This window comes from Poecilia mexicana, unplaced genomic scaffold (genome assembly GCF_051168715.1).
Source record: "Poecilia mexicana isolate PSO_F unplaced genomic scaffold, ASM5116871v1 scaffold_2, whole genome shotgun sequence".
NCBI lineage: Eukaryota > Metazoa > Chordata > Actinopteri > Cyprinodontiformes > Poeciliidae > Poecilia > Poecilia mexicana.
Genome location: NW_028263371.1, coordinates 41,981,172 through 42,042,763, shown reverse-complemented (window position 1 = coordinate 42,042,763; position 61,592 = coordinate 41,981,172). Strand labels below are relative to the sequence as shown.

Here is a 61,592-nt window from a genome sequence, read left to right as displayed (position 1 = left end):
TGCGGCGCGCAGAAAGCATTTAAAATTCAACATTTGCATTTGACTTTTTGCCCCTTCTTTCCCTCGCCAGAAAAAAGAAATAACGCTCTTCCCGTTATATCCGTGTTTTCCTGCGAAAAAAAAGTCCATATTTTCTTTTTTTATATAATATTTGCTATGCAAATTAAAGCAGTTAATTTGGACAATTAGAATAAAAATCCGTGGACTTTTGTCAGCGGAGCCCCCGATAAAGTGAAAGTGAACAATAGATGTCTCGGAGATTAATTAGATATTTGATAAGACACGAATCCCCTAACCGCAAATACAAGACACATGGGGCTGCGACGTGCTCCAAGTCATAATTAATACCATTTAACAAGATTTTCATTTGGGCATGAAATGTCTTTTCCGGGGCATTAAACATTAATTTATTCCATAGGGGAAACCATGGAAGCAAAAGGTGTTTTAGGGGTTAAATTATATATATATGTATATATATATATATATATATATATATATATATATATATATATATATATATATATATATATATATATATATATATATATATATATATATATATGTAACATTTTTCTCTACATTAAATCCTGACAAATAAATATAAACTCTACATCACACGGCATGTTTTAAACATGTTTTAATTACGATAAATGAAAGTTTTATACGTGTGACTTTATACAGGTAAACATTTATATATAGATAATTTTTTTTAGCAAAGAAATAAAAAAAAATGATAAACAGAAGTTTTGAAAAGCTGTGTTACATACATATCCACAAAAGTGCGTCGAAAAGCAAAACTCCCTGATTTCCAGGATACCAACACGAAGAAAACAATCAGAGCCTATAACATTTACATGAAAAATAACACACTTGATTTTTTTTTTTTTTTGTTTGTTATTTTTTGAAGTCGTCAATATACATCACTGTCCAAGCAAAGTTCAACAGGGTTTGGCGCAGCATTTTCTCATCAACATCCTTTTCATTTTTTCCCCCCTCCCAAATATTCCTACAGTAAATTAAAGTTTTCTTTAGGATGAATTTACGAATGACATACTCATCACGCCAGAGAAGAATATATATATATTTTAAATTTTGCAGTTGATTTTGGAAATATTTCCCCCACCCCCCTCTTTTTTTTGTTTGTTTTTTTCAAAAGTCTGTGAAATTGGACCCGTTTTCATTGTGCAGTTTATTTAATAAGCTGCTGTCTGTTGTTTGTTTTGGAGAATTAAACCTCACGGTTCGTCGTGAGGAGACGGATCCTTAACTGTAATTCTGGGGTTCACCCCCTCTAAAATAAGTTCTGGGGATTCGGACCTCGGGGTCTCCAGGTTACTGGTGTCGGTGTCACTGTCGCTGCCCTTTTTGCCCCCTCCGCCCGCCGTGTGCGTTTTGATGTGCTTGCTCAAATGGTCACTGCGCATGAAGCGCTTGTTGCACACCGGACAGGCGAACCTTTTTTCGCCGGTGTGAGTGCGCAGGTGTCTCTGAAGTTCGTCGGACCGAGTGAACCTTTTGCCGCAGAAAAGCCAGTTGCACACAAAAGGCCGCTCGCCGGTGTGCCACCGCAAGTGCGCCTTCAGGTGGGATGTTTTCCCATAGACTTTACCGCAGCCCGGGATGTGGCAGCTGTGCAGTCCCTTCCTCCGCAGGCTGGCCCCGGCGGGCCCCAGCCGCTCGGCCTCCTGGCAGTTCGGACAGTCACACGTCGCTCTGCCGGAGTACCGCCTGGAGGACCGGGATGAGCTACTTATTCCTGACGTGCCGCCTGAAATCATGGCGTTGGCGGCGGAAGCGTCCGTGTAAGTGGGAATGACTGTCTTGAAGCCGTCCTGCGTTAACAGGTGCTGACTGGTGGACAGCAGGTGAGACGCGGACGGGCTGATCCCGGTGGAGCTGAACGCCGAGTGCGTCAGCGAGGAGAAGTCCGGGTTGTAGCCGCTGAGCTGTGAGTGGATGGCCTGGGGCGTCCCGGAGTGCAGCGAGGTCTGGAGTGTGCCGGCGGGGTTCTGCACGTCCAGCCACGACCCGGGGTTGCTGTGGACGTCCCACCACGAGGATGCGCCGTTGGCGACGTCGCCGGAGATGGTGGAGTGGAAGCCGGACTTGTACCACGACTCGTATGGGTGCGCCATCCCCACCCGCGGGTACAGCGTCTCCGCCGACGTGTGCACTTTGGAGATGAAGGCGGACTGGCCGGAGTCCTGCGTCGTGACGCCGGCAGAGTTGGAGAACAGACCGCTGTATTCGGTGGAAAACGCGGAGGAAGTCGGCGAGGTGGAGGCTAAGCAGAAGGCGCTGTTGCCCGCGCCGCTGGTCGGCGTCAGTCCAGTTGAGGCTCGGCTCGTCGCCACAGTGAAACCGGGGAGGCTGGAGCCCAGGTTGCAGCTGGAGGAGGACCTTTTCCACGGGTGAAATCCGCCTTTGGAAAAAGCACTGGAGTCTGGCAAAGTTGTCAGAGGACTGGTGTTGCCGATTTTGTTGCAGGTTGCAGCCAGCATTGCGAGGGGTGTAGTTCCAAACCGTGGCTCTTCCTGAGGGCACACAGAACAAAGTTTCTCTTTAAAAACAAGCAGCAGCAAATACCGTGAGGAGCTAAATATGGAGTATTTATGAAGTAATTATATTTCTAAGACATGCCACAGATCATTTATTGGCACAGACATATATGTTCCAGTCATGTGAGCAACACAGAGCAGTTTTAATACGTTTTCTAAACACAAGTAAAATATCAAAACCGCCACATAGTTTTCATACTGATGGTTGCAAAACTTTAATTATAAGAATCTGCAGAAAGTGGTCAAATAAAAGGCTGATATATCTGCAATCTGTCCAAGTTTGCTTTAAAGTTAAAAGTGCTACTGTGTGGACAGTTTTCCTCTTTTACAAACTTTTAATTTGTGATTCTCTACAAAAAAAAACTGAAACCAAGCAAAAATATATATTTACAAGTGACAACAAACGCAAACATGGAAAAACAAAAAACAAACAAAAAAACATCAACAACAACAACAAAGTTTCTCAGTTTTTGCGAAAGAAAACAACTATTTTTTTAGGCGACTGAAGTCAGACTCACCCCGAGTATAGACGTAGCCATATCCGGGCTCTGTGCAGCGCCGAGAGTGTCCGCGGTATCGAGGCTGTATGACTCCAATGTGATTGAGATTTCACCGCGTTGTGACTCGGGTCACACGGGTTTGTTTCTCTCTCTTGGCTCGCAGCTACCCCGACACTACCTAGTTGTAGCGAGCGTGTTCTTTGAAGTACAGCTGGAGAGGACGCGCAGCCAATCTCGTGGCCGCATTCTTGGTCGGGGGTTCGTTGTCAACCAATGAGAAGCACGACCGCAGAGAGAAACACCAAAAACCCCGCCGTCAATCATGTGCCGTGCAGCCTCTTGCCTCAGACTGTCACCCAAAGGCGCGATTTGATCTAATTTTTTTTTAAATGCACGCAGTTTATTTTTACGCATTCTCACACGAAGGGCGCAATGTTCCCTCTCTTTTTGATGGCAGAATGGAGTTCGCGCTTCAGATCTCCAGGAGGTAAGCGTTTCGCTCATTTTATTAAAAGCGTTTAGCGGCACTGCTCTGAGCTTCCATCCTTATTTTCGATATTCAGATCATGGCCAAGACAGCATTTAAAATTTGTTTTGGTTTAACTTGGGGATTACTTTATCCAAACAGGCTGGTTGGTTGCTGCCAGTGATATGTGTCATGCATGCCATGCTGCCGGTTGGGGGGGGGGGGAATCAGCTGCTCTCAGAGGCTATTATTTATTCTATTAATTTGATAAGTCGGAGTTGAAGAATTTATAAGTGGGGGGATGGATGAAGTTTGGAGTGGGCCTGCAGCTGAGCGCTCCCATGAGAGCGGAAGGCGTAAAACCGCATGCCAATCCAAATCAGATTTGGAGACACACATCTTAATGGATTAACTTTACATTTTTTTTATTACCTTCCAGGTTGCATACGTGTTGATCTTTTTTTTTTTTTTTTTTTTTTTTTTTTGCTTTGACGCACGCGTTTCCTCCTGCGCACTTGTCTGGGAGTGCAGGTGAGAAGTTAATTAACAACGACAGCTTGTCTTATCAGCGCTTGTTGCAAAATTCTTTAAAGGCAGGAATTTAAATTCTGCATCCTGCAAAGGTCCATGCGCTGCATGCACTTAACATGCATTTCCAGCCTAATTGCACATCCAATTAAACGAGCTCAACGACGAGGACGCCGTGTTATTACTATAGTTTTTTTTTTTTTCAAACTATAGATGCTTGCAATTGACTTGTCAACAAGCACGCACATAGAAGCTTGTTAAAATGCTCGGAGATAATGACGCAATGTAAAAGTGACCTGCTCTGATGCGATTCGTCTTTTCTTCTCTTTTTTTAAGTTAAAGCAATTTTTCAGTGAAGAAAAAAAACAGCTTGACCAAAGGATGTGAATCACCGTATTCAAAAACGGGCAGATAATGCTCTATTATGTGGTGTGAATGCTGCCAGTAAACACAGGCGCAATTTGTTCAAATGCTCTTCCTTTTCTCCTGCTCCAGAGCCTCCCATGCACCTTTTGGAAGGGGTGAATAAAAAATCGTCCTCATCAGGAAGTGAACGCTGCCAAGAAAGAAATTAAATCGTTTTATTTTGCAACCGTGACAATTTATTTTTTTTGGGAGGGGGGGTGGCTGGTAACTTTTGTAACATGCAGAACTGATTGTCGAGTTTTATGTATTTTGGAAATAAAGTTAGATTATTTTGGATCCTGGAAATACATACATCCATCACAGCAAATATAATAATAATAATAATAATAATAATAATAATAATAATAATAATAATAATAATAATAATAATAATAATAGTAATAGTAATAATAAACATTTTAAAATAATTTACAGCAATAATTGTTATTTTAAGGAGATCTGTGATCAGATTAATTTGGTTTATATGCAATAATTAAATAAATAAATTAATAAATAAGCAAATTAATTAATTATTAATGCAAAAATAAATCAATTTGTTTGGAGAATAAAAGCATTTTATCCCCTTAATGGAACTAGAAGACTGAACACACTCTTTCCTCGTCACTCGACTGAAAACTCAGAGTTGAATCTGTAATACCGCGCTGCATTCGTGAGCACTTCTCTGTGGCAATTAGGAGCCCATTACAAGCCATTAGATTGATCAATGTACCTTAAACAATGGGAATGATTTATTTGGTCGAACAAAACGCTCTGCATCTATTGTGACGAGTCTAAGTGGGGGTGCATCCATCAACAAAAGATAAATGATTATTTCAGATCTATTCATTTCTGAGTTTTTCCCCCGCAAAATGCACTTTGCCTCAAATCCAGATTATTAGGAGCTCATTTTCTGCATGCTAAACCCAGGCAAGCTTTACTGGATTGGGCCAGGGCTCGCTGGTTGCGCACGCCTCAATTTGTACGTCTGTGGAAGGAAGTTTATTTGAGGATGTTTAACTAATTGTTGTAATTTCGTGCGCCCATGTGGCTACACCTGTTCCTCTCTAAGGGGGTCTGGGTAAACTGTGTGTGAAGGGATGTTGCGCGGTGGATCTGTGCTGCTTCCTGTCTGACAGCTCCATCTACTCCAATGAAAAGTGCATGTTTTTGATTTTCCCCTGAAATTTGTTCTTGTTTGTTGTTGTCTAGAAACAGTTTCTACACTTTAATTTTGTTTTGTCTACAATCAGACAATGTCTTCCTTCATTTTCTATTTTCCTTAAGATTTTCACAGAACTTGCTGCAAGTTTTCCAGGGTATTCACTCCGTAATTTGGAAGACTAGACAAGGCCTACAATAAGAAAACACTTCAGCAACATTGTTCATCCTGACAAAAATGCCAGTATCTCTTCTTACTGGCATTAAGAAGAGATACTCAAGATTGATTAATAAATCAGTTTTTTTTTTGTTTTGTTTTGGGGGTTTTTTTTTCAGCTCAGGCAAACAGTATGGGCCTGGTTGCCTGCAAGGGTAGATCTGCAAATTTGTCTCCATTGAATGAAAGGAGGATATATTTCATCTGGCTGAGGCAAAACCCATTACAAAAAGACAAAGACGACAAGGCAGAAAGTTGATCCATAACTGTGTTACATAAAGGCGCCGCCTTTAATGCTGCCAAGCCTCTAACCAGGCCTAACTGGCCTTTTCCAAATACATTGCACAGGGTGGGTTTTATAGCTGCTCATTAACCCACAGTGATACTATGGACAGCTAAATATGGAGGTGCAGGGTCAGCTCGCCAGCTTACAGTGTCAACTTACATTTCCACATGCTGGATGTTTCTATTTTGAGTGCATGCAGACAGCGTTGGAGCTGAAGCGCTTGCAGTCAGGCTGGTTATGTTTAAGGACTGAGCTTCCCCCCCCTCCACGCCTGTGAATGAATGTGCTTTTCTGAGCGTGTCATCTGCTGTGGAAGTCGATTCAGAGTTTAAGAGTGAGAGACATGGCTCCGAAAAAGGTGTGTTTTGTAAAAGAAGAAAGGTTTCATTCAAAGAACGTTTATGTATAATGGCAAGTGCTGATTTTGACTGCAGACATGTCCACGGTGTCTTCGTTAGGCCAAAGGAGATGATGCACCAAAGCCACCGCCGCTGATTGGAAGGTTTGGGACTGCTCTGAAGATAGGGATTGTTGGATTGCCCAATGTTGGGTAAGTATGGCTATAATGGCCTTCTCTGTACATCGCTGTTACATTCTTTCTTTTCTTTAATCATACATATACAAACAGTAATATGTGCAGAGCAGGACATTGTTGCAAGTCATGTGTCACTGTAAAAGCAGAACTTTAAAAGTATGAAGAGGTTTTATAAAAAGTATCTTCTCCAAAAAGAACGCATGCCCCAATGCAAACAAAACTTTGGAAAAATGATCTTCGTTTCAGTGTGGAAGACGTACCAGTCGTTCTTGCACTGCAACGGCTGGTAAATTTCTGAAGCCATGTGCTCTCCTTTCTCTTCTCTTTCCTTTCATGCCTGTCGGATTCCTCTTTCTCTTGAACTGCTCCAAGCTACTTGTCCTGTCTTCTTTTATATGTTTTCTGTTTAGGTAAAGAAGATAGCAGAGAGTTGATGTTTACAAGAATTCATTATTTATGAGTTAGGATTATTGCCACCATTTGTCTTGATTACAAAAGAGTACGTAAATGCCATAAGGTATATTCCTGAGGTTCTACAGTTGTTCTATACAAAATGCAAATTTATGATTAGACAAAAGGTTTCATACTTTACAGATCAGAAACTTAAACTTTCCTTGGATCTGAAAAGAAAACTTTATAGATTTTTTTTTCCTATTTCATACATGTATCAAATCTGAGAACTCTCACCATTTCCATTCAATGAACACATCAACATTAAATGCCCATCTTTAAGTTTAATATAAAAAGATGAAGAGGAGTATATGTTTTGTAGCATAAATGGGAATTTTATTGTAGTTTCTTAATTTTCTGTTAGATTCAAAACTAACTGCTAACTCTATCACATGACCTGGGTCTAAATGAGAGGAAAGGGAGGAAACAGTGTTCCATGTGCAATCCAGTCATCTCTTTTTAAGGTATTTTTCTTTGAAGAGTGCATGTGTATTGGGATCAGGGGTGCTGAATTCACTGAGTTCTGTTGCATCTGGAGGGGTACATTACTTTTATCATGCTGTCAATGTCTAATTTTGATTATTACTAATCAGAAAGCAGGGTGATTCTACCTTGACCACTGCCTCATTTTGCAATTCTGCTTGATTCTCATCTCCCTTCAGTGCTCCTTCTGGGATTTCTCCCATTGAGTTTAATTTTTCTCATTGAATATCAACCAGGGAAAGTAATAAACATTGGGAGTAGTTTCTAATGATTGATGTTGATTTTCTGTATCGTTTTAGAATTGTAGTCTGCCTATATAGGGTTGTAGATTGACAATGGCAGCAGAGGAAGAGAATGAAGCCATTCAGTCCATGTTGGCCACGCTTCCAAATATTGAGCAATTAAAGTCAGATCAAGAGGAATAATGTATAAGTTATTTTACTGCCGACAAAGATGTTATGATCCTACACCCCACAAGGTTGTTCACATCACATGCAATTTCCCGTACGCTTCACTGAGGAGGCACATTATATACATCATAGCTAAACATTAGCAATTGGGTAAATTCAGATCCAATCATTTAAAGCTTCAACAGAGCCCACGCCTCAAGTCAGCAATCATTTCTCAATAGCCAATGGTCCAGATCCTCTCTATGAAGCAAAGTGAAGAACAAGGGGCTGGTTTTTTACCAGGCTACGGTAATTTAACAGTTTCACTTTTAGTTTCAGTCTGAAGTGAGAGAATCTGGATCAGTGCAGACAGAGCATCTGCATAGTGTAGCATGAGATTAGTTTGTGAAGCTCATGTGATAGAATTATGTCATGTGCCAAATATTAAACAGCTTGTCTGACCTGGTGATCAGATCATGTATGCTACAGTGCAAGTGACTTTATTGTGCATGCATAGCACCTCTCTATAACTTGGAAAATCAGATATGCAATAGTATGATGGGGCAGAAGGCCAGAGATGGAGCTATGACATTGTTTTAAAATGGTTGTGCAGGGGTCATCTACACTAAACACCTCAGTATGAAATGATCTCATCTTTAAAGGCCTTTAAAATGAAGTGTGGTTTTTTTTTGTAAAACATTTGTTTATTAAAAAAAGATTCCTCCAATATTTGGGGGCTCATGCTACTGTGTCAGGGTTTACCCTCTTAGAGATCGTGTTTGCAGCTCAGGACGTATTAAACCAAGACACACATTCCCTGTTGCTTTATTTTTCAGGTACAACTATGGGATTATGTCAGCTTCTAATAAGCTGATGGGTTAAAACTCTTTAATATACTCATAAAGAAGCTTAAATAAAACAAAGGGTTCTAATATACAGCTGTTGTCTAGTTAATTTATTATAGTTTTTTGTTTTTTTTTTACCAATGAAGTCACCAGGATTGTTTTAATTAAAGTTTTGACAGGTCAGGGGTTTGTTTTAGCAGTTACTTAACTCCAGTTTGGATAGTGGTTTCCAGTGGTGGAAAGTATTACATACAGCTCCAGTTTCCTGCAGATGTCTGTTCATATGCAGGACCAAGTTGGTGGCATGCAAGGTTCTGAAGGCTTCTGCAAACAGATCCCTTTGTACTGTCCAGTGTTTTCATTTCTCATTCTGGCAAAACCACAGTTTCTTCCTCACATAAGAAGTAGAAGTTGTGAGGTTGTGGCCTGCCACCACATATTTATGTCAAAGTAGAACCAGTCCACCCTCCGACTTTCTCTTTGTGAATGAACTGTGTTCAGATCCAAACCATCTGTTATTTGGGTGTAATTTAAAATGATTTACACTTGGGAAACTGTCTGACTTTATCTGTCATGAACTGGAAAAACTTCATTCCTGTCTATTTAGCTCTTATAAAACCAAACTTCCTCAAGCCCCTCCACTGGATGAGTTCAGATAGATTGTGATACTCTTATTTTGCCTAAGCATCCATTATTGTGAAACTGACAAATTCCCCGATAACAAGCTTTGCCATATGGTTTGACTTCAACTTACACTTCAAATTCAATTTAATGCTTAGTTTAATTAAACTAAATGATTCAGAGTGCATAGAAATAATAATTAGGGATATATCTGCATTGGCATCGTTATCAATCAGTCATTTTTTAAAGCATATTGGTCCAATAAGACAACTAGGCCGATATTAGTAACCATTATCTATTTCCATCTTGTTGCTGTTTATCTACATTTTTCCAGAGGGCTGAGGGATGCTGCCTGGTCATGTGATATTTGATGCAGTGCAGGACTCTGAGGTGTTTAACTGAACCAGAGAAGCAACAGTCAGCTGTGTGGTCACTTTTTTATGGGGATAACAGGAACATCGATATTGGACATTTTCGATATCAGCCTAAATTTTCACATCAATGAATCTGTAATCATAATTAAATCCTAATTAAATCTTTTTGACATTTGACCTGTACCCTTATGTGAAGGTAGGTAAATGAATGGACACAAAATAGAATAATAGCTAATGCAAATATTAATAATTATTTCACTTGAAGTATTTGGCCCAGTTGTGCTTTTTTCAGTGACTATTTTAAGTAAGTACTTAATTATGAACACATTACTCACAGATTACATTAATTCTATCACTAAAAATAAGTTATGTCCTTTCTCCTGCTTTTCTTTTTTTATCAACAGAGACTTGTGCATCAATCATACTTGAGTTGAATGAAGTTTTAAGTCTTGCGCTCTAAATGTCAGATTTTTGTTTCATTTTATTAAAACAGCTTGTACAAAGTAAAGAAGCATCCATGCGATCACAGCATGGCATTTCATGTTCACTCGATCTACCTGAGGATTATCAGGAATGTGTAATTTGCTTTAGAAGTAAAATCACTGGATTATTACGAGTTACTTTCCGTTTTGTGTCCCGAAGAAGAAGAAGAAGTCAGCTTACCTCAGCGTTTACCTCAGTGTTTCAGGTTCATCCTATCAAACCATCAAGGATCTACACAGCAGCATTTTCAGATGTCCTGACCTCAGTGCTGTTGTTGTTTTCAGGAAGTCAACCTTTTTCAACGTGCTGACAAAGAGTCAGGCTCCAGCAGAAAATTTCCCCTTCTGCACCATTGACCCAAATGAAAGCAGAGTGCCCATTCCAGATGAACGCTATGATTTCCTCTGCCAATTCCACAAACCTGCCAGGTATGGGGTCTCATCCTTCACGCATTATTCACACCTCGCATCTGTAGCCTCTGATGGCCCCCGTGCTATAGGCGTGAGAAATCACACAACAATGTTGTTGATATGTGGCTATAAGATGTGCGCTGTGATGTACAATTGGTGCTCTATTCTCCTTCTTTTCAAAGAAAGGGAAAAAAATCAAACACCCGGTGATAATGCACATCTATTGAGGCTGTTTAAGCAGACAGAATTCAGTTGTTCAGGCTATAATATGATCTAAAGTATTTATCATCAAATGCATGAAAAATGAGTCCCACTTCTTTTTTTCTTCTGCAGCAATACAAATAATCCCACAAGCTTCTTACGAGAGAATATTTTACATGTTTGGATTATTGTTCCAACAATGTTAGCTGTAATATCTGAAATCTAGACAAGCAGCTGTTAACATTAGTGTCAGTATATTTTGCAAGGGTAAGATTTTTTGTGACGATGTCTTTATTTGCACCCATTGGATCATCCTGAGCAATACTTTGAAAATCCTCCTTTTTGGCCATCAGGTGTCATTCCAATTTTTTTACCTGTTGCATCCCTGATTTGCATGGATTTTTTTTTATATTTGTGAATTACTTGATTTGTTGCCACTATTTTTTGAGAAATTTAGAACAGTGCTAACATATGCTGAAAGATCTCAAACTGTAAGAAATCTGCTGTCAAATGATCTTGAAACTGAGAACATAAGACGGAGCTGAAGAGATTTCTGTTCCATCCATTTTTTTCCCTTGTAGTAAAATCCCAGCATTCCTTAATGTTGTGGACATCGCTGGCCTGGTGAAAGGTGCTCATGTCGGCCAAGGCCTGGGAAACGCCTTCCTCTCCCACATCAGCGCGTGCGACGGCATCTTCCACCTGACACGTGAGTCGTTACTTACTTCCTTATGACATATGTTAATATTGTAGACCACCGCTAAAGTTATTTATTTAACAGTGTTTTTTTTTTTTAAACAGAGTTGTAGTTTCTCTTAGTAAATGGAGGTTAATCAACAATTAGGTTCCTACAGGAAAGCCTCTTGGACAAAAATCAGTCCTTTATAATTTTTTTTAAAACTGTTTGATTTAAATGGGATTAAAGGAGGTAAGTGTCTTGTTTCTTATCAGATTGTTTTTTTTATTATTACTATTATTTCTATTTATCTTCATAACCTTTCTAACATTGTTCTTTATTTACCTTGTTTGCAAATATTGCTTTCTGCTGTGACAGACTTTAAATCATTTTCAGTGTTTGTTCTACACCTCTGGTTCTTTTTCATTCTCATGGTCTTTGTCTTGGCCAATTAAAGTGTTACGCGCTAGAATAATTCACATCACAGTGAGTAAAATGAAGAAGAAGAAGAAGGTCCTTTTAGAAAGAAATTGCAGACTTTGTTTGCTGATTGTATTGACTTTCCTCCTGTGTGAAAAGAGCTCTGATTGGAGCAGGTGAGAGAGTGAACAGATGGAAAAATGTTTAAAATGCAGTCATTCTTTCATTTTGTTCTTAAGTTATCAGAGACACATTACGTCTCTGGCAGGGAATTTTTCCTCTTTGTTTGGTTCATCTTCACATTTTGAGATGTTTAAATGAGAAAAACCCCGCACTGCAAAATGTCATAATGATTTAAAGGACCTGTCAGGTGAGATTAACTGTTTCCACTTGAGTTGGCGATGAGTTTTCTTGTAATAAAAGTCATATAGCAAGATTTATGTTATTCCATTATTTTTAATCATAAGCAGATACCAAAAATATGATTAACTTAGAAACTTTATAACTTAGTTATTATGTCTGTGGCTTTTCAGTCAATTTTAAGTCCCTTTGTTCCCCCATAAAAGACAGTATCCAACAATGAATGGGCACTTTTAAACTGTACAGCCAATATTTCTGAAACAAGATTTATTATGCTGTTCTGCCACAAAGTGGAAGAGTTACTGTCTAATTTAAGAAGAGTAAAAAATTAGAGATGCCCAAGACGTTTAGGTTATGCGAGACAAAGAGAGTACACACCGCTTTCAGTTTTATGGTTTTATATACAGTTGCATCCCAAAATCATTCAATCCCCCCCACTCCCCCTCTGCCCTCCACCCACCGCAGATCGGGAGTATTGACATAATACAGAATGTTTTTAATTGGAAAAATTGAATTACACAAGAACAGATTAAATAGTTAAATAAAACTGCAACAAGTTTATTAAAATTCAACGCTAAATACATACATTGTTAACTTACGTCAATGACTGCATCGAAGTTAATCAATCCTCTGAACCACCCAGTTCACTTGTTGCGTCATGTTAGGGATGGCTTTGCACAAACAAGGAAAATCTTTTTAAAAAAGATACCAAAGGCTCTGAATCTCTCTAGAGATACAATTGATGGCATAATTTGCCAGGTCAAAGTTAAAGGAACAGTAGCCACACACCTTAGTGGCAGAAACAGGAAGTTATCAATGACTGCCAGCAGATTAGTGAGGGGACAGGAGGTCCAAAAACCTTGACTGACAGGAGAAGACCTGCAGCTGAAGGAAGGCTGCTTTCTCTAAGAGGTATAAGGCCAAACACTGTAGGTTTGCAAAATAGCATCTGCATGAATCAGAGGAGTTTTAAAACAATGTCCTGTGGAAATTGAACAAAGACAGAATAACATTTTAGTGGAGATTATTTCAACACAACTGTAAATGAAGTGGATATTATTCTGAAATCACATAGCTTTGTTTTTTGAGGTTGGTAAACTGATTAATCATACCTACTGTGCAGGTTGGTGTACTCATGGTCACAAAACGTTTGGGCTAAAACTCTTTATCAATGTAAAAGTGTTTATGGTAGGCTCAGTGTTTCACATTTTATGCTCTGACTCTCAACAAGAACCAAAGGCAATTTACAGATTCAAGTTTTAATTGCAAAACAAATTATTTGCAATTAAAACAATGCGGGTTTGTGAAGTACAAAGATAAAGGACATAAAAAGGCTGAAGTTCTGAGTCGCATTGTTATGAAAAAAAAAGGCGGATGGATGGCAAAAAGCTACATCAGTGTCAGGCATTGCTAACAAGAAGATAGAAATTCACTGGCGAATATCAGTAACAGAGAAAAAGAATAGAAATGTACTAATGAATAAAGAAGGAAATATAAAAATTAATTAAAAACTGTTCAAAATTTAACATCTTGGATGGAGTAGCTTGTCAGCTAATGAGCAATTTCTCCTTAGAAATCAATAAAAATTGGTTTTTACCAAATATAAAATTATAGTTTTCTTTAGTAGGAAGGAGCTACCTATTGTTGTTTCACATTTGGGAAACAACATGTATGTTTATTTTAGTAGGAAATGTTCCTCTTTGTAATTGCCAGATTTTTTTCTTGTTTGCATTCGAGTTTGTCATTCTTCTGATGGGTATTATGGTGTTTAGTGCAGTATATGCAGTAGCATTACTCATGTTGAGTTATGGATATTTCATATACTCTATTGTAAATGTGGTCAAAAGGACCCAGTGTTCCTTTTATTTTTGACTGAGGACCAAATGTATATATGCCAGATGCTCATCCCAAAACCAACTCTTTTGTTTCCTCTCAGTCAGAGACGGCAAACATAGCGATCGGAAATAGATATCGAAAGCTTCTTCTGTGCAGCTATCTGCTCTGGCATGCTATTGTTTCCACACTTGTCAAGTCTTTAGAAACAATGCGGTTTGTTTCACAAGTTAAACATTCAACATAGCAGCTTTGGTTTTGTAATTATATCTATCTGAGCAGAGTGCAGCACAGAAGCCTCTTCTTTTATATAGCTTGATTATATGCTTGAGAAAATCTCACTTCTTCTGTTTAGAGTGGGATTTTTTTTGTTAGGTTTTTTTTGTTTGTTTGATTTTTGCAGAAGTATTCATAGCTCAGAGTTTCATTCAAAGCTCACAGTTATGTTATTGTTGCTGCTGAAATTCAACTTTGTTCGCCTGAATCTGATGTGATTAATTAATCGAATCAAATTATTTCATTTTATATGTTTTTTACTGAAATGTAAGCGAAAAGTCTAAAAATCACAGTATATAGATGGCCCCCAAAAGGTACGCATGTTATTTATTTTTTTTTTTTTTGAGTTGCACATACATGTTATCTTTGTCTTCAAATTTTAAAAATTGACAAAAAATGTACCTTTACGTTTTAGCACCAAAATGTAACAATTCATAGAATAATATAGGCAACAACAAAAAAAAACAACAATGTGCAAACTTTACTTTGAAGGAAAGGCCAGCAAAAGTTCAATCAAAGTGTAAATTACTAAACCTTTGTGTCTTTCAAGAGTTTCGACAGTCTGTTAGCCTAAACCACAAAGTTATTATTTGCACAATTATGTATCCTTACTTGTCCAAAATTGGTTTTTGTTGTTAATCAAAAATCCACATTGACTTTATGGACCATTTTTGTAGTTTTATTGTAACAACTTTTCTTATAGTTGTTCTGGTCCTTAGGTAAAAAAATAAATAAGCAACTTTGACGCTCTTGCATCTCATTATTCTTGTAGAATTTAAGATGGACCTGTAGAATAGTGCTCTCTTTCCTCCACCTTTAGACAGGAGCTGTCAGTCAGCTGCGTAAGAAAGTTTAATTGAGAGGATATATCCAAAAGTTTTTCCTTTCTCTCAGATAGATCAGAAAGATTTTTAGAAATACTTTGATCGGTGAAAGCCACAGAAAGTTGTGGCTAGCATGCTTTGAGGTAACGCTGTCAAGCTTTAAGAGCGAACATGCATATATGGTAAAATAAAGACCTTGATAGCGCAGGTACCCCAACTTGTCAATGTAACCTTAGAAAGAGTAGAACAGTAAAGACATAAAAATCAGCATATAATAATTCAAAACCACAACAAATTTAAAGTTGAGTCTTTTATGTCAGGTTATTCACTTTGTAGTGTTTTAGCTGATTCTTGTTTTAAGTTTAATCTTTCTCAGGAATTGGGATTTAATTGAGAGTCTGAACCTGATTCCTAAAATATCTATAAATTTTATAAATCCCATGAAATCACTATTGTATCATATTTGATGATTATATAATAGTCAGAGTGACTGTCTGCAACTCAGCTTTGATAATAGCATAGATTTTATGAAAACTGTGGTAATAATCAGTCATATAACAACATGAAATGTTATTTTAGTAACAGTAAATGCCTTCAAAGAAAATTCTATATTTATTTTACTTTTTTATCATTTTACTATCACTACAATTAACTGAAAACATGGTGGTTTTTCTTAAGCAGCCCGTGTCGACTGCTTTCTTTGTGGCAGCTACTGAAACATTTAAACCTTAGTGGGAAGTAAGTTAAAATGGATTTTCTCTTGAAATTTTCCCTCTTCAACATACATTTTTTAAAATCCCCAATAGCTTTGAAAAGGCCATATGAACTCTCCTTTGTGGTGACAGCTTGAACGCTTATTCTACTAAACTCACAAGGCTTCTGTTCCCATCGTAAAATGTGGGATGGATGTTACTAGTCTCTCTGCAGTGACTGGAAAACAATTGGAACCCAACAGTCTGAGACAAGACACAGACATGTTCTACTTCATCTCCTCTTCTGTTTCAAACTCACGACTCTGCCAGTTTACCTGGCCTTATTCCCAGATGTTTGCTTCCCAGCAATTAGATGTTTGAACGCTCACTCAGGGCCTCCCCCTCCTCCCCAACATCACTGCTGGAAGCATTGAGTTCAGCGCTAACGAGGACTTATTTATGGCTGCATGATACTCAGTAAGTATCTAGCCTTGAGATACCAATGGTAAAGCACTGTTAATCTTGAGGGACCTTCTGTGGTTTTGGGGCAGCCAAGTGGAAAATAGCTGTTACATTTGGCAAAGACGTTTCTGTTACTGTGATCTTCATGCTGTCAGCGCCCAAAATGCCCGGCTAAGTTAAACGTTGTGCAATTCCCGTCAGAGTTGTTGTAGATGCTGATTACTCCGAGTATTACAGCAAATATGAACATGCCTCTGACTGAATGAAGACACTAAGCTGTTGTATAACAGCCTAATGACGAAGATATTATGGGTTGTCCATAATTGTATTGACTTTATGGAGAATCCTTCTTAGCATTGTCATCTCCAGTGTTTCCACAGCAGCCTCCAGATCAGAACCGGGCTTCTTTATCAGCTTGTTTAGCTTTTTTAGGTCCCTGTCTCTGACGCTGCTGCCCCGACAGATCTTACTGAAAACTCAGCGGGACCTTCGCTTGCTCTGCGTCTTCCTGCATACAGATTCACTGCTGCATTTCTAGTGAAATCTGTTAACCTCACCCTGAGACATGTACAGAAATCCAACCTTTGCTTTCCGCTCATGTACTTAGTGAGGGAGAAATCCCTCTTGAAGAAATTATTTTTAATATGACCACTAATGCTACAATTTTTGGCCCCACTAACAATTTCAATTTCTATTAAAATTTCTACGTTGAACAGATCGTCGAGGAACTTTTGTTTCGTGATCCCATTATCTTTTGTCTTTGTGCTGCTGACTGAATATCATGTGACACAGAGGTCCTTTTCCCTTACACTCTTTTCAAAATAAGAAAGACAAGAGAAAATATCATTCATTCAAGGAAGATATGTGCTGGGCAGGGTTCGTGTTAACCAGATACTTTCTCTATTTCTTTATTTTAATAATAATAATAAAATGTATTTTCTTGTTCCCCAAGAATAGTTACCTTTGAGGTATATTACAGGTGTATTACTTCCCTGTGACTTTATGTTGTATGAGTGACTCACTGAAAAAAAAAAAAAAGGACCTGATTATCTCAGCCACAGGCGTTACAAGCAAACTAGACTGACTATTCAGGCTGAAGTGATTTATAGCTGGCCTTCCTCCCGTCTGACGCCAGTAATGGCTGCTCTCCGGGCATTCAGCCCTATCACTCATCAACTCACGGATTCTCAAACTTGACAAACGTCCAGGATGCCTCCGTCAGCCCAGTGCGCTTAGCAGTGAGTAAATATGTCATCTGTTTCCACAGCTCAAACTGTCAATATTGGCCTTTGCTGTTGCTGTTGTTTTGTTTCTTAGTGCTTCATTAGGCCTTTGTAATATTAACTTAGTTAACTGGAACATATGGAACATTTTTTTCAGTCTCATGCTCATTGCTGTTGTAATGATTAGTTTGGACAAATTAGACTTGAGGTTAAGGTCACAAAGCTTAGGTTCTCCTTGAGGATTTTCAGGTAGAAAGGAGAATTCATGATTTGGTACAAATACAGCATCACAACAACCTGAGACCATCAATCCACCCTATGTAATTAAGGTACACCTCCCAAAAATTTCTGTTTTTTTCTCCCCAGTGAACTAAAGTGTTATATTTCTTTCATATGTGACCAAGTTAACCGGATAACAAGGACTTCTCAGGCTATAAATACCTTACGATGGTGATAGTCTCAGTTGCCTTCTTATTCTTTGTCTTGTGAATTTTCTTGAGCAAAAACAGCAACACTGTATTATAAACAGGTCAGGAAAAAAAAATCCTCCTCCCTGAGCGTCATGTGGTTCTTTGTTTATGTTGGTTCCTGCTTTAAGCAATATTCTGACTGTGAAGTCTCAATCATGTGTCTGTGGCGGGATCGTCCTCCCTTTGTGTGTGTGTGTGTGTGTGTGTGTGTGTGTGTGTGTGTGTGTGTGTGTGTGTGTGTGTCTGTGTTTCCAGGCTGTGTTGAGGTGCTGTCGCAGCATTTAAATGAGCATTTTGCTTCGGCGAGAATGAAGAGTTTTTGTCAGCCTCCACTCATCGAGGATGATTAGAGAAAAATGTCTACCCATCTTGACTGGAGATCGCCACAGCTCCAGATAACATGCCCAGTGATTGAAGGTCGCAATATTTTGAATTCTAATGGGCCCGCAAGATGAATTGCCTGAAATAGACTGTAGAATCTTCCTGCTTCCTCTTCACACCCCCCTCCGCCTGTCCGCCGTGAAAAGAACCACTGGGAATGGCGAGGCCCGATGATCATAGAATTATTGGACGGTGATTCTACACCCTTCAAAAGGGAGTTGCTATGGAGATCTCGTTCCAAACTGTGAAATGATTCACCTTTGAAAGACTGGAGGGCCTGAAAGCCGAACACATCATTGTTCAGGTGGCAGTTGGTTAGGAAATTGCCGGTGTCTGTGCAATCAGCAGCCCTGTAGTAGTTAGGGATCTGAAAAGGTTTGTTCTCTGGATGATGTGGGACAACAGTTCCCTGCATACGACTGATCCTTTCAATCAAGACGCCCTCATGTTTAGAGGTTTAACAAAATAAATGGGATGACAGAGGTTAAGCTAATGAAGAGGGAATTAATGCGGCTGCTTTCCTTGTTTTTGGTTCGAAATCACAGACTTCCTTGGACTTTCAACTGCACTCAGGTCAGACATGTCTGTACAGGTTACCATAAGCAGCACTTTTCCTCTTTGCCTTTCTAGGGTTACTATCATGGTGGCCATACACGTTTTTAAAATTCAACTTTTGCTAAACCAAAAGTGCACAATTAAAGACATCCAAGCACACAAACCACACTAGAAAAGATCAAATCATTAAGAAATCATACATTTTACAGAGGATGAGGAACTGAGAACCAACAATTATGTAGTGAATAAACACCAGAAATTATTTTTTTTAAAATTCATTAAAAGCTCAACAAAAATATACCAATATCTAAATAACTGTAGAAAAAAAACAAAAGTTTGTCGTGTCTAAGCTGGAGGAAATTCATTGTCATCAATGTTTTTATCATTAATTGGTACATCAGTACAAATGTCAATATAGATCTGTGTGTCATCAGCATGGCTTCGTAAATTAATTAAATGTGTTTTGATGTAATCCTCATATGCTAATGCATAAAATGTGTGGGGCCTGATATTGAACCTTGAGGTTCTCTGTGGTTAGAGTAAAATAGTGAGATATAAGCTGAGCCTCTTAAGGGGCTTTTAAAGAGTGATTTAAGTTTGTCTCCCTAACCGTGAAAGATATTGTGAAACCATGAATGAGTTTAAAAACTGTGGTATGAAAAATTGAGCCTTGGCGTATTCCAAAGTTTAACCTCTTACTTGAATAATTATTTGAATAATTTTCTTAAATTAGAAAGAAAGGCAAATTAGAAGTTGACATTATGTTTTTTAGGAAAACAACATCTGAAGAAAATAGTCCAAAAAAGTGAAGACATGTTTTTAAAAGGAATTAGGCATTGGGTCTAATATCCCACTTTTTAGCCTGAAATATGAAATAAGATTATATTTCCAAGTATATTATCCATACACAAGGAAAAATCTATATTCTGTTAATGCTGCAATTTCACAGTGATCAGTTTTGAGAAATGGGATGCTTAAAACTTCAATAATCTCTGATGAAGTAACACCATCTTTTGGTGTCAAACAGTTTTTTAGTACCCAATGTAGCTGCCATAATTAACATTCGCTGTATCACAACACATCTTCCATGAAAATAGTTCTGGAAGCCAGATTTCTATCAAATCCATGGATCTAAATAAAACCGACTGAGCACAGGAGGTTTCCTGAATGAACGTAGATACCCTCATGTATATTGCTTGTGTTTTTTTATGCTTGGAAGTCGTCCATGATGTGCTTTCCCCCGACAGACTCATAAAATAGCTTTTACTGCCCTGAATGCCAGGAGGATTGCGGCGCTGAGTTTGCATGAACATTTTTAAAGGCAGCGTTCAGGAATGCAAGTTCTTTAGATGTGCTCTCACCCATCCTGCATGTGAAAACACGCACAGGAAGTAAGAAGTCAATGAATACTGTAATTTACCTGAATTATGTTGACCACATATCCTCCCAGTGCAAGCAGGAGCTTCAGAGGAGGCACCTCAATCAGTATTGATCTTCCCTTTGCACGGATAACTGCCTGGTCTGTGTGCCTTGCAGAAGAGCAATGATTTAGGATAACTTAAGATTACTTGATGTTTTTTGTTGTTAAACTCACGCACACTCTGAAAGAGGAGACGTTTCCCAGAAGCCGGGTTGCAGAAAACATAATGGAGTTAATGTAAAATCACGAGCCTTCTCTGTTGTTTTGTTTTTCCTTTTAAAATCACTCTCATTTGTAAATGTCAGAATAAGTTATTTCTTCTCGGGCTACATCTGCCTGGGGTGCTGCTGTAATTTTGAGCAGCTTAGCCTGATCCCTAATCAGGCCATTGAACGCAACTCGCTCTCCAGAGAATAATCCCATTGTTCTGTCAGCAGAGGAGCACCTGTTAATAGTGTCTTTATGCATGTCTACATACACTGCTCGAACCGAGGCAGTAAAAATTTAATCGTGGGACGGCGCTGACTCCTGAAAAAGGCCCCCTTTCAGCGTCTTCCCTTGTTCCCTCGTGTTTTTATTGTCTTACACGCGGCTTTGTGTGGCGGCGCCGTTTCATAAAGCCTGTCTTCGCTGCCCTGACCCAGTTGTTAAAAGGACTAATTGTGGAGATTGGCCCATCAGATTTTTCTTCTCCTTCATGCATTTGTTGTCCAGCTCTAAGCCCTGAATGGGAAGGTGGTTAAAGTGGATGTGAATGTTAAATTAGGCGAAATGAATTGAGGAAAATTACTCTGGAATGAGAGGACTAAATATTGAGTGGTCAGCTGCGCTTGCTCTTTAAAAGCTTGTTTGAATTTTTGATTTGGACGTTTTCTTTACCAAAATGTTCATGAATTGCTGATTATCTTGGGATTTGTTGCAAAAATAATCGTTTTATTGTCACTCTTAAAAAGCTGTATCTTTAAATGCTTCATATTTCCATGAAGCTTTTTAACACTGATTGAGAATCAGTGAACATATACCTTTACCGTCAGAAAGACAGTGCCTCAGAACTGTACATCCTAATTCTTCATAATGTATGTATACTCTTGCAGCTAACAAAATGATTACTTTGCATTATATTCCCAGAGTTCATGCAGACACAATGGCAAATTTTTATTCCAATCAGTGCTAAACAGCGAGCTGCTAAATTGGAGCGGCAAAACAATAATTCCACTGATTAGCCCCTTTCTGTGTGGCGTAAGTGAACTGTTTATACTGTGGAGTACCTCTGCAAGAGGAGAGGAACCAAAACAGCCTGATTAGGCAAAGAGTAATTGAATAAGTTCATTTCACCATGAGGACAAGGCACAGGATGACAGCTTGCACCAAAGTCTGCAGCTTCTGTTGACTCGCATGAGTAATAAGGTGTTGGATGTTGGGATGTGACGCGTTTTGATGTTGATTGTAAAAGCTGTCTGGAGGGCTTTTATGAAAAAAAAATCAGGTGTTTATCACTGCTTCAGCCAGTAAAAGGGATCGTTTTGGTATCTGCATATTTGAAAAAGATATAAAGATTCAATGTTGCCGAGCCCTTGTTATCAAATAAGGCAAATTAAGCCAAAGTGCAGCAATTCGCTAATTATTTTAACTGTATGTGTCCTTGAAAGACAAATCCAACTTGTGACTTTTGAAACTATTTTATTTTTTATATGCAAACATTTGAGTCAGCATTGCTGGTTGCCTTTCTTGTGAAATACTTTAACTCCTCCCTCTAAAGCCCCCTTTTACTTTACTTTTTACTAACTGCAAATGTTGAACATAAAATAGACGAAAACCTCGTTATTATATTTTTAAACAGAATCATTAAGATCCAGCTATGGCTCAACATAAAATAGAGGAAATGGTGAAAGTATGACTTATGCAGGAATGATTCAGATTCATTCTTAACATCCTAATATTATTAATCAACATAACAAGAAACTACAGCAAAAGAGGAACATTAAACTCTGATTCATGCTGTCAGTGTAGCGTTGACAGATGCTGTTTATTGCATCTGTCATGAATAATAATACTGAAACTGAAAAGCTGTAAATGATTTTGCCAACAAAAGTTTTAGCTAAAGTATTTTTATTTCTTCTATGCCTAACTTATGTTTTGTATGTAAGTAAAGAGCTAAAATTCCCTTATGTTTTAACATTATTTACCTAGTTTTATGTTTCCTTACGCTGATTCATTAACATTCAGAGTGACAATTTTCCAGACGGATTTGTCATAGAAACACATCACAGTTGTAATAAATTTTTATTTGTGCGTTAAAAAGCTGAGTACGTATCTTAGATTGACATTTGCGTCATGCCACAGTGTATGCCAAAGTTAGGAAAGGGAAAAGTTAATACCTCATAATTTATAGTCTTCAATATGTACATGGCTCAATCATTTGCATCATATTTAATGGCAGACACATATAAAGTTTTTGCTAGAAGCCATATATGAAATTGTGCTGATAACTTGTAGCGTGCTGCTGCAGGCCTGGCTATGAACATCACCCATAACTCCATGACACGATCTGCTGTTCTTTACAATTAGCTTGTAGTTCATTTTTTCCTGCTTCCACGTAAGCATGTAGTTCTCGAATCACTCATGCATCAATAAGCATAAAACCTTCAGTGCTGAAGCCACACCTAGACAATGAGTTAGACCTGAGTCAATTCTGCATGTTGCTATGATTTATGCCAATGAAATTTGTTTAGGTTTGGACTAATCAATAACCACTTGGTCTAAAAAGTGGTTTAAACTTAGAATTAAAAATGTATAAAGTTGGCAAAAGTATAAATATAAAAACGTACAGAAGAACTCAGTCTCGTTCATGCTTTCATTTGGGCTCTCTTGTATTTGAAATGGTGCTGATTATTTTATTCAAAATGAAGAACCGCCACAGTCACTTCTTTACTATTTTCTGCATGTGTCACTGCTAAATCTTGCGCAGATGCAATCTCACAGTGCCTCACCTGTCAGCACCTTTGCACAAACTCAGGTGTCAACACATGAATATGGATTCAGTGACTCCCCCATGCGCATTCCTAACATTATGTCCCTCAATGCTGCAGCAGCTAAAGGCAAGCCATCATTCTACCTGACATCCCCTTTTTTGTCTGAGACAGCAGACACATTACGCTGCACTGTAAAACTTAACAAGCTGCTGCTGTTTTCTGTTTCACAAAAGTATGTGCATTTCAAATCCAGCACCACTGTAGACCTTACCAGCCAGGCATCAAGTGATAGAGAAGGAAACAGGTTGTTTTTGTCATATTATTTGATTATATCAAGAAGCTTATATAAATTATCTACTTGTACGGTAATTTCTTATAAGAAGTATACATCTCAGACAAAGTTGGTTTTTGAGATAGGCATCGTGGGGGACAGCTTACTATTGGGAGTGGAGAGAAAAAAGTGACAGATCAGTGTCAAATAAGCTTTGCATATACTGTTTATATATTCATTCATTGGGGAGTGGATGTCCACTAACGCCGCTTAACAAAAATTGTGACTGTCCACTACAAAACCGGAAACAACTTTCACTGGAGGAAGTGTGAGCTATTTGTAGATTCTGGAAGTGCTGATTAGGATTTCTAATGATGTGAAACACACGCAATTTAGAAATAAATGAAGAAAATATGGCCATTTGAAACCAGATCAGCAAGAAAACAGCACTCAGACTTTCAGAAGAATTGTCTCCAAACCTGATCTGTAACCTGGGGGTGGGACTCAGGGCTCTTTGAAGGCAGCCAAATCTTCAGAATCCGTGTGAAGAGCCATTCGAAAGATCCATTTCTGAAAATGAACGTTTAAGCCATTTTGTTCCTAATATAGTTTTTGTGAGTGAAATTCACAACAGAGTAGAATAATATGTATTAAGTAAGATTAATATTTATTCAAAGTTGCAAAAATGGTTATGTATTTTCATAAAATGTAACATTTTAAAATACAAATGTCTGATGCTTTAGTTTAAAACTGTGTTTTAATGAGTCATTAACTGAAGATGGTTACATGTGGCTCAGAAGCATTAAAAATGAATTTAAAAGCCAGTTGATTCAGAGCCATTGAAGCAGATGTTAGCTTCAGCATCGTTAGCAGCTAATCTAGTCGCTCTGGTTTACAAACATTTTCCACTCTGTGTACAACTCTGTCACCGTCTTTCTCTACTAAGTTCTCAAAATGCTTCTGAAGGATCAAAATGCGATGACAACTTTTTCCATGCAAATGAGTGTTATCAGGCAGCCTGATGAACAGGCTTTATTAGAAACAGAGCAACAACTCAAGACCTACTGCCTTTCATAATTTAAAACATAGATACGGCAGAGTGGAAAATATGACACATTCAGCTCCATATCTTCATAGAAAAAAAAAAGTTGCCTTTTTTTAAAACGGGCTGCAGCTGAGATGATGGTGGGTTCTGACCTGTTGCTTTCTATTTTCTGAAGTAAATAAAATCGTGTTTTTGAGTTAAATGTATTACAATCCTCAGGTTTAACAAATGAATTAGACTCTTTTTTTTTTACTGCCTGACGCATTGTTAATGTTAAAGGCTGGTGCTCTCATGTGGCAGATGCACTCGCTAACCCCTCTGATCACCTGCTCCCACCCTGCCACAGCATCAGAAGGAGTCCTGAGAGCCCGCCGCCGGCTAAATGGTCTGCTTCAGAGCCTCATTACCGAATCGCCAGCAACGCCACCATTAAGACACACACGATTAGGAGATTAGGACTCTTTTCCTTTATTTATGAATGATGACATGCTTTTTGTTAAAGTAAGCTAAACACTTTGTAATTTCACACTGCATTTCTTAGAGTAACTTTCTTGTTTTGCTGCACTTAAAGCCAGTTTTAGATGAGCTTACTGTACTGTTGCACTTGAAGTTGGTTTCTAACATTTCTTACGGTTTAAGGCTGGGAAGAAAAAAAAAGTATCGGCTGTATTTCTAAACTCCTGATTGTGTTTGTTATGACTTTCCTAAAGCTCCCACAGGGCTTTATATGTGGATGTCTATTTTTCCCACATTCTCTGCATCAACTAATGATTTTTCTCTTTCTTTCTGAGCTGAATCACATCACTGTTTCACATTTGATCCCAGAAAGTCAATGTCATTGATTTTGCTGTTCTGATTCGCTGCTCTGTATTACACGTTATTCACATAAATCAGAGCAATTGTTGTTGAGATAAAGGAATATTTTTTTTTCTCCCCCCATTTGTGTGTGTGTGTGTTTGTGTCCTGTCCCTGCAGGTGCTTTTGAGGATGAGGATATCATCCATGTTGAGGGGACGGTGGACCCTGTTCGAGATATCGAGATCATCCACGAGGAGCTGAGGCTGAAAGATGTGGAGATGATCGCCCCCATTATCGACAAGCTGGAGAAGACGGCCGTTAGAGGCGGTGACAAGAAACTCAAACCAGAATATGTGAGTCAATGTCCCAGCAGGCCCTTTGCTCCCCCTCACAGCAAGGCACAAATAATAACCCTCCCACACACATGGCCGTGGAGAAAAAAGTATGTTTTTTTTTTTTTTTTAATCTCCCTCCAATAGGCCATACCCCTCCCCCTGGCCCATTTTTTTCCCTCTCTGAGATTGAAAGTGATCAGGGGTCAGGGGTTTTCTGCTGTAGAAATCATTAATAGAGTGTTACTTATTCAGCTGCCGACCCTGGGTCACAGCACTGGGCTAATGAAAGTGTTTCCACACAGCTCTTTTCATCTAAAGTAATACTCAAATCATGGCACAGCTCTCGCTCGTGCTTATCCTCCTACAGCAGCTTGGGAAATTGTTTAAGGCCATACAGTGGCTGACACATATGCCTATACCGGGTTACAAATACTGTAAATGTTTAGAATAATCCATGACAGTTTGTCGGAGGTGTGAGGTTAAAAAAAAAAAAAAAAAAAAAAAAAAAAAAAAAAACGCAGGTTAGGGCGAGGAAATAAAATCCGCATCCTGGATGTCGAATCAAGCTGAATGCGGATTGTTATATTGTTGCAGTAATGAGGCCGGGAGGGCAAACTCAGTGATGATTTGATGCTGACCTATCATTGGACCAGGAAGGAACAGACTGGTGCGCAAGGAATATATTTGGCCTTTCACTCGCAGCGGAGCAGCCCAATTCCAGATCTGACCACTCATTACACTAACGAGGGGGGCTATTTCACCTGCTGCAGAAAACCCCATCACTGGTTGGTTTGCCTCAGACATCCCACCCTCATCCCCGCCCCCCCCAACCCCTCTTGCCCACAGCCACCATCCTTTTCCCTTTCAGCCTGCAGCCCTCCCCAACGCCCCACAGACAGGAGCCATTCAGGCTAGGCAGGTGGCCGCTTACTGCCATAATTGCTAACAATTTTAGGCAATGAATAAAAATAATCTACATTACTTGTCAAAGGTTGCGCACGCGTCGGCAAGTGAGAATCTATAGAAGAACCTCTCTAGACGTTCTGAAGAATGGCGACCATCAAAGGGCTGCAGCGAGCTCTCAGGCGGGAGGGGGGTTGTGTGATTGCCTCGCAGGCTGAGCCCGGGGTTCGACGTGCTCAGCTGCTCGCAGGCGCACACGCGTGTCTTTATATCGCCGTCCAAGCAGAGCGTCAAGACACAAGAGGAAAGCGGAAAACGAGGACCGTACCTTTTACTCCAGTCCTCCTCATTTGCACTGTAATTTTCCAAACACTTGAAATAGAGTTTGATCATTGTGTCGTGAGATTTTATGAGAAAAGAATCACTTATTTTGTCAAAGTACATGTAGTAAAATGTAATATGTAAATGAGAAGGACATTTATGGTGCCGAGCAAGGCTGCTTGTGTTCCCTTGAACTTTTATTTGTTGGGATTGTGGTTAGCAGACCACAATCCCAACAACTGTGGGATAACTGTGAAGTGAAAGAAAAAAGCTTTTTCACCATTTTTAACCCTAAAAACCCAAAGAATATGTAACACCATATAAGTCTAAATGATTCTAATAAAGCTCTGTGTTTCTTTTTTTGTTTGTTTTGTTTTTTTTTTAACCTCAGTCACAGTATCAAGTCTTCTGCAGCCTTCATCAGATTTTCTTGCAGGGTTGTCCTGCATTTAGCTCCAATTGTCATCCCACAGCATCATGGCACCACCACCATGTTTCACCTTTTTGGATGCTCTGTTCAGGTTAAATTGTAGTGCTAGTTTGCTTTTGTTTTTTTCTTTAAACACATGCTGCTTTGAATGTAGGTCAAGAAATTCAACTTGGGCCTGAGTAGAGCACCTTCTTCCACACGATTCTTCTTCCAGTGATGTTCACAACTATTAAGTGTATCGACAGATTTTTCCACTCGCTGTGAATCTCCGTGTCTTTTCCAGAGTTACAATGAACTTCTTAGCTCACGCTCTTATTAATTCTCTCCTTACCCAGCCTCTCAGTTTTGGCGGACTGCCACGTCTTGGTAGGTCTGTAGTAATGCCAAATTGTTTGTTTTTTTTAATTATTATTATTTTGGGATAAGAGGCTGGAAAATACTCTCTGTGATTTCCAGCACTTGGGATAATATTCTGTAACCCAACTCAACTTTCAACCTCTCCTCAACAGCCTCCCTGGCCTGCCTGCTGCCTTTCTTGGTCTTTATGATGCTGTTGGTTCATTGATGTTTTCTAACAAACCTCTGAGGCCTTCATAGAGCAGCATTTGCACACAAAGATTAACAGACAGAGAAACGAATCACTGATTTCTAAAGGCACATGATTTTTTTAGAAGTATGCATGTGAATTGAGTATTACATTATTTTCTTCCACTTCACATTTACATGTTACTTTGCATTGATCTATGACATGAAATACAAATAAAATGATCTACAGTTTGCCGTTGTAACCTGATGAAATGTGAAAAAGCCCATTGGGTTTGAAGACTTTTGTAACACACCATATTTCACTACTTGTATGTGTATTTTCCAAGACAGTGACATAAAACAGTAAAATATTTCAATATTTGACACTATAGATATTTGCAGAACTAGAAGATGCTTTGTGAGAACACATCCCATCTCTTCCTGTTTATCGTTTAAAAACGGGCAAAGCAGTGGAGAAAATAAGACAATAAGACATTTTAAAGCCATGTAAATCTGTGTAAAATTGAACACCAACACATGTGATACCCAAGAAAATGCTAACTTGAATTAAAAGCATTTTAATGAACAAAACATATTGTGAATGCAAGACAGAAACTTGAGGATTTCAAGTATAAAAGTCAGAAAAAGTCAGAAAAGCATGATTGAAACAAAAAACTTGTAGATATTCTTTAAGAGTCTGCATACATTTGTTTCTGGACTAGAAAAGGAGAAATATTTGCCATCATAATAAGAAAGCACATCAAATATTCCGCTGAGAACCCATGATAAATGTGCGTGCACGCAGAAGCACAGGGCTCATATGTATGCATCGTTGTAAATCCATTCTTGCCGGCGCTGTGTTTACAAAAACAACGTTCCATCATTTTCAGTCCGCACGGATCCTCAAAAAATCCCTCTCCTCTGCAAAACAATAATAAGAAACCGGCCCACCAGCGGCGCTCCATGGTGGCAAGCGTATGTGTTTGACCCCTGTGGGACCTATATGCCTTTTATTAACACCTGCCTGTTAGAGGAGCGCTGCAAGGCGGCTGCGAGCTGATGAGGGAAACCTGGAGCGGGTTCAGCCCGTGTCACCGGCCGTTTGCTGTTTCCATTTCACAGATGATTAATCTCTCTGTGAAGACTTGGGCCGGCGCGGGCGGAGTGTATGCAGCTCTTCCTGCGCTCTCTCCCGCTGGCTGCACTCTGGCTGCCTGACTAAAAGGCCTTTAGAATTCCTGCAGAGAGAGATGTGCAGAGAGTGAATGCAGCTGGCTGGGGGTCAGTGTGTGGAGCTTTTTCTGCCATTGTGTAATTGAGGCTCTGGCAGGATTTTTTTCCTCAGTTCTTTCAAAAGAGAGTATGATTGTGAAGTGCTGCAAGGGTTCGGGGAGGGAAGGAGGAGGCAGGGAGAGTGGTGCAGGGGGTGGGGGAGTTTTTATATGAAGGGGGAGGTCAAGTTGACAGGAACAAAAAGAGTGTGTTCCGCTAATTTCTGCGGGGCTGGATCAACAATAATAGGCTCAATTTCTTTATTACAAATTTTATAACTACCCCCCTCCCATTTTCCCACCCTTTTCCGCTTCCAGATCCTGTCAAGACCCAGTCTCGCCTGTGGTCTCAGCCCACAAGTGCGTCAGTAATGAATGCGGCGTACGTCGCGGTAAATGCTCAATATTTTCAGAAACAGTGAATAATTAGCGCCGCACCTCACAAGTGCTTATTCAGTATGACTGCGCTCCGTAAAGTGCCCGAGGAAGGACCGATAATTTACACCTTTACTAACCAACTTCCAATTAGTTCCCCTGCTCTTTCCAATTTTGTCTATCCTTTTCATTAAACAGTCCCGGCGGAGCTGAGAGACGCCCCAGAAGGCATTTTGTCGGGGCTTAAAGGAAGGGGTCTTGTTCTTGCCTTCCCCTGTCGAAGCAGGGCCACTCCTGCTCCTGAATGCGAGCTCAAGCCATTGTTCCCTTTGGCATCAGGATGCCATGCATTTAGGAAATAATTACCCCATACCCTGCTGGGTTTATTCTGTTTCATCTCCTTTAATGGCTTCTTGTTCATTCTGTTTCAACCCCAAACAGGACGTTATGTGCAAAATAAAGAGCTGGGTCATGGATGAAAAGAAGCACGTCCGCTACTATCACGACTGGAATGACAAGGAGGTAAGACTTTGATGTGAATGAAATTTATTAAAGTGATTTATCTTGACGATCTTTTTATGTGACCTGAAAGTAAATATTCCTCATTCATGTTCTTATTCTTTCTCTCTTTTTTTCCTGTTAAATCTAACTTTTGTGCAAGTTAATGACATCTGGGCAGTCTGATCTTGATTTAGGCTCTTCCTCGCTGACCCCCTGCAGAGCTTATAATTTCACTTGGCTTCATTTGTTGCTGTCTGTGCTCTCCTCAAAGGCCACTTTTGGAAAGTTTCAGATTCTCAGAACTCGCCTCTCTTTCCTCCACAGATCGATGTGCTGAACAAATACTTGTTTCTGACGTCTAAACCAGTGATCTACCTCGTTAATCTTTCTGAGAAAGACTACATAAGGAGGAAGAACAAATGGTAAGTGCTCAGAAGAAGGGCGCGGGCAGACTCGCCGCATTCACTAATCACCACCAAAGAGCTTTTGCGCTCTTCTTATAGAGGGAGTTGCGTTCATTTCAACTAACTTTTCACTGATGCTGCAATCAGCTCCAGAACATGCATGTGCCTCCCTCTGCGTGCATCCGTTTGCCGGCACATGAGGCCAACTGTAGTCTCCTGCTGGCGCAAACGGTCACATCTTTGAGATGGATTCTGCCTGGAGGTGGCAACGAGTAAAACTCCCAACAGATCTGCAAAACCGTAACCGCAGCCCCCAGACTGTGCAATTCATTAAGCGCACACAAGCACATGGTCCTCATTTTGCATCGAAATTTCTCATTTCCATGTGATATCAAAGCAAGAGGAGGTGCTTCCAGTGACAAAACAAGCATGTGTACATTTAAAGCCAAAACAAATGATTAATATCATCTGGAGGCGAGGCGATGAATCATAGTGACACAAGCTAACTGAAGGCTTTTTTTTTGTTGCTCCAAATAGTTGGGTTTGTCTTCACATGTTGTCGCTCTTGCTTTACAAGCGTCTTTTTTTTTTTTTTTTTTTTTTTTTTTTACTGCTAGGAAACTCCCACGCCTCAACACAACGACTCAGGCGGCGGTGATGAACAGATGCACGCATGTTTTATTCCTAATAAACTGTTATGAAACTTTTGAGAAACAGAACTTTGTTCAAATAGCTTTCCAGGAGCCTAGTGGTGTTGATGGATTGAAGATAAGGTTTAACACTGTAGTGTGAGCTTCTTGTCGGTCAAAAATCATATTTTATCACCTGTTGCTGGCGAACAGGTGAGAAGAGATTCTCAGTTGGGGATACGTCTTGTTGTGTATTGTTGCACATCAGCATGGATTGGTTAAAAGTTAGTTTTAAGACCAACAGGATTTTTTATCACCCAGTTTCTTTGGCCTCAAGTCTTTTCATTGAGGAGCAGAGAAACATGAGATTCATTTCCCCAGCTTTGTGGAGCATAACGGTGTTCCTTCTCCACAGGTTGCTGCTCGCTGCCGGTGAGATGACTGAATAAAGACTCCTATATTTTCCCCTTTCTTTCAAAAAAGAATAATTACGAGCAGAGCTGCAGATATTCGCAGCTCTGCTCGACCCCAGTTCACTCAACTCTACTCCAAAATTGTTTCCACAGACCCAGGAATACCTGTAGGACGGGAACTCCTCCTGGAGGTGGAGACTTTAGGCCACACCTACAGATGTCCTACACCTAGTGTTGTTCTTCATAATTGCATAATAGCTAATGCATGTCATTATTTTTTTGAGACAACAGAAGAAGAGTGATCTATGAAGGCCATAGAGTCTGTGCTGTTGCTATTTTTTTTAGCATGATTTGCTGTTATTTCCCTGGATTGCCGTTCTTTCTGCTACTTCGACAAACATCTTGTCGTTCGTACAGAAAAGTCCGTGCAAATGACACAGACGTTTCTCATCGTTGCACCAATGGTTACATTTTCTGGTAGCTGCGGACGATTTTTTTGTCTCTCTCTTCTCTGCTGTTGCAAGTTTGAAAAAAATGGCAGCGGCTGTGTTTCTGCTTGCTCTACTCACACGTCTGACCATGCCCATGGGCCATTAATGAACTGCAGGCTGTTCATGTAACATGGAGCACCTACTTAACTCTGACTGTACGAAAGAAGCCAGTACAAGTACAGAAAAAAAACAGTAATGGGAAATGCTTGCAGGGATCCGCCTTAAGAAGAGCCTGAGAAAATTGGCATAATTTATTTATTTGGAAAAATATTTAGTCAATTAAACATGCACAGTCATGTAGTGGTTACTAAAGGAGCATCAGCCATCACTTTTTATAGGGTAATTGTTTTAAAACTTAAGTTGACAAGCAATGAGAGAGAAGCCCAGCAAATACCCAGCTTGATTAATCAGCTGCTATCAATTTTTATTTTACCTCCAATAGTACTTTAGACAGCAAAATAGCAAAAATCCTAAACATTTTTTGCAACCAGCACTTAAAACTGGAGCCAAGTTTAGCTGGTGTTTATTCCATATTAGTGACATATTTGTGACATCGTTACTTGACAATCTAAAATCAGCCCATGTGTTGCTGGTTTGTTTCATTTTAATTCAAAATAGAACCAAGTTTACACAATTGAGCTTCGGTTGTATCCAGGTTTGCTATAGTTGCTACAAACATGAGCAAACTTTTAGTGTTTAGGAAAAAGAAAAGCAAGCAAACTGGAGTGGAAATAAAAATGGGACGTCTTTAAATAACTCACAACAGTACAGTACAATAAACTATTTAATCTGCAGTGTGCAACTCACTCTTAGATGTAAAACTGTTTTTATCACTGTGCTTCTTATGCAGAAGAAATAACGAGCATTTCGATTGCATACGTTGGGAAAAATGCGCAGTATTCTTTTGCATTTAATCATTTGTTCATGTTCTAGTTGTTTACACGCCCCTTAAATAACAATAGCTGTTGAAGCTAAAAAGAAATGACGACAATAGCTCTTTCTTTGTTTCTTGGAAGTGTTTCTTGAGTATCTTTGAGAATCTTGCAAAGATGTTTAATATCACATAATTAATGTTTATGAGCTCTCTCAAAAAGTAATTTGGAATCTTGTAAAACTTTTGTGGTATGCTGAAAAAGCAGTAGTCTTCAGCTTGTGTCTTCTTATAGTTCAGAGAGGGTTACCTCTCAAGCATCTACAGTATTAAAATGTGGATTGTTATCACGCTTCTCCAACTGGAACAAAACAAGCTTGTGCTGATTAAAGATTTGAGAGTTTGATGGAGATCCTCCTCATAGTCCGCACCAAGATGCTTTCACAGAAAACTTACGCAGGAACTCTCAAAAGCATTCAGGGGTTTAGAAAACATAGCTACCAGATCTATGGGAAGCCTTTCTTGATCTTGACAAAAGTAGAATGGAATCTTGGAAAAAACTTTCATTAGATTTCTCCAAAAGGTTTTGAGGCATTTTGGATATCACAAAGAGCAATCCTGTAAAACTTCTGCAGTGTCACAAAAACTAAGTCAATAATAAAATAATAACTTTATTTCACCAAAAGTGATCAGTCATCTTGCCAGGCTTATATAGGACATTGCAAAAGTTATAATCCTAAATGTTTAGTGTGAGTTTGGATGGCTACCTTCCTAGACAACAGCTGTTTTGTTCACAGAACCGACCGTGTGGATTGTTATTACACTTTTTCAACAGGCCTCCAGGCTTGTTGTGTCAGGTTTACAAATGGATGAAAAATGTATTTTGGGAGTTTTGCTTGACAGCGTTGTAACACGAGAGAAGTTGTTTATCTATGACTGTTTGTTCAAATGTTCCTGTCACAAATGTAAAACTGTCAGAAAGGGGGAGGAGGAAGGGCTCATAAATCAAATGATTCATGACAAGACGAACATCCGTCGTCAGAGCGAAAATAGTTTTTTTTTATTATTTTGCATGTGTGTGTGCTTTCTTTTCTTTTTTTTTTTAAAGGTGTAAAACACCATAAATCTTTCAGCGCTTTAAACAGGCACACAGTAGCACTTCCCCGAGGGCTATGCGATGAACAATGCTGACATCAAAGTGTTGATGTTTGACAAGTGATGAGTCACTTCCCTTGTCCAGAGAGGAGCTCACACCTGTATGGAGATGATTACAGGTAGATCTCGCTGGCCCTAATTGTACAATAAATGCTGCTCTCAGCCCTAATGGCAGCTAGTCTGCTGCAGAGACGCCAGACTGCCATTTGGCTGTCGCCATGCTCCCGTGTTTTTCCACCGCCGCAGTTGAGATGATGATACGGTTAAGGACTATTCAAAGCAAACAGCAAGACAAATTGCAATCTCAGCTTTAATGTGCCGAGGAAAAGACGGCAGATCGTAGAATTAGGCAAATTTTATCGGTGACTTTTTGGGACGCCCATACAGGCCATTCCAACAGGTTCCCGTCCTTCTCCAAGAGCTGTTTTCATTTGAAGTGCGTCTTTGAGTGCATGCTTCCCAGAGAGATCTGGGTCAATTTTAGCAAAATACCCTAGAAAACATCGGTTTTGCCCGTGTCGTCGCATCCACTGACCATTTAGCCATGTCTTAGTGCACACATTTGCCTATTTAACGACTTGTGCCGCAAGAACCGAGTTAGATCATCTCGTTTGGAGTATGGGAACCACAGACCAAGCTGCCCTTGTTTAGACAAGAATACACAGTATTAGCTTTAGCAAACCATCATTAATGGAGGGATCAGACGAGGAGCAAGGCCTCCTTTCATCCTCAGGTTCTCTGCTGGAGACAGAACATCATTTACTGTCGAGAGGAGCACATGGCTCCAATCCTATACAGTTCATGTGTATGAGAATGCGTACATGCGCATGTTTGAAGTCTGTTTCAGAGGCGACTCCACGCTCATTTGGATGCTGGCGTAATTGCGGTGCGGAGATCAAAGGCGCGCTGGCCGAGTGATGTTCCAGAGGAGACTTTACCACACAGCCCTCTCCTCTGTGCAGAGGGGGCCGCCTGCTGATCACCGCTCCCCTCTCCCCTCCAGACATGCGCTGCCCCCTGCACATCCCCGCTCGTAAAAAATGATTAAGGCTGTATTTGTCATGTGTTTATGACTGAGAGGCATTGCGTGATAGGGAATGGCATCTACAAGAGACTCTGTCAAGAGGCCTTCTCCTCTTTCCCCCACTGTCGGTAAGCTGTCTGGAAGACTGTTTCTCTGCTGCGCTTACTGAAGTTTGTTTTGTAGAGAAGGTCATTAGAGCACTGCTGATGATGTGGCGGCTGCACTCTGGCCCATCATCTAAGACATTGTTTATTTTACAACCATACGACCATTTTTATCAGTCCTCATTCCTTTTGAAATCAGATATTTATCCAATCATCCGCCGAGAACAAAGAGCAGCCGTAGTTGGGAGAGAAAAGGACACGCTTGAGAATATTCCAGCTATATGCTGTGATGTTTTTCTTTCTTGTCATTTCCTTTTCTTTCTGCTTTTATTTTTTTCTTCTTTTGGACAATGTGCATTAAAGTAAATTGGAGCCTCTTAAGTAGATGAGTTGACCTTTAAGGAAACCAGCAAGCGTGACCTGTCTGTGAGTGCCTCTGCCGAGTGGTTTCTCCCGGTGAGTGGAAGAACTGCAGGGTACCATCACGAGGAGCTTTTATTAACTCTGTTAGTCCAGCTCTGTTTTTTTTTCCCCTCAATGTCTATATGCCACTCTTTATGTGTGTGTAGCAGAAGAAACGCATACGTAATTCGTTCTTTAGTTTACCACTTCTTACTTTGCTCCAAACTTATGTGTTAATGTATTTTGTGAATAGCATTTGCCACTCTGTCTGTGTTGAATTAAATATGAATCTTATTATGCCACAAAGCCACAAGAGTCACATACCACAGCTTCTCATCCGCTCTGTCATTCTTTAATCAAACACAAATATTTTTATGTTCATTTCCCCATGATTATTCAGTCATGGTGTAACTCATCTTGTGACTGAATTATATTCATCTTTAAATCAAGACGTTGAAAAAGATGGAAAATGAGTAGACAGAGGTGCGGACTCCAGTCCCATGACTCGGACTTGAGTCATTCTTTTAATAACTTTAGATTTAACTTGGTGAAAGACTCAGAAGCACACTTTCACACCAATCACTCATGACTTCTCTTCCGCTCAAACTTTTTGGCCTGGAAATGCTTGACGATGTATGCCAAGCAGAAAGTTGATTTTAAAAATGTGTGGCTTATGCATTTCCTCACTTAACCATATTAACATAGCCAGAGTTAAACACAGCATGCTGTCAAGTTGCAGAAGAGAAGGATGAAAAGGAATGGTGACACTAATCGCCACTCCAGGAAAAATAATAGGCAGGTATTTTATTTCTTTACAGAAATGTGTTCAACAACAAACAAACTGCAGCATGTGAAATATGTGGGTCAAACTCTGCAGACTGAGAGGAACCGATTGTTGTTTAGACAAGTATTAACTCCAAATGATTTAATCCTTTTATGCGTTTTAGTCACATTCAATTTTATTGATTAAAAAAAATTACCTCAGTCAATACATGAATTTAAAATTATTTATTAGAGGGAAAATCCAACATATAGCAACTTTTCTTTATATGTAAGCTTAATTAACCTCTAAGCCTAATAACTGGTTGAACTTAGCGTGGAGGGATTTTGGTAGATTTGTTTTAATTCAGCGACAATGTGAGAGCTTTGAGCATGAACATCCTGGTAGAGATCGTGCTACACTGTCTCTACCAATTTATCCAGCCTTTGACTAGGCCACTCGAGAACCTAACTTGCTGTAGCCCCCAAGTTCACTTGAACTTAAGGTCAAGAACTGATGGCTGGATATCTTCCTTTTCACAGCAGCAGACTTTATGGTTCCATCGCTGCAGACAATTTTTCAGGTTCTGAAAAAGTGAAGTAGCTCCAGTCATCACACCACCACCATGTTATTTTTCTGAACTGCTGTTAGTTTTACTCCAGATGAAATGAAATCTCACAGAACTTTTTGTCTTGCAGTTAGAAAGAACATTTTCACTAAAAGTCTTGAGGATCATCAACGTGTTTTTCTATAACTATGAGCCAGGTGTCCATGTTATTTTTGGTTGACAGGGTTTTTTTCCTGGGAACTTTCTCATGGATGCCATTTTTTCCCCCAGTACTTTCATATTGTTGAATCCTGAATACTGACCTAAACTGAAGCAGGTGAGGTCTGCATTGCTGTAGATGCTGTTGTGGGAACCTGTTGTAACTCTTGGATTAGTGCTTGTTTCACTTTTGGAGTATTTTTGATAGACTGGACACTCCACGGTTCCCCGCTGTTCTGTATTTTACTGTTTATGAATAACTGGAGTCACAAAGCCTTAAGACCTTTTAGAAAAGTCAGTGTCTTTGTTTCTCATCTTGAACTGAAACATGATGTATTGTTTTTTTTTATTTATTACATGCAGCTAGAAAACACCTTTTTAGGTACTTTTTTGGTTGTTTAAGTAGGTCATCAAACAGGCTGGTCTGTGGAAAGTGAAACTGAGCGCAAAGAAACGCGATTCATCACAGTTAATTCATGATTTAACAAGGAGGGGCAAAGCATAACGTTTTCCACATAAAGCCAGGTTGGCTTGGATAGATTGGCTCTTCCATTAAATTCAGTCATGATTAGGAGACTGTATTGCTCCGGGTTATCTTCGTCTGGTATTAAAGTTAGTTTAACAATCTGAAACATTTAAGTGTGACAAAAAAAAAAAAAAAACAAAGAAAAAAATAACAGAAAAACTGTTTTTTTCTAAACAGCAGGTGTCAAGCAGTTTCAGGATTCTGTTCATACACTGATGCAGACTCACTATTTGGTGAGGCAGATGCTATTTTGAACCTTTCTCACTCACTAAATAATGCATTATAACTTTCTATTAATTATTATAATGTGTTTACAGCTTCATTAATAAGTACTTATTAGTCATTTGAAAGGTAAAATCTTTCCATACATAAAAATGCAATTTTCCTAACAGCGCTCTTTGCCATCCTGCTGGTGAAAATACTCCTTGGACACTAACGCATAGTTGAAAATAATTCACAAAAATGCCCTTTTACATGCCGCTGATTAGCTAGTAAATACAATATAACTAATTTCTTACAAAGCCTCTTTTTAATCTTGAAATATAAAATGTTTTCAAAAAATGACATTAGAAATAATTTGACTTTGATTTAAAGTCGCAGTAGAGACAAAGGATTGAAGCACTTTTTTTAAATGACTGGATTACGTTTGTTAGCAGTTGGCATAATATAATTAACCTTAAAGACCAGTACAGTGAAAATATGCAGTAATGACTCTGCCTTGCTTGGATCTGATACTCGGGTCGGCCTGTAGGAGGAGCTTGAACAATTACAGTGAAGGAAGCACTGTGTGCAGCAGCAGCCTGCCAGAAGAGGTGATCAGTTTAAAACAACAGATTTAAGTCTATACTTTGTTGCTTTCATGTTTATTTACAGAAATCTTTTCATGAGATAAATCATGTTCACATTTATTTTATTATTTGTTCTTCGAAGCGCTGAAGAAATAAAATAAGATGTGCAATTTTGGACCTTCTTAAAGCTTAATTAAATGCTGTAGAATTAGCTAAATCTGAATAATTTGAAATTGACTCTGAAAGCAAATTATCTCATTATGCAATGTGCAAAGGTCTCAAATCGTGAATTTATTCTTTTGTTTCCAAACAGCCTGACTTAGTGGTCTTAATCAGTTCTTCTAAATGCTTTCTAAAGGTCTGTCAATGTTTTTCTCTAAACTTTTACTCGTTATTATTATTGTTCAGTGCACTACTTCACTATTTTTAAAAGACATTTATTATTTGCGGTGCTAATTAATACTGATTTATAAATCATTCAAACATGAAACAGCTCAAGGGACAAACTATTGTGTCAGTGCACAACAGACAACTTAACAAGGATCTTGTTTTTCAGCCCTTCACCAGTTTTCTTCCCCATTCATTTTATTCTTAACTTCTTATATCAGTGTTGGTAATTTGGTCAAGACCGATACGTAGAATAAAAACTGGAATCACATTTCAAACCACATTTGCTGCATCTACAGCTGCAAGTCTTTTGAGGTATGTCTCTTCGGACGTTCTCATTTTGCAAATTCTACATTTTATTTAACCTGTGACATATTACAACTCCTGACCCAATCAAAAATAATTAAAAAACTAAGCAGATATTCTAGAACTCCTCCATCTCATGATTAGCATAAACTGATGCATGAAACAGTGTTTTAGGAGCAGCAACAAAAATGCAATCTGAATTTCTGAAAGGACCGGAAAGCAAATCTTTGTTTGAGTCATTTTTAAGGAAAACTTTGACCTTTGGAAGCAAACAAGACATACATGAGGAGAGGCTGAACATTTTCATGCACACTGTAACTGATCTATTCTTTTCAATGGACAGTTTTGTGGTTTGCCACCCTGATCCTAAAGGGCGCCACTATATGGCTCATGAAGAGTGTAGAGAATATGTTGCCATGAGGTAAGAGTGTGTTTTTCCATGGTTTTATTCTCTCTATGATGAAATGGTCAATTCTCCAGGCTGTAAATAACCTCAATGCTCAATATATCCTGTTCATCTTTCAGCTGCAGATGGATCAGCGCTAACTGCTGCACTGGAGTGTGTGCATCAGAGTTACAACTGTGTCAGAAATAGGAAACTGATGAAGCTTGAATTTTTCAAGAGACAGTTTAGTCTGTAAATTATTAGTTGATCACCTGAACATCGAAATATATCCGTAAGTTTTTAAGCTCGTACTTTTGAGGGGGTTACATGATGAAACGTTTATGATTTTTGTTTTTAAATAAGCAGCTCTGTATTAGGAAGAGCTTAAATGTGACATTCAGATTTCTGCATTTGCTGTTTCTGACTGTGAAAGAAATCAGTTTGTTACAAAAATTTTTTTTTAAAAAGTCAACAGACAATGTGACTCCTTCCCATTTATTCAGACCCAAACGTTAAGGGAGACCGAGCGGGTCCCCTGCAGCTCATAATGCATTTAGACACCCGTGCAGCAGGGTGGCATCCTGAAACTCTTTTGAAGGCACCCTGGGAGTCACTCACCTGTAAAGCCTAAGCTTTGACATTTTACAGACAAAAGAAATGTCTGCGAGAGTCAACTTTGCCTAATGATAGATTCCCATTGCTCCTGCTTTGTTGCACGGTGCTTCACATTTTATGTTTTTTTTTTTCTGATAAAGTTAAGAGCAAACAGGCCTGCCACAGAGAGTCTCCTGCAGCCTCGGTCGCCTTAATGAGACAAATAAATGAATTTAGTGTTGCCACATAGAGCTCCTGAAAGCTTATTATCAGGATTATTATTGAACTGTTATGAATGGTGGAGGGGAAAAAAATAAGATGTTGGACTGTAAGGAGGGGGGCCGTGATGGGCTGATGCTACATATGTCCTTGATTACCTTCCTTCGGCTTTTATTCTAATAAGTGGCATTCTTTGTACTCCCTGGGACAGCTAGACAGTCTGACACACGATGAGAATAAATATTGCATGTGGTAGACATTAAGCTGTCATCCTGAAGAAGGAAAAAAAAAGGAGACGAGATGGAGAAATCTGTGTGGTGTTCGTCGGAGCTACACTTTGCCTGCTCTTGTCACAATTGTCACATCTTGATGACTCCCCCCTCTCTACCCCCAGCCCCCTTATTTTCTCTCGCCCAGTCAACCGCCATAAATGACAGCATGGATACCCCATATAGAGAAAAAATTTGGCGATGCAGATTGTACTCTTTCGGGTTTGAATTCATAATGTTTGCCCTCTCCTTATCCTCGCTCACTGGTAAATACCCCTAAACACTGATCCGGCTCTGAAAAACGTCGCCTCGACAGCCATTTTGAGGACCGAAAACTGAGACCGGTGGTTTGTTAAGCGTTCACAGTGTGCGTAGATTTTTAAAGTTGGGAGATTTAATGGGTGCAAAATATCAAAGAAAATAAAGTTACTTTAAAAAGCTTGTTACCAGCACACCCTCAAGGTTTGTTAGCGATACGATGCTCTTAATTAAAGCTGCTCCCATTGTGCGTCCACTGCGTTCTGTTTCCTCCTGTCTGCGATTGCTTTGAAGGCTATAAGAAGTTGATAATATTGGGAATAAAGTGTGTGGGTGCGTGGGCGTGTGTGTGTGTGTGTGTGTTTCTCAGAGGCTGATGTGTAATGTTTTTTTTTCTGTGCAGCGATGGCCACAGGGAGTAGAGAGCGTCTGCACTCTTGTCGCTCAGGAGCTCACCACTGGGAGGATGAAAAGCATCCCACAGAGATTCTGACTTCCTAGCCTCAAAAGCCACCATGAGCTCATACCTCTCATTTCTGTCTTCCTAAACAGAAGAAGAAGAGGAGGGGGATCGTGTGCTGCAGCATCCTAACATCATAAATGACTCATCTTTGCCAAACTGTGACCAGCAGAGCGTAGAGGACTTTCGGTTCATGTGTGAAACAGCTCGGTTTCAGGTGCTGGAGCCTTTTTACCTGTAGGCGTGGAGCGGGTTAATCTTTCAGCTTTTCACCGTTCAGTTGCATCTGAAAGGAGAACCCAGACTGGAGGAGGTGACCCACCTCTCACTGGCTTAAGTGGTGCGTCTCGTTAATAAAGTCTACCTGCGTCCAGACGCAGGTCATTGTCTCAGGTAGAGCTGTCCCTGTGCTTTTAAAAAGAGGAGGCCATTGTTTTCCCCCTCCCAGGCCGTTTAAGCAGATCAAAGCTGGGACAAAGCCGAGGAAAGCCCCGGGCATACAGAAAGACAGGAATTATCCCCCCTCACGATTCTCACACAAAAAAGGACAAATAAGCTCCAGAGGGTGGCCCCCTGTGGGACGTCACTATTCAGAGGCAATCTGTTGTGGATGGTTCAATTGTTTTTTGGGTTTTTTCTTTTTTTTTTTTCCCCTCATTATTATTTGCAATGTGATGTTTTAAAACGGGAGCACTGTAAATGAAACAAGCATTGAATCAAAAGCCGTTTGTGTTGATGGACAGAGCCTCGCAAAAAACAAAAAAAAAAAAAAAAAAATATTAGTTTCCCTTGAACTTTTACACATTGTGGTTGTAATCTTTTCCCACATTACAACCACAAATTTATATTTGTTTTTTGAGGGGATTTTATGTGACGAAATGTCAAAATTTTAAAGAAAATTACAAATGGTTTTCTTACAGATGAAAATCTCAAAAGTCTGGCGGGCATTTGTATTCAGCTTCCCCAGGGCTTTTGTGTGTTATGTCAGTCATATTACATGCACAGTGTATCTGAACACAGTAGTCCAGACTTTGACTGGACCATTCGATTTTTACCACTGTAGCTCTGACTGCCTGTTTTTGTCCTGCATGAAAAGTCTCAAGTTCTTTGCAGGTTGCAACAGGTTTTCTTCCAGTATTCTCCTGCTCTTAGGTCTCTTCATTTTACCATTAATTCTGAGAATTGTTTCTGTCCCTCCTGAAGGAAACCCTTCCCTCAGCATGATGTTGCCACCACCATGCTTCACAGTGGATATGTGGAGAGTTAGCTTTCCACATAGTGGTTTTGATCTCTGTTTGACCAGAACTATTTCTTCCACGTTTGCCGTTCCCGCTACATGACTCGGGTATGCAAATGGACTTCTTGTGTATTTTTTTCAACAACAACTTTCTTCTTACCACTCTATTTCTTAAACAATAAATTGCACAACTAATAATTGCTCTTCCACCCGAGCTGTGAATCTCTGTAGCTCCTCCAGAGTTACATCAGTTCTCCATCGCGTTTGCTGTGTGAATCGGTCTTAATGAGGCTCTTTGTTCCTCATAAACCTCTAAGATCTTCACAGAACAGCTCCATTTATTATTAAGATTACTAGATTACATTTAGGGGTATCAGACTAATGGGGAGATTAAAACAGATTGATTTTTTTCTTCTCCTTTGTAGTTATATGTTATAATTTGTTGCTCTTTCAACAAAAGTGTGTGGAAACATTTAGTTGTATGAGTGTTTGTGCAAGGCACCGCAAGATAAACACAATGTTTTCATGTTGACCTGTTTTATTCATTTAAAGAAAAACCATGCATTCTGGAAAAGTTTGATCAGACTGTAAGTGATAGCAGTTTCTCTGTGATCTGTGAGTGAAAAGCAGCAAACATGGCCCGCGCCTTTGCCTTGTTTGAAGCGTTCATGCTGCTGAATGATTAGCAGAAATAATGTCCCTGTCACCCTTAATCGCATTAAAACGTGGTTAACATTTAATTTTTCTCACTTGATATGCAAAAATTTCCACTTGATTTGCAGCCGAGGCCATTGAAGTTCCATTATAAAGAGAATAAAAATTTCAGGCATCATTTGTTCAGAGGGGGATATCAGGACCAGAAAGTGCTGAATCCGTCTATTAGCAGAGCAGTGAGAGATGGCACTCTGCATTGGGACATAATGGGAGACTGACAAGAGACACTTGCACTCAAACAGTCTTTCTTCAGAGTTGTAAAAGCTTTCAAAAGTGAATCTAACTAAGGGAACGGGTTGTTCAAATCTTTTTATTGTTGGATTTTATCAAATCTAACTAAAAGGGATGAAATTAGATTGTAAATCTGCTCAAGAAAGACATGAAAGATGAACTGAAGCAAAGTTTACGTAAATATTGCATCACATTTGAACATCCACATAAGTAATTGGAAGCCACATAAATACACGGAGGAAAATGCTGGAGATGCTGACAGAATTGGTTTCGGGCTCCGTGTTGACGGTGCATCAAAGCTCTTAATTGACAGCGCTTTGTTTCTGGAGTTGAGGCAAGGGGGTGTTTCATGTTCCCTCATGGCTAGGTGTTTGTCTGCTCCTATGTCAGTCAGTGCAAGGACCCAGAGACCCCCGGTGCTCATTTGCGGCTCACATTCTCCGTCTCGGCTTCACATTATTAAAATCATCCCTCAGCCCTCCACCAATAGCCTCTTTGTTACCCGGCCGGCTCGGCTTGGCTCTGTCAAAGTCTTCACCAATTACAGTCCCAGGTACAATGGTCTATTCAAAGGATCACAGCCCTTGACTGGTGTGGAGAGAGTGATTTGTGAATCATTATTCAAGCCGCCTGTAGAGAACGCAATACCTGAGGAATGCAAATAACGTGCCACCAAATAGACAGCTGTGCCGCTAAAAGTGACAAACTACAGCTGTTATTATCTCAGATTGGATTTTTCCCCCCTCATGGAGCGCCCCTCCGTCTCCTGTGTTTTGAGGCTTTTTGGCTTTTTCTTATTTTCCTGCGAGACTCTGGTTGCCACCTTTATTCAAAATGCAGAAAGAAAAGGGAAATATTAGGTTATGGCTCTTAATAGCTGTGCATGTAAACTGAGAAACAAACTGACACTTAAACAGCATTCAGTCAAAGCAAACGGCGCCGTCCTTGTGTGTGTGTTACCCTGTCATATGTTGTATATTGATAATCATTAGGTAGAAGCGGTGATCTGGTGCTGCGGCCGATAACGCCGGGGACATTGTTATTGGTACGGATCTGATATTGAGGCGCTCCGGGTTCCTCCCAGTCTTTGATTCCTTATGGGGCCTTTAAACAGGAAACCAGGATTACACATAATAACAGGGCCCCCCTCAGAATCAATCCGGGGCCGACGTGTGAAAATGGATTTGTGCGATGCTGCTCTTCGCTATCCGTCCAATCCCAGCCTCGGAGCTTGTGGAGCTAATCTCATAATTGCCCTAACCCCCTTGTATTGTTCTGACTGAGGGTTGCCATTAAGTGTGAGGATATCTTTGTCCTGCAATGTCAGGTGTCCCGCTGGAAGAGGGAGACAAAAAAAAAAAAAAAAAAAAGTGACAAAGACATTTAAAAGTAAGGAAACACTTAGTGGTTATTTGTTCTTTTCTCTCCAGGCTCCAGGCAAAATGTTTATTTAACACCCAGCAGGTAAATTAAATGTCCCCCATAGTAAAACACTGGCATAACAACTGAAGATCTGGGTTTTATGTTATCTGTGGAAATGTTCTTCTTTTAAACTCCTTTTTGGCTGAATTTCAAGGGTTTTTTTACCTGCCATTTGTTTGGCTACATTGACTTTTCTGATAAGCATACAGCACCCTCCACTATTAAATTGCACCCCTTATGTACGCGTGCCAATTTTTGTGTTTCTCTCATCCCATCATCTTCTCTCCACATATCAGGAAGATCAACTTTTTTTTCTTTTCTTGCCAAGTCTTGCTTGTCACAGTTCCAGTTGTTTAAAGCTGTTTCGTTATTGCTCTGACTGTGTTTTAAGAGTGGGCTTAGGTCAGTAACTGTTTTCTTGTAGCATTTTCCAGACTTATTAAGATCAACATACATTTGTCTGCTAGAACAACACGTGGCTAAGACCACATCCAGACTGCATGTCCAGTCAAAGCTGAGATTTTGCACAGTTGCTGCATAAATTAAATGTGAATCAAACTCCACTGTGAACCTCTGACGGTCCTGAAGTGATAAAAAAAAGTTTTGACGTCATACGTAGCAAAGAAATGACGGTGCAACAAGGTCCAGAGTGTAGCAGACACAATTCTGACAACCTCCACCAACATGGCGGCTGCCATGCTTGTTTGGTTCATTATTTGTACTCCATGGAAATGCTCCCCACTTCTATCAGCACTAAACTGTGATGCGTGTCACATTTCAGCAATGAAATAGTCTGATGTAAGACAACATGAATGCACAGACTGAGATCCTTTGTGTCTGCAGTGTGAATGCAGATTGTTTCTTTATCAGGTCACATTTGTGGTGCGTTCAGTTTTGACTCTGAATTTGGAGATGGGGCCTGGGAATGACGTGACACTTGAGCGTCTTCTCTTTGTGGCGGGAGCAGTGTGATAAGAATTGGGAACTTAAGTTTAAAAACGCTATTTTAATAAAATTGGTTGCAACAACTCCACTAAAAAGTTACCTTTAAGGCACACGGACCCGCTACAGATGAGGCTTGAGACAATCTCACAATGAAACAATTTTATTTATTCCACAATTGTTTGTTTAATCAAAAATACTAGTCTAAAACCACTCACATCTTGGCAACATTACCATTAGTGTACAAGATGATAAAACGGTAATTATCCCTATTTTAAGAAACATGTTTACAAGTTGGTGCCAGTAGTTTAAGGAGATTTAAAACTGTCAAAGAGCAAATAAATAGTTTAGATTTGCTACATTACCTGCTGTGTGTTCCCTTTGCACAGCATCCATAGTCACGATATTGAACAAGAATTCCCACTTAGGCATTTTATTTTATTACTTCAACTCAGAGTGAAATTCATATGTTAAATAGATCTGTTAAATGGCAAAATAATTCAATATTTTTTTCTCTTGCTTATTTTTTGCTTATAATTATTTCGAAGTAAAACCCAAAATTCATGATTTTGTAGGTCATTGAATGGCCAAAACAGCATTTTTCAGCATCTTTCTATTGATTTTATGGACAGTTTTAATTTTGTAAGAGACCGATGTTTGAGTTGTCATTACCTGTAAGCATAACATGAACACAAATATTACATAGATATAATAAATATGTATGTGTTTCACCTTTTCTTTAAGTCGAATTACTAAAATAACTTGCCTTTTTTATGATTTTCTAATTTTTTGTGATGCACCTGTATTTCCAGCTAAGACTGACTAAAGCCCAGCCTTTATTTACATATATGCACCATTATGGTCCAGGTCAGCTAGTCGTAGAAAACTAATTAAATTGTTCGTTTATTTGTAAAAAAAAATTACAAAACAGCTTATTTACATTTGAAGTGCCAGCTGGGCTCTTACAAAGAAAGTCAGAAAAAGGATAATGGAAAAAATGTAATGCTAAATTTATTAAAATTACAGGCTAAGTTGTTTTTTTTCATCGTGAGTTGTTTCCATTGTTAGTTATTAAAACTAATTTATTGTCTCAAAATCAATATGTTTTAAAACCAAATGAAGACATTTTTTAGTTCTCTGTATGAATCATAAATATTTAGAAGTGAATAGTGAATGTTATTTCACTTCTCCCTAAGATAAACTTTGAGCTTAAGTATAAATTACAACCTTGTAGCAATTCAGATTCAGTAATACTGACAAAAAATCCAGGTGTAGATCTAAAAAATACTGGCATATAAGGCAATATTATTATATGCTATTTTATATCTACAGGTACAGAAAATGTATCAAATAAAATTTCAACAATTTTCTTTGTACATAAAGTATCAGTTAATATAAACACTAATAATAAGTTTATTCACTTCTGGTATGCTAACCATAAGCCTTAAAAAAAATCTTACTGCTTTGTTTACGTCACTGTCTCCATTCAAACAAATCCATTTTAATCTCTCCAAGAAAGACATTCATATTCTCTGCTGCTCTCATGAATATGGATTTCCAAGGCCACAACAAATACCCCCTTCTCAATCAAATCTTCCTTGGTTTGCCGTTTCTCCATCAGGTTGGTGAAAATCAAGGAGTGGGTGGACAGTCACGACCCCGGAGCCTTGGTCATCCCCTTCAGCGGCAACCTGGAGAGTCGACTGCAGGACATGAGCGAAGAGGAGAGACAGAAGTGCTGCAAAGAGCACAAGACGCAGAGGTTAATTAGCATTCAGTCTCCCCACACTTTATTATCAGCTGTGTCCTCCATGCACTCCTTTAATTGCATGTGCTGATAGAATAATAAATGGCAGAGTAATTACCATTATAAAGCAAAGGATCCCTCTTCTTACTGAACAACTCAGTCAAAGGGTTTTCCTCCAAATTAAGTTTTTAACTGTCATCTGTCATCTGTAGGTATAATTATAACTTGGTGCATTTTGGGTTTATTGTTCTCGTCTGAAAACCTCTATGGAGAGAAAAATTGTGACAGCAGAGACATTTTTTTTTTCTTTTTCTTTTTTTTTTTTCTCAGCAAAGACCGAGGCGTCGAGTTGAATTCTTAAAAATGTTAAATGGGACTACAAGCATTCTAATTAATCATGCAAACCATTGGAGAGTTGAATGTCTCATGTGAAATGAAGTGACCCATCTTGCTCACTTAATGAGTTTGTATTGGAATAAAAACGGCGCCTTGCCGCTGACGGGAACTTTTCCCAGGTGTCAGCAAAGTACAACAAAACGATTCAGACCCTTTGATTCACACTGAAGTTTCTCTCCACCAGTGCCCTGAGCAAGATCATCAAGGCGGGCTACGCGGCCCTGCAGCTGGAGTACTTCTTCACCACTGGCCCAGACGAGGTCCGTGCCTGGACCATCCGGGTGAGAGCCGGCCGCGGCGCCGCATGAACACACACCGCATCCTTTCGTTCCACCCTGCTGGCACCCTCGCTGATATCACACACTTCCAACTTTGTCATGGTCGTGCTTTAGCTAGTCATTACAGGCTGAGGATAACTTCAATTACTGGTGAGCTGCTGAACGGTGAAAGTGGGGGCCCACATTGATTGAGGAGGACAACAATTGATTTTGCCCATTACGTCCGTGAGAATGTTTCCATCCTGTGCAGATCTGCCTGCCCTCCTCCTGCCGCTGGAGATAAGGAGGCCGTCCATTGTGCCTGCCTAATCTGTGTGACGGAGGGTGTCTGTGCCAAAATTGATGTCGCTTTTCATCCGACTGTTTGTGGGCTTTGCCGGGGGCTCCTCCTCCGTGTGTGTCTCAGTTTACAGAGCCCTGCCCGCCAAGAGCTCTGTGCAATGGGATCACAGGATTTACATCAATACAGATGTCGGCTTTGCATGTTGGTATTGTGCGTTTTCTCTCTTTTTTTTTCTTTTCTTAAAGTGGATGGATGTGCAGATTTAAAAAGGTTGCATTTTAAAATTTAAATGGAAAACAAAATGGGTTAAGTGTCATGTATTATTCAAGCTGTTTTGAATCACAGTTTTGCAGTGCAGAATGAATTTAATCCATTTAAAGAAGAATGCACACTGTGAAAAAGTTCTTGCATTATTGCACAAAGAAATTGTCACAAGAAGATCAAAATGGTTTTTTTATTTTTTTCTGAATTTCAGTTTTTCTTGTGCTGCCATTTTTACCATCTCCAAATAGGCCTCAGCAAATTCTTTGTTTTAACATTTTTAGATTACAAAATCCTTCTTGAATTTTAATTTTAAACTCGAGCAAAGTTTGCGTTGTTTATTCACATTTTCAACTAAAAGTTTAAAAACACTGTTTGTTTCATTTGCACTTTTTTTCTCTCGGCCCATTAATAGCCTCTCATCACTATAATAACCATGAAGCAAACTGCCACTTAAAATCCCTGTGAAAACAGACTACAGAACAAGAAAAAAAACTTTTATGAAATGTTAAGAAAAAAAAAGATCTCTTGAAATTTTAAAATAAAAATGTTGAGCTACAACCACAAACCTTAATGAATTTTCTTGATATTAGATAGAACAAAGTCGTACATAATGGGCTCTTTGCACCTACGGTGTTGACGTCACATCTCCAGGAGCTAATGCGGCTCACTTTTTTCCGCTTTGAGTTACCATGACTGCTAGAAAAGACTAAGTCCTATTTTTGATGCAAAAAAAGCAATACTATGAACATTGTTGTCTTCCTAATATAATGGGCTTTTAAGTTTTCATTCATTTCCAAGCGATCCTGAATTAAGAAGATGGCTTGTAAATATCTGTCGCTACCAGTTGAAGCTAACGCCGCACAGCAAAGTTTGCAGCCTTCACTTCACTCCGGATCAGCCTAAAAATACCGGGGATACGGATGATAAATAAAGGAGCCTCCCTGAGTTATTTCCATGGAATCACTTCTGTATTCAGCCTGAAAGAGCGAGTTTATGGGAACGAGAGAGCAGACCAGAGCCAGAGAGCCAAGCAACTGATCCGCCTGTACATACTGCTGTAAACACCGTCCTATCTGAGCTCTTCACAAGAAACTTGCAAAGGTAATAAAACGAAATAACACGGAGACATTAAGGGACACAGTCATATTTTTCTAAAAGCAGCAGCTTTGAATCTGAACAGCTGAACCAGATCTCTGACACCAGAGCTGCGCTACTGTTAAGCTATGAGGCTTGTTGTGCTTCGTCAGGCTTCGGAAGCTAAAAGCCCAAACCGTAATCTCCCCCGTTAGTCTGTGACACTAACGACTTGAAAATAAGATAAAAACATTGTCCGTTAGAATGTTTAGATACTTAAATAGCACATTTTTACAAGAACAATGTCCGAGAATATTGCCTACTAGCATAAGCTAAGGTTAATGTTAGCCACAAAGTTTAAGTAAAACTCACCTTCGTGTCAGTGAATGTATAACGAGGCGAACATCTTAAAACCTTTCTCCAGCTGACTTGTTGGGGCTTCGGATCGATGTACAAACCTTGGCCAAGCATTGCAAGCACCGAGTGTGAATAATATTTGTATTGGATCGGAAACAATCGAGCCGCTTTTCCCCGAACGCGGAAGCTGAGGTGCAAAGAGTCCATTGATGCATAATGTGAACCTTGGGACTGATCTCAAGTCTTTTGCTGCCTCTAACGGATTTTCTTCAGAGTTCCCCAGTATTTTTCTACATCCACCTTCCAGTCAGCCCTGTCCAGCTTTCCTGTCCCTGCTGAAGAAAAGCGTCCCCTCAGAATTAAGCTGCCACCACCGTTTCACTGGAGAGATTGTGTGTTCACGCTGATACACTGTTAACTTTCCACCACTGAGAGCCAGAGAACCTTCTTCCATGCTCTCTACTGTATATTTCCTAAAACTGGCTTTAAAGATATGCTCTTGTTATTTATGAAGGCATTTAATTACACAGTATTCTACTTAGTCGTATTAAGGTAAGGTAAAATACTTGACTTAATCAGATTTTTATTATTTTATTTTTTCTTTCCACTTCTAAATCCCAGTAAGATACTTGGAAGTTTCTTGTTGCAACATGACAAAATGTGAAAGAGCACATTTATTTTTGCAGTGAAAATGCCAGTACTTTTCTCCAAAATGAGGAAAAATGGATTAAAAAAATGGATTAAAAAAATTTATTAATCCATAAATATTGTTCAGTTCAGTTTCAATTTTTGTTTATTAATTCTCAAAAGTCCAGTCCAGTTCATTCTAATTACATAGAAGCTAGGATTGCATGACATGCATATCGTAGATATAAAATCTCAGATCCAGTTTTAATCAATTTGGTTCATTTGAAGACAATTCAATGCTATAAGGACATTTAATCCAATTTAGTGCAAATAATAAACTAGCTATAGCTATAAGATGACAGCAAGCTCAAGAAATTCTCTCTTTATTATCAATACAAAACCAGAACTAAAGTGGGTTCATTTTACGGTTTTGATTTTGAAAATAAAGTTTAGAGTAAATCAAATTAAATCCCTCTGAACACTTGGAACACAAAATCCTTTAAGACAATTTAAAGGATTATTTAAATTATCCTTTAAATCAGGGGTCCGCCCCGCTCGACAGTTTCAAAGACAGAACAGCCCCTCCCCCGACAAGAATTTTCTAAGGTTTCTTTCTCCAAAAACTAAGACCAGCCCCCAACCAGAGAAAGGAACAGCTATGTGGCCCTCGCAGGAAAAAGTTTGGGGACCCCTGCTTTAAATAATCCTTTAAATTACGGATGCTTTTAATAGTTTTATTACGGGATGCTTTTAATAGTTTTTGTTTCATTAGATTTTGAATTTAAACACAATCTGCTTATAAAAAACACAACAAACTGTTCTCCGTGTTTCATTAAATTCCTCTGGTTGAACAGGTCAGTCTTTCCGTCTCGTCTCGGGATTCTTTCTCTCTTGTACATGTTATTTACTGAAGAGTCTAAAACTGTGCACAGGCCTGGGGTGAAAGTGAGCTCACTTCCTGTTTTCTCACGAAGAACTTGTTATGTCTCAGTCGGATGACATCACCGGATTTATATCATGATGACTGATGTTCTTGCTATTTACAATAAAAGCACCTGAATGCTTCAAAGGTATCCTTAAAAAACAGGCTTGTGTCTCCTCTGTGTAAGTGATTACAGCCAGCCTCGATTTGTGTGTGAGGGGCATTTAGTCAGGTAAGCATCAGTGAGTAACTATATTAAGCCAATACATCTTGCATTGTAAAAACTACACTCAGCAATGTCATGTTCCTAAGTTCTTTAACATGCTTTATTAGGCAGCCTCGAGGTGACCATTATCTATCAGCCTGCTCTGCATAGCTCTTAACTAGGACAATGTGGCTCTCCTGTAAAGCACCAGATGAAAAAAAAAAAATTCAAACCCTTAATCTATTTTTTTCCTCCACATAGACAAACCTTGATGCTGATTAATGGTAGTTAAACACACAAGTACTCTGTCAGTGAGATTGCAAATAGATGGTAATGTATTAGAGTCATTAAATACGCATCAGTCTTGTGGCATGAAATATGTTGACCCCAACCTGATTATATACATAATTAAAACCGCTCAACAGCCCCTGAGCACGGCGCTGCGGAGCGGCTCGACAGACAGGAGTCACGATGATGCACGGCGGCCACGTCACTTATTTGCCTCATTTGTCATTTCCGCACATCATTTCTGTGCATATAAATTGCACATTTCATCATTCAGCACTTTTGTCTTAAAGTGGTTCAGAGAATTTTTACAAAACAATTCGACCTATACAAAAAATGTCTCAAATTGGACTCTGTAGCATGAGGCGACCTTTTGGTCCTTAGTTTTTAGCTTAAGAGAGTTTCTGCTCTCTCAGCCAGCTGACGTTATTTAGTCAAAGTTACCCTGTCGAAATATTATTCTGGTTTCTCAAAAATAATTTGATTTTATGACCATCTTATTGTTATGCTACTGTATCTGAAGTTGGTAATTTAATTGCCTAATTATTAAAATAATCTATAATTAATTATCATAAAATTAAATAAGAAATGTAATAAACTGAGAAATATGTGACTGTGTTGTTATCCCGAGAACTGAATAAATGAACATGAAAAACACCTTAAAGGTGCAGAACAGCACTAAGTAAACAGTTTGTTTACTTAAAGTATTTGCATAAAGTTGGACATCTGTGAAATTGTCTGGTGCCACAGAGGAATTTTAATTGAGTAACTTTAGGGCTCCCTTGTACTCATAGGTTGTATGATGTGATAAAACCCACATTTTCTAAAGATTGTGTCCTGATAGTTAAGATCGTGGTTGTAGCTTGACAATAAAACACGGGTATCAATTCTAAAAAAAAAAAAAATCCGTTATTCTCACTGTCCATTTATCTTTGATAATGGGCACCAAGTCTTGACCCTAATATGGATCTCCATCCACATATCCTCCATCAAATTTAAGACAGATACTTGCCTGGTCTTTTCAAAAATATTTATTCAATTTACATCATTCAAAAATACCTCATTTATCCCATAGGAAAACTGCATTTTATTGTAACTTTTATCCTCCAAGTATTTTAAGTCATTGTACATGGTGATGATGTGGGCAGGAAGGCTCTCCAGCAGCAGTCAGTCTTGCAACGAATCTGAAGACACCTCTGACAGAAGAAGCTATTGTCATGTTATGACCGTCTCATGGCTGTCATAACATGCTGACAGCTCTATATTTGGGCAGCAGAGACAATATTCCCCTGTAACGTCATAGCTCACATCCGTTGTTGAAAAGCACTTTCTGATCCATCTCGTTTGCTTTTGCCATTCCTCTTTAAATTTCCATTAAGCTTCCTTTTCAACCCTTCTGGGATATGGGGTTGTGGTTCAGGGAGCTTTTGAGGTGCTTGTTGCCACAGTTACACTTCATAACAACTACCAGAAAGTAAAACATAACATCCTGCTACATACCATCCCAAATTATGGGAAATGATTATCATAACCTTCAATGCCTCACCCAGGAAAATTATGAATAATATGGAATAATTATGAACCAAATCATAAATTTGTTTTTGTTTATGAGAACCTCACAACCAAGCTTCCATCCGAGCCAAAAACTGGACCAGGTTGTTTTGAGTCGTACCCCACGTGAAGTTCTCCTACGGTTTGTGTGAACTTCCCAGAATGAAGTTTGTCCAGAGCTTCACTCTGAGCAGGAACAAACATAAACAGCCTCTTCTGAACCTATACTAGGTTTTAGGTTACATTTATGTTCATGATGATGAATCTTGCCCATCATACCCATACCCACTACAAAAGAGAACATCCCAGCTGTAACTCTTGACTTTTAAAACTGTAGCAAACTAATCTGCAGAACCACATAGCACAAGCCCACTGACTATATTAATACAGGTATGCACTCAAAGAGACACTGACACTTTAATCCATCCATATGGACACAAAAGCCTTGCTATGATGATTGTTATTTTTAGCCCTGAAACTCTGGTTTGTTTGCCTAGAAAGTTTAGTTTGTTTGGGGAGGTGTAAATACACAATCAAACTCTGATTCAGAACAAAGAAATCGAGGTTCTGGTAAACCTAAAACCTAGGTCTTGATTTTTTGAAGTGAATTCTGGAGTGCTTTGAAGGTATATGTAAATGCCAAGCTGACCAGAGAGCTCTCCAAAAGCAGGAAGCAGACTACAGTGTAGGGCATTCTGGATAAATACGACCAAAACAAATACAAGAGTCTAGCGCTAGCTGGAGAAATGGCTTTTATCTTTTAACAGAATCAAAAGAGAAATCCTACAATCACTAAAATTTGACGCCACTCCGTTATTGTTTATATTTTGTGAAAAAGGAAGCTGTGCTCACGTATTCTTCAGAGATCTTTCTGTCAGTTCATTTAGTGGTTCTTGGTGCAGCGCCACCACAGGCGAGGCAGTGAATCGGTTTCTCAAAGGGTCTGGTTCACTTGACACAGTGCAGTGTGAAAGCAAATTCCACCAGCTGAAAATGTAACACATGTCGCCATTTCGGTCCTCAATCGAACCGAGTCCACCAGACACCTACAGGATATCTGAAGATTTCTGAAGTCAAGCAGCAGTTCGTAGAAACCTATCTAACATGCTGTGATATCTTTCCAGGCTAAACGTGATTTTGAATTTCCAAACTCTGGTGTGTCACAATAGTCTGACCTGATAGAGTAAGGTCTACACCACCTTAGCCTCTCACTGCAACACTGGGTACCAGTGCTGTCATGACCAGAGAGCTGAGCAGCGACCCACAATGAGGCAAGATTGCTTGGACAGAAATCAATACAGCTAAGGAATGAGAGTCAGAAGGCATTGATAGCAGCGCCGGGTTCTTATCGGTGTCCAGGCTGCCCTAGCAGGCCACAGCCGAGTGGAAAGCTATCCAGAAATCTGGACAGAGGCAAGAATACCCAGCAACTGAAAAACACCCCTGGAGTCATTACGCTGCTATCACCCTATCAAACACCATGTCGCTCGCATGCTGTAATCCATCTTCTCCAAAACAATTCATTTGTCCTCTCCTCTTCTTCTGTGACAGAAAGGAACTAAGGCTCCACAGGCTGCGGGGAAGATCCACACGGACTTCGAGAGGGGCTTCATTATGGCAGAAGTAATGAAATTCCAGGATTTTAAAGAAGAAGGCAGCGAGAGCGCTGTCAAGGTGAGCAGTTAGTGTGCCAGAGGAGAAGAGGGGAAAGTCTCCTGTGATCAGTGGAGCTGACAGTTGCCACGCAGCTCCGACTGAAAACTCCTCTTCACCTTTACTCGGGGGAAGAAATTACTGCACACACTCAGGCACCACCAGTGACAAGCCAGCTGATTCTGGGTCTAAACACTGCCATTGTGCTCCAGCTGTGCATATCTTTATCACAATGTGTTCTAACTGGCTGATGGCAGCTCTTGCTTTTGACTTGGCACAGATGCTCAGAGGAAGCACTTCTTCAGCTCGCCAGGCGTTTATCAGATCTGTACGGCGCGCCGTTAGCTCAGAGCTCTCCCGCGCCAAGTCCCCACTGTAGGCGTGTGACAGTGATGTAAAGTGGCAAGTTAAATAAAGTGTAAAATTCCTCAAACAAGGACTGCTTCATGGATGGGTAGCGCAGGAATATGACTTGCATGTCTTAGTTACGTCTATCCGCCTTTGTTTTGACCTGTTAGCTGTTTGTGTGCAGCCTCATGTTAAATGCAATAAGATACAGTGCATTGCTAAATTTTCACACCTACTGAATTATTACATTTTTTGTTGGTCACATTTCAACCACAATAACCAACAAAATACACTGGGATTTCATTTGATAGACCAGTGCATACTTGTGGTGTGGAAGGAAGTTTCAACTGGTCTTTTTTTTTATTCATAAAAATCTGGTTTCTCTTATAGCACTAAGCAAAATCCAATGCGACCACCTGAAAATCAGCTTTTAAGTCTCAAACTCTCAGTTGGATTCAGGTCTGGGCTTTGACTAGACCATTCTTACTCTTGAATTTGCTTTGATCTGAATCGTTCCACCATGTTTCACCATGAGAATAATGTGTACAGAGTCGAGGCGTAAGGTTAGTTTTCAAATGTAAAAGTATTCAGCAGTTCCATTTTCATCTTGCGAGATCTTCGTAATGTTTCCTATGGTTTGGGCCAAACTGCAGATGTTTAGACAGGTTCTCACTGGTGCCAAGCTGGGAATTATAAACTAACCCTGCTTTAAACTTGTCCACAACTTTATTTCTGACCTGTCTACTGCGATCTTTCTGATTTATTTATTTGTTTCAAACAGGTTTTTAAAAACAAGACAACAAGCAATCAGAGGACAGAGAAAACATGTGCATACTTAACAAAATGATGGTTGATCTGTATTGTTTTCTAACAAACTTCTGAGGCCATTGTACATAAGCCAGATTTCAATGTAGCTTAAAAGTCTTTATTTATTAATCAGGTGAAGGCAGTTGGTTGCCCTCAATTTTCTTTAGGAGTATTATAAAAAAAGGGAATTAAATACACATTTCACTCCTTTATTTGGTATATACATTAAAAATCCCCTTTTCTTCCACTGACACATAAAAACCTGGTTAAATACAACGAAGATCCTGGTTGTTATGTACTTAAGTCTCAAAAGGATTAGTAATCATTCTACAAGACATGGGATTTTTTGTTTTAATGAAATACATCGGTTTCTTCAAAAAAATGTACAAATGGTTCTATTGTCTAGATTGAGCATGAATTTCTACTCTGCAAGCTGAAAGTATAGAATAAGTAATTAACAAATTAATGCAGTAAAAATGTTTTTTGTTTTTTTTCCTGATTAAACAAACCTCTGTTAAATTGTGGCTTCACTAAATGAAAGCAGAAGGGGCTAACTTCGCTCAGCATAAACCTCGTCATCCGCAGCCGTGAGCCATGCTGGCGTGATCTCTTTATCAGCAGCATCGACTCCTTGTGCCCACTTACAGACTCAGCTAATGTAATTATGGTGGCACAAAAGGCCCGTGGAGACCAGTGAGGAAGGAAGCACTAAAAAACATTTAAACCTCTTTAGTATTCAAGCCCTCTTTATATATATATATATATATATATATATATATATATATATATATATATATATATATATATATATATATATATATATATATATATTTTTTTTTTTTTTTTTTTTTTTTTTATTATTATTTAATGCAGTGGCGGTGTATTGTCCACACCCCCAATAAGCTGCTAACTGAGAGTGACTCGTGTTGGTCTCTGGGGGGGTTTCACTATTGTTATCCGGGGTTGAGATCTGAGTGTCAGGTCCTCACTGCTTGCTCTCACTTTAATCCCTTTTTGAGCCTCAGAAGAACATGGAGCGTCTCTGACTGTGGCATTAAGGTCCATGCTATTTAATGCCAGTTGTGGGAATAGGCAGCATGAATAGGGCCAGAGTACGGGGATATCACATTATTAGTAATCATATCTGCTTAAGCCAAGCTTGCCGCTCCAGATGGCTGCTTTCAAGTGCAAATGAACCAGTTAGATGTGTCGGGTTTAATACATACTCAGGAATCACAAATAGCCATTGATTTTTTTTTTTTTTTTCCTGTCTGCCTCTCCATCCTGTGTTTCTGGTGGTATTGAGCTTGGATTAAATGGTCTCCTGAGCCTTTTAAAGGGACATTGATTCCTCTAATTAATTGTGCACCGTGCAGAACCAGAATGGATAAACCTGTCTGTGTTAGCACTTCAAGTCAATTATTTTTGAGTTTGCCCGGGAAGGAGAACAAACACTTACAGTATACAAAAGAAATGTTAGAACTTATTTAGTTTCCTTGAGAAGTTTCACATCGCTGTAATCAAAGACTTATTAACATTTTGTGCCTGTGCACATGAAGCTCAAACGGGCAGACGAGAGGATTACTCGCTCAGTGGGAATTCAGGCACCCCCACGCGCAAAACATGCGTGCATTTCTGTGTGTGTGATTCAGTGTGTGTGTGTGTGTGTGTGTGTGTGTGTGTGTGTGTGTGTGTGTGTGTGTGTGTGTGTGTGTGTTTGCATGTTTGATATACATAAATGACAGTGGCGCTACCCAGGGGTGTGCTTTGGGGCAATGGCCACCCCTACAAATTTTTCCTGCCCACCCAACTGTCTGGCCAGATAGTCGTTTATTTATTATTTGTTTGACCCTTTTTTGTGCCCACGTATTTTTTTGTTTTCCACAGTGTGTTGATTGTGATTTTTTTTAAAATGTTTTTTTGGTGTGCCAGTTCTCCGCTTTAAAAGCTTTCTGGAAGCGCCTCTGGCAAACACAGTTTAATACCACAATGCGTCGTGTATTAGGTTAAATAGTTAATGTAGTTAGTGTGATGATATTATACACTTACACTATTTCTGCTTGCTCTTATCTTATTTAGTCCTTCTTTGAATTTCTTTCAGGCAGCTGGGAAATACAGACAGCAGGGAAGAAACTACACGGTTGAGGATGGAGACATCATCTTTTTCAAATTCAACGCACCAAATGCACCAAAGAAAAAGTGACTTAGGAAGAGTATTATTAATGTTTACACAACTGATTTTATGTTTCATTTCCTTTTGGGGCCCGTACATGCAGTGCCACCAGAAAGTATTCACACGCCTTCACTTTTTCCACATTTCCTTAGACTTATTCTGAAACCAATGTGTGTAAAGTTTTCTTTTCAAATAAATCTACTCAGAAAGCCCTGTAAAGATAAAATAGAAATACATTGTCAGACATTTTTGTACATTTTCTAAAAATTGTAATATTGAAAGAAAGCACTCACACCCTTTGAAGTCACAGTCAAAATGGAGATCTGCATCTAATTTCCACTGATTTTCCTTGAGATGTTTCTTCAACTTGACAAGCCTGTGGTAAAATTCAGTCGATTGAACAGAATCTGAAAAGTAATCCATTTGTCTGTAGGAGCTCTCACAGTCGACAGTGGATATTGGAGCAGAAACCAAGTAAGGCGCAAATCTGGAGAAGGAAATGAAGACATTTCAGCACCATTGTACATAAAAAAGAAATGCTGTTTGAAGATCTGGCTGCCTGAACAAATTGATAAATGAGGGAACTTTTTTCGGCAGCAGTAACTGGTTGACAAATATACAGAGGTTCTTCAAGAAAGACTTCTCCAGTGAGTGCTGAAGCTCAGACTTTTTGTCATCGATTCATCTGTCAACACAAGAATCCACCATCGGACACTGCCAAGATAACAAAGGAATGGTTTCAGACTATAAAGTGAATGTCCTTGAGTGGCCCAGTCAGAGCTGGACTTAAATCTAAGTGAACATCTTAGGTAAATGATCTAAAAAGGGTTTTAAAAACTGATCCAAACGTGTCTGAGCTTGAAAGGATCTGCGGATAATAATGATAGATACTCAAACCAGGTGTACCAAGCTTATAGAGACGGCCCAGCGAAGACTTGAGTCTCACTAAAGGTGCTTTGACAAAATACTCAGCAATGGGCAAGAAACACTTGATTAATTTCTACATCTATCTTAAAGGCTGTTTTTTCCAATATTCGTTGGGTAATGTGTGTAGATATGCGGGACAAATAAACATTCAGATCTATTTTAGAGCCATACACAGTGGGAAAAGCAAAGGGGTGTCAAAACTGTCTGTTGGCACTGAAGTGCCTCTTCTTAAGGTTTTGGTTCCCCACGTTGAGAGCCAAAGCAGAGGTTCTGTAAACTGTGACAGATTTTCTATTTAAGATCAGCATCAGGGATCCCCCCCAGCCCCCTCCAAATCGTAGCAGCATTTTAAGGAGCATATTACTCTCCAGATACTTCATTAATCTCCATCACGGGTGCCAGCGCTGACACAGCTGACAGTGGAAACAATACCACCTGCTCTGCTCCCCCTCCTGCAGATAATGCATGTTTTACAGTAGGCCAGATGTCTACACTCAATAAAACATTTGACAAAAACCAGCCTGTGTGTGTTTAGGGATGTCTGTATTGAGAGGAGAGCTGCATGGGGACGGCGATAGCGGTCCTGCCGACCACTGATTAGAGAATTAAAAGACACAGCTGACATTGACTGTAGTGTAGAGGGGACAATTATAATTAAGTCTGTTAAGTGATGCTGACTTTGGAAGGGCACATGGAGGATGCAGGTGCTTTTTGCCAAAAAAGAAGTGGTCATTTTGAATTAGTATTTCCAAACAGATTGAACTAACCTTTCACTGAATGTGTGTGCTCTATCTTTCCCTGAAACCAGAGCTGGCCCAAAGCATAAGAAAACTAAGTCACTCATAGTTAGAGCCCCAAGGCCAGCAGGGCATCATTTTTTGGGTGGAGTTTTGTGGCAGCTGTTTTGAAACTTCAAGGAGATCAAATATCTTACAATGCAAAAAAAAAAAAAAAAAAACCCATCCTGCACATAATTGGTTGTAAGTGAGGTAGAACCCAGTTATAATCAAGTAAAACTGAAGAAACACATTGTAAAATGTACCTTAAGAATATTTTAAGCTTTTACACATATAGCATCAAGTTTAGAAAACTAAAAATGGAAAATATAAAATTCAAAGGAAAAAACCCAAATAAAATCATACATCTTTATAGGTCGATGCAGAGTACAATTTTTACTCTGTTGTGAAATATCTGGATATCTGTGAGTTTTACAGGACCAACTTTTTATTACCAAGCATGCTTCCACAGGGTACAGATTGTTTTTCTCACTGAAACCTCCAGTCTGTGTACTACGCCACAAATAATAGCAACAACAATCATAAAAAACCTGAAGAAATATGTCGCACTATTTTTCTTCAGCCGGTTGTATTGTAAAATTGATTGTATATGTATTGCTCAATATTTAAAATTAAAGCACAAAGTATTCATACTCCTGCTAGATTAAGGCTTTCAAATAATCTTAATTCAAATGTAATATTAGCCTTTTGGAGTGACCAACAGTCTTTACTTGAATTTGATGGGAAATCTTTAAGAGGAGCTAAAGACTACAGTGATGCACTGAGGCATTTCTGCCTCAAAAAATCTGGTCAGCTTTTATACAGGGATCTGATTGGTGTAATGACAATAGCTTTTTTGTTTGTTTGCTTGTTTTTTTGTCATTTAATTTCAATTTTCATTTTTTTTATTGAAA

The 61,592-nt window shown here is 39.3% G+C and overlaps 2 protein-coding genes across 2 annotated transcripts; one reads left to right on the top strand and one right to left on the bottom strand.

Moving 5' to 3' along the window:
• Positions 1-662: 662 nt before the first annotated feature.
• Positions 663-3,659, bottom strand: sp9 (sp9 transcription factor). Its single transcript, XM_088000981.1, has one exon. The coding sequence runs from the start codon at positions 2,499-2,501 to the stop codon at positions 1,236-1,238; it is 1,266 nt and encodes a 421-aa protein (XP_087857107.1). The 5' UTR covers positions 2,502-3,659; the 3' UTR covers positions 663-1,235.
• Positions 3,660-6,534: 2,875 nt separating this feature from the next.
• Positions 6,535-60,838, top strand: LOC106924449 (obg-like ATPase 1). The gene is made up of 10 exons (XM_014998155.2): positions 6,535-6,668; positions 10,583-10,726; positions 11,491-11,618; positions 25,765-25,940; positions 30,189-30,269; positions 30,573-30,670; positions 47,627-47,767; positions 48,333-48,429; positions 55,546-55,668; positions 58,904-60,838. Exons 4-10 carry the CDS (start codon positions 25,866-25,868, stop codon positions 59,003-59,005), a joined length of 717 nt encoding a protein of 238 aa, XP_014853641.2. The 5' UTR covers positions 6,535-6,668; positions 10,583-10,726; positions 11,491-11,618; positions 25,765-25,865; the 3' UTR covers positions 59,006-60,838.
• Positions 60,839-61,592: the final 754 nt, after the last annotated feature.

Excerpts from the sequence above, each read along its gene's own strand:
- LOC106924449 (XM_014998155.2), top strand. The coding sequence starts at position 25,866 with ATGATCGCCCCCATTATCGACAAGCTGGAGAAGACGGCCGTTAGAGGC. Across the intron at positions 25,941-30,188 it reads AGAAACTCAAACCAGAATAT|GACGTTATGTGCAAAATAAA; the intron begins GTGAGTCAATGT and ends AACCCCAAACAG. Across the intron at positions 55,669-58,903 it reads GCAGCGAGAGCGCTGTCAAG|GCAGCTGGGAAATACAGACA; the intron begins GTGAGCAGTTAG and ends AATTTCTTTCAG.
- sp9 (XM_088000981.1), bottom strand. The coding sequence starts at position 2,501 with ATGCTGGCTGCAACCTGCAACAAAATCGGCAACACCAGTCCTCTGACA.